We start from the raw sequence: 72089 nt of genomic DNA, 5'->3' as shown, positions 1-72089 counted from the left end.
TCAGCAAGATGGGAACTACTTCTGCCTGACAATGTGGATCAGCGGGTTTTCTTTCACGACAACCTTTTATGTTCCTCCCAGCAACGCGCGTTCGTGCTGATGGCAAGCTAGCCTTAATCAATGCTGTGTACCAGCCATCTTCTCTGATATTTCCACTCTTCTAAAATAATGTTCGGGACTGATACTTTTTGTGCAGCCACACTCACCTTTTGTGTTCATTTAATCATCGAAAGTTGAACTGTGATGTTCTTGGCTGCTCAAATAAATGTTTTGTGGTGGTTAAATGCGTCTGTCCTTGATTATTCGATATTCGATTCGATATTCGGAGCCAAGTATTCGTATTCGATTCGTATTTGATGAATTTGATATTCGCACACCCCTAAACGAAACTGGTCACGTTTTGGAAACGTGCGAACAAGGATTCGCAACAGGCTTTCAGGGGAACGCGTACGAAAGCTCATGTATGTGCAGTCGAACCTAGCTGTGGACACAACTTCAATCCATGCTGCTGCGCGTAGTGCCGCATCCAGCGACAGTGACTATGAGTCCGATATGGAGTGACTTATAGATCAGTTTTCATGTTCCCTTTCTCGGTGCAATAGAACAAGAAGTTCGTTCCACAAATATGATAATTAGATCTCCATATTCGCCTGAAGTGCAAATCATTATTTATCTTCTCGGTGCAATAGAACAAGTTCGTTTCACAATATGTCATCTATAACTGCATATTCGACTGAACTTCGGAGCATTATTATTGATCGTTGTGCGGTTGCAAATAAATCTCTTTTTGACACGTTTTGCAAAATTTCCAATTTTTCGTGAAAAAAACCCTGGAAAGAATGGTTTTTTTTCATGCCATTCAAAATTTCTTGAAATTTTACATCTCTAGGTGCGATAGACTGCCTCCCTGGGCGCCTGCGTGCGGACCCGGAGGTGGCTGCCGCGCCGTATTCGGCGGAAATAAATGTTATTCCACCTCCTACCCGCACCACTGTGCAGCATGAAGCGTTTCATTTTGATGAGAAAAACGACGTAGGAAGCCGCGTCTCCAATGGAAACACTGCGACTGAAAGGACAATAGCCCTTTAAGGTTAGGACACGACAGCTAAACGGGTTAATGCCTATACATGCAGAATTGGTCGTTTTCTACTTAACATTCACAGGTCCCTGGGAGTCCTCATATACCACCCCTGGTGCAGTGGTACAGCCTTTAATAGGGTGCCGTTAAGCGATGCGCCACTGCCCTGCGATGCCAGGTGCTGCCACCGGCGGGACTTGTGCGACCTAAAGCCCCTCCATGACGCTCAGGCGGCAGAAACGCTATGGAGGGGCTTCAGTGCTACCCATGTTGCTCTTCCCGAGCAATCTCTTGCGACCAGTCATTCCTTAAACTGCCACCTGCCCAGGTTCCACAAGGTCACGTACGTGATCTAGGTGGCCTACCTTCCTCCTAGGTTGCTTCTTCGGGGACTTTCCCTCACAGTCAACGACACCAACAACGCTGGATTTTGAAGCGAAAGCTTTACTACGGGACCTCGTGCTTCGATCGCCGGGCGCCTATAATTTTGACCTTCATCTAAGTTAGTGATTCTACAGGAAAATGGCGCAAAAGACGTGGACAAAAGAGACAAACACGACAGGACCAGCGCCATTTTCCTGTAGAATCATGAACCAACTAGCCCAAACTAGAGTTCATCTAAGTTAGAAGTCAAACCATGAAAAAGAGAAAAAAATTGCCGACGATTACGTTACTTCCTAATGCAAAATTTGAGCGAAGCTCATCAACTGTTCCAGCTTTTCAATAGATTGAGGCTGTCACGACGCAACTAGCGCACGTCGTGGTAAAGAGTGTGGAGTGCCGTCGAAGGGGAGCAGGGGAATGCGCCAACAAAAGGCGAAAGACTGAAAACGGCGCCGCGTGCGAGTGTATCTCGGCCTAAGCGAGTGAGGAATGGTTTCTTTTCGGAAGTCGGTTCGAAACACGAGACGACAACCGGACGGCTGGGGTGGACTGGCGCTGTGCTTGTATTCCTTCTTTCTATCTAGCCAGAGCGGCTAACAGTGGCGCGTGTGTTTTAAATTCTGTTTGTTTCTTCTCGTTGTAGTATCCTCTAGTTAGCCACGGCGGCTTACAGCGAGGCGTGTGTTTTATATTGTGCACTTGTCTTTAGCGTTGTGACATCTTACGTCTGAACGACGGCGGGGAAGTCATCTATTGGCTAAAGAGTAAGTTTTGGCGGGAGGATTGTCTATTGGCTGAGGATGGAGTTTTGGCGGGAATGCAACGAGATGGGTGCAAAATAGAGCGCCGGAGGTGAGGTGTGTGGCAGCCGGACAGATCGGTCGTGTGCGGTCGGTGGTGGTCCCGAGGCCGAGCGTGGAGTTGGAGGCGCGAGTTACTTGAGCGGCGGCCGGACGGGTTGGCCGTGTGGTGTCCGGCGGTGGTCCGGAGTCGCAGAAGTTTGGGGTTTTATTTTTAGTTAAAAGGAGAGGCCGAAATCTTTCGGCATATGTAAACCAGTTGTGTACATATTGCAATGAATAACTTCTTGAGGAAAGCCTTCCAAGTGCCTCACCATCAAAGGACCTGCACACCTGCCTGAACTCACCAGTCGCGAAGCACGTTCCCAGGGTCACTCACGATACCCGCCCTCTACCACTCCACGTAAACATCAGGAGAACATCGACGAGAGAGGGAACAATTCGTGACTGGCGCAGCCGACAGGATTCAAGACAAGGGACCGCTGCTTTGCGACGGGAGCGAGAAAGACAGAGGCAACGCAGGCTGAGAAGACGTCGAACTGGTCAGCTCACAACGAACGTTAGCCATTGTGTGGCGAAGAGGAGTGGAAAACCTGACATCAAGAAAGAAGAACGACGGCACAAGAGACAGCAGACGGATATCTTCAGCGGTCATCACCGATCATCGCAGCTTCGACACCAGTGTAGGTGTGGGGAGGAATCCTGGACACCAACAGAGGAAAGGAGGACGGACTTAAATTGAAGGGGACTTGAGAGTGCGGCGGCATTGGACTGGTGGCGTGTTAGAACGTAGTTAATTACGAGAGGGCTCTGGAACTTGGCCTGACTGACGATCTTTGAAGTAAAGGCGGTGAAAGAAAAACGGTGAGAGAACAGCGCTGATCTCAGCTTTTGTTGCTTTATGCTTACGAGGGTAAAGAGCAAACTACTGTCGCCGGAGATAGATGATAACGCGACTGGCGGAGTGAGCAAGGCAAGCACGGAAAGGGGCCAACCAGAATCCATTGCGAATGGAAATTGAAAAGATCAGGCTAGAGAGGGCCAAAATTGAATTCGAGACTGGGAAATTACGCAGACAAGGGACAGCTGATCTTTCAGAAGGGAAAGAAGTAGTAAAATACTCCACAATGCTGAGCAATGCACAGGGTCGTCCACTCTTAGAACACGCTAGCGCATGGCCGCACTATTCAGAGGGCCACCGCGTGCGACACAGTCGCCCATCGCAGCAAAGTGGCGCACGAGAAGGTGTACCTGGACGTGGTGCTTCGCGTCATCTGCCACTTCGCTTCGATGCGCAGCCGTTGCGAACGCAGTGACCCTCCAAAGAGCACGGCCATGCGCTAGCGTGTTAACTAAGAGTGGACGACCCTGTACCGCCTCGAATGCCGACATATGAGTCGCTTAATTCCAGGTTGTTCATTCTGTGGAGATGCTGTTTAACTCCTTCAGAGCGCCGGAAAGCGTGAAATCCATCACCCTGATCCATACCTCACTGGCCGCATGCGATCAATGGCGATGCAAAGTGGCACAAAATAAATACTGCAGTACAAACAGCTAAAAGAGGTAATTTTGAGGGAGTTGCGACTAAGCCCGGCGGAATACAAAAGAATGTTTGACACAGCTAACCCCAGTAAACCATAAAACGTACCATAGACATCAGCAAGATATTTACGCTGGACATTAGACACCTCCATTAGACATCCATATTAGTACCGTTTACGAAAAATCTACGTACCTACAACATGAAAATTGGGGTCCAGTTCACGTTGTAGGTACGTACTGCAGACATCACGCTCTACATTTATCAGATATTTGTGAACATGTAAGTACACCCAGTCTACGTAGCCTAGACGTCTATATAAAGAGAATATGACTATACATAGATCAATATCCAGGTGAAAATTTCTAACTGGTTCCAGTCCTACTGTTTTAAGAGACACATTTCCAGACTGGAACCAGCTGCAATACGAGATGCAGCTGACACCTGTTACAATTCCAGATGGAACGGAGACCTACTGCATCCCAGCCAGAGACTTCCCTATGGAGTCGTCGGGACGTCCAAGCACTCCAGCTAGCTCAAATACAGTTGAGTAAGCGAGTACATGGCCATCATGGGAGCCCAAAACACTGCAGATGACTTCCTAGTGCGTCAGTATTTTATTGCGCTCGGCGCTTTCACTGAATCTTCTCGTTGAGCATAATCGTCAGGTTAACAGCTGCGGTGGCATCAATACTCTTCTGCCGAGCCCAATAGGCCAGGGTTGCTGCAAAAGAAAGCATAATTGTTCACTTTTACAGGTGACAAGAGAATGGCACAGCAACCACAACAAACAAACCCAGTAATTTACGCCACTTTTACCGACGCAAGTCTATGAAGCGTCAAAGGTTGCCCTTGCAGCACTAAAAGGCAGTCGTGCTGAGCGGAGTGTGCTTGCACACGCACTTCGGCACACCATCCGAACGCATGCCCACATTTCGGTAGTAGAGGCCAGTTGCATACATCACCAGCCTTTGTTTCAATACACAGCGAGTTTGGCAAAACAGCCAAACGAGTGAGCGTAAAAATATAACGTGCCGATAAATGCGTTAGAATTTTTTCATTACGAACGCAAAAATAGCATAAAATACACTTCAATGAGTAAACTGAGACTGAGTACGCACCAAGAAAGGTCACGATCCCAGCCGGTGAAAACGACTTGTAGTCCTAATTCGTACTGACGGGTCCACTTCGCCGAGTAGTAAAAGCAAGCAAACTGTCTTCCTTCAGCCCCATCAAGGAAAGAACGGTTGAACAATCTCGCCAGCAATAATAAGGGAATAATTAATTCTGTGTCGAGGTTCTTCAAACACAATGTTCCCACGGAACACGATTGAAATCGCACACGCCCTGCGCTCTACCACTGCCGCCATGGCTGAACCTAGCCTCGTGCGGATGTGCGAAACTGTCACATATTTTGTATCGTCTTATAGCGCCCGGCGACGCTATAAAGCGCCGGCGCTAAGATCGGCGTTACAGCGCGCGCTAGAAAGAGAATAAAGTCGGACAGCGCGTGCTCGTGGCGCACGCCCGGCACGGGCAGTCCGGAACTAGAAGCCTGCCACGCTGGTCGTCTCTGTCTGGTGCTCCGCTGCGACTCCGCTAATACCTCAACAGAGGCGGGGGGCCCTATAGCGCCCGGCGACGCTATAAAGCGCCGGCGCTAAGATCGGCGTTACAGCGCGCGCTAGAAAGAGAATAAAGTCGGACAGCGCGTGCTCGTGGCGCACGCCCGGCACGGGCAGTCCGGAACTAGAAGCCTGCCACGCTGGTCGTCTCTGTCTGGTGCTCCGCTGCGACTCCGCTAATACCTCAACAGTCTCTTTTTTGTACTTAGTAGCAGGCTTGGTGTGGCATGAAAAATAAGTTAATTATTTTTAAATTGTAGCATATTACTTTTTTCACAGCTGCAATCGCCATGCGCAGTTTGCGCTATTATTGATAAAATACGATACGAACTACAACGCGATGGCGGCTTAGACAATTCACCGCACTTTCCTCCAACGTTTTTAGATCCCAAAACGTTGCTTTCCTCGCCGCCGCCTGTCCGCAGCATAGAACAGGCATATGGGCAGCGCATGTAGCATGAAGGCAAGATGACCAATTATCATTAGGGTAACGGGCTGGATTCAGAGAGAATGCAAGCACAGCAGAGAGGATCAGGGCAGGTGGGCAGATGAGGTTCGGAAGTTTGCTGGGATAAGGGGGCCGCCGCTGGCACAGGGTTAACTGGAGAAATTTTTGGCCTGCACTGGACATGATTACAGTGTTGACATGATGATAAAAAGCGGGACTCAAGAAGTTTATTCTCAAGAAATATGAGGTCACACATTCAGCAACACAAATGCCTAAGCTTTCCTCAGCTCAACATTCCAATAGTTATCATTCCCACGAAACACAAAAAGCGCTAATAGACGTCTAAAAAAAGTATCGGAAAAAAAAGCTTGACATCTAGAAGAAGTTTCATCTAAGCAGTGTTTTAGACTTAGACGTTTACTAGCCCTCTATTAGCTCTGCTAACGCTACGCTTGTATACGGCTAGAAAACTTCTGAGGTAGAACTTTTCTAGAATTTTTTTAGACGTTCCTTTTTTTTCCGAAATGGGTGCCTGTAATATCTTACGCATTTCAAGACTGATTTTTAGTGCTGCCTTTAAACCCTCTAAATCTTTAAAAATGTTACAGTTCATTTTTCTGGTATACACTCAAAATGAACTCAAAGCTGATTTGCAATGACCCAAACAATAAGCCCACATTACAAGGGATGTATGGCTGTAGTAATGAGCCATAAATGCATGTGCTAGCACACTTTTCAGTCACTGCGTTACTCTTTATTGAATCCAGTGCATACAACCACACAATAAAAGAAAGGAACCAGGAAATTAATGTTAGAAGCCATGGAGGAGGTAGCTTCACTGGTTTGGCTGACATTACAATGGTGAGCACTTGGATGGCGGGAAAGTGCCGAGCAGCAACCAATTGTTAAATCAAAAATTCATTTGGCCCCAGGCCTTGTTCACAACGGATGCGCTGATGATCAAGTTGCTGTGATGTGGATGGCAATGAAGAGCTCGCTAGGTGTTCCAAACATCGCTTTTCTTGCAAGGAGGATGCCAACTAGACGGTAACAAGGGGAAGTCAAATCCAGCTCTGTTCAGCAGCCTGCAGAAGTGAAAAATATTAGAGTAACCAAAAGCACAGTCAGTCAGGTGCATGTAGAATGTCCAATGAGGAGTCGGAAGCAAATAAGACCAGAAAATTGCAAGGAGTGACAGCACAGGCAATAAAATAAGCTAACCAAAAACATATATGCATATGATGTCATTGCAAGCGGCATTTCAGCAGAGTGCTACGGCTCACCATAAACTCAAGAAGTCAATCACTGTGGAGGCCTTTAACAGAAGCAAAATTCAAACAGCGTGCATGGACACTGAAAGCCAAGCAGTCAATAGCAAGTGCACTGCCTTACTGTGATGCACACTGTACTCATAGAACCTCCTAAGCTGCATCTTGCAAACAGGCTTTCTCTTACCTGCAAGATGTGGCTGAATCAAAAATGGTTGATGTTTGACATCTTGCACCCGTCGCATGAAAACATAGCAGAGATGCTGCTGTCCTGGTAATGCCTGCATCACTTCAGTATACACCAGAGATGTGTTAAATCTTGGACCTTACCTTGACAGCCACACAGGGCACATCTGAAAGATAAGACAAATAAAAGTGCATGTGTATAAGGTTCCTAACACTGCATTGCCAAAGAAGCCCTTTCTAATCTGTACGATGAAGCTCAAACAGTGGGCAAGAGATTACTTACACCACTGCACAAGAAGCATTAGTCCAGGTTCCCACCTCAGAACTGAAACAATCTCCAGGCAAAGTTGTCTGAACAACCAAGTACAAGATGCTGCTATTAATTTGCGTGAAACTAGACCAGGTCCTTGCTCCTCCGGCCAACAGTTGGAGTTCTAAAGGACAAACAAATAATGGGGCTTGTGGAATGAACATTAGCAAAGAGCCTAGACCTATACAAGAAATCATGAAGTGAAAGAAAAGGTGTCAGATGCAAAGTGTGCTTACCAAAACTTGAGAAGTTGAGCAGGCAAGGAGGTCTTCTGAAAACCACTGTTGAACAGCCTGTACCCAGAACGAAATGTACACAGTGAAGTAGGGACAACGCCAGCTGTGCACGGTGCAATGGTTTTCCAAAAAATTAAAGCTGCCATGCCTGCAAAGAGCCGTAGTACTTCACTGCACTGTCAAACAGCCTGCACACATACAGAGCAGCACCACTGAGTAAACTACCTTTGTGCCGGGGCTCTCAATCGCAATGAAATAAAAGCTTGACGCAGTTAAGATAACCAACGCCTTTTTAACGCGAGTTTCACTGACGGCAATCACAGCAAGGAGAATTGGAGCACAGGTGGCCAGATGAGAGTCCTTGGCAAGAATAAAACCGTGTAGGAAAAAATTCGCGCCTTATCAACGTACGCTTAAACAAAGCTGGTTGGTTTGAAGCTTTGTTCACCTTGTCATCGCCTTGGTAAAGAAAGCAACTCGCATGCGAGAGCAGCCTAGCTGTATCCACTTAACAAACGCTCAAATACATGCAAATGCTCTGTTTTAATATATTCAACGCTGCACTTTGGTATTTAAAACACTGGCTGATACTGTTTTGTGCTTTGTAAACCAAAGGTTAAATCAGGCGCGTTAGTGGCTTAGCCGGCAAAGCCGACGCTTTCACCACAGAAGAGAAATGGAAGGTTACTTACTTTTGCGGAAAACCAGGCTCACATCTCAGTGCAGCACTGGTAGTAAACGATACCGCAGAAAAAGAGGAAACTGCGAACTGCAGCGGCGTGCCAACCAGCGAGGAAAAAAGTGCGCAGCGAAACGTACTACAACGTGCGCAGCATCAGATTCGCGCGCGTAGCTATCGCTAGCCTCTGCAAAGCCAAATGACCAAACGAAGTACTAAATTTCTAAACGTAAAAATAAACAAATCATCAAAGAACCAAAAAACAAATCGAATCTAATACTTCCATGTAAAACTAAGAACTTGCAGCTTCCAATAAGATTTTTTCTGCTTTAAACGGTTAAAACCACTTTGGCAAACTATCCTGCATCACTGATCTCCACTAGGTGGCTGGATGCCGCATTCCCGCTTTCCGAGACGAGCGCGAGTGAAGCCACCGGAAGTTGGACCGCTTGTCCCGGAAGTCGGGTGTCTGTTGTGTATTTCAATGCAAAAAGTCGTGTCTTTCGCCCTTTCGTTCTCAGTTTTTTGCGTTGTTTTCGTGTGATGTCTGCTGTTATATGAAAGGAAGAAGCAAGCTGAACGCGAGAAATGTGAGCATTGTGTGCAGAACCCTGTAATTTCTGCGAAAGCGAAGAAAACAGGCATGCAGGTCTCACCCTGCCTCGGCAAGGGGGTACGTGCATTAAACACTATGTTCTTGCCTGGTTCGTGTATTCCGAGCGTAAAGGAGAAGTAGTGGAATGACGATGAGGCTAGGTCACCTTAAAACCGAATTTTCGTGCAGTAAAGAAAAGGCACAGCGCGAGAGGAACGACTGACAAGAAAGGCGAATGGTGCAGTGCGCGTGAGAAGCGCTGTTAGAAGTCAACTGCACCAAGCACCACGAATTAAATACCATTCAGGCTTAACTTGCTACAACACGAAACAGTACATGACACGCTCCGTCGAAAAAGCAGTACCATACCTTTTGGAGGCGCTAATGTGAACCAACCGAACACCGTCGACACCTCACAAGATAGTAGCCTAGCCCTCGCTCCGGTTCGGTCTAAACTTAATTCGGTAAAATGGTCGCTGCAAAGTAAGCTGCCTGGTGAATGTTTCAACCTATTCTTTCTTATATTTATCCCCCATTGATAGCATAACTTGGGCTTGAGCGTGGGAACAAGCATCGCAGTAAAGAGCACAGTTGGCGAAGCTAGGCAAACGAGACGACACCGAGCCGAGTAGACGAGGCTCCATACTTGCTGTGCGTAGCGGCGTCCTGTCGTCTGCTAGTGTCGCCCCATTGAAATGCAATGGGCCCTTATTTTTGAAACGTCCTTCCCGAAGACTTCGCTGGTCTCCTCGCTCAGTTGGCGGCGCGAAAGGTAGGCATTGTCATGGAAAAAGACGAGAACGGCGAAAAGACGAAATGCTAAGTGGGAAAACAAAACTGGAACTGAAAAACCGTGCTGAGCTCAGATTTCATGCACTGCCAAAGGCTGACTTCCGGGACAAGGCCGCTTACTTCCGGTGGCTTCACTTTCGGGCGCCCGATGCGGCATCCAGCTCCCCTAGTGGAGATCAGTGTCCTGCATCGCCACCGTGCGGAGCGACACCAAACAGCAAGCTGCGGCGTGACAGCGTGACTCAAGAAAGATTGCCACCAAGATACGCCGCCACGAAAAGATAGCGCGCGGGTGATCTGCGCGATAAACCGCGCGAGCGAGCTCGGCGAAGGCGGCGAAGGCAGCGTGCGCTGCGCCTGTCAATCCGCATGCTGCCGCCAGCTAGCCGAGGCGTAACAGAGGCGTTCGCAACATGAAGCAAATTTTTTCACTCGCGTAACTACCGTCGGCTTTCAGGGCCATTATATGTTACCTAAATCCAGTCTTACGAGTGGCGGGTTAGCTGCACTCGATGTGGAACGTGATTCGGGCTCCGTAGGAGAAAACGCGCTTTCTGTGTTCGAATACAAAGAGCGGTCTTTGCACCGGCGCGCCTGCTCTTCGAAACGTCAAGCAGGAGAGCCATCTAATTTATGTGCCGTGATTTACAGCATGTTTAATCCACGGTGGCAACTCTCTGCTGATTGCTGGTGCATCTCCTTGACGTGGTCTCAAGTTCTACGTGTTAGAATCAAGTCTAGAAAACATCTGACTACAGATGTTTCGCAGAAAGTTTCACAGCAAACGTCTGACTGCAGATGTTTAAGAGACGTCGCAGAGGAAACTTCTTCTTGTCGACATCTATGAGACGTTTGAACACAGCGCAAGACGTTTGTAGTCATTTGAAGCTGTTCCGAGACGTTCGTAAGACGTTTTGTGTTTCGTGGGTTGCTAGCGCGATTAGCAGATTTAAGACATTTTTGAAAAAAAAAAATAACTCCCAAAAATTGAACTGAACCAATTTTTGTACCTTAAATATTTGGATAAGTTGAATAAAACATGCTTAATCAGAAAAAATGGTTACTATATAGTCCTGGCTGCTAAATAACAAAGAAGTTTTTTAGTGTGTCCTCACTTTTCAGTGTGGTTGAGATAGCTTGCATTGGCTGTAGCACAAGGTAGAAATTGAATGTAAGAATAGTAATGAAATAACAATGCGAATCCTGACCAAAGTTACTGGCATTTCAAACCAACTGCGTACAGTTGAGTCAGAAACCTGATGCGTACGTGCATTCAGATTTGTCTTTACTACTGCCCGTATTTTTCTTCTTTCTAGGTAGGATAATGTTGCCGTGAAGCGAGCACGAAAAAACACAAAAACACAGGCAGCGCTGGTCATGCCTCCAAATTGTAGTCAACAGCGATTTCCAACTTTAAATGCAGTAAGGCAACACGAAATATCGAACGATTGAAAAATATGGAATTCTTAAATTATATATCTCGCTTACATACCCAGGACGTGACAAGTAATATCTACGAGAAGTCTAGGTTAAGGCAGATATGATGTCGTGGGTACGTCTGCGGCTTTTCCACGAAAAAAGGTTGGTAGATAAGACGTCTGAGAGATTTTGGTTTGGTACATAGACGTTCAGACTTAATCTGGACATCTATGGGATGTTTGTGGTTTGCTGGGACAAAGGACCACAGGAATCGTGGCGCCAGTTCGGCTACCGACTGCGGAGCTATTACTAATATATCAGCAGTAGAAAATTGACCGAAACGGAGGAGCTGATGGAGTTGGTATGGTGGATAAACTGAAAGAGGTCCTGTCTAATGACGCGCTGCGACAGAAGTAGTCGAGGCTGTAGAGGGCAGCCGAGGGAAATCATCGGGGGCTAGTGTTCGGCTCATGAGTATGGCCAGTGGTGAAGTACGCAGAAGAGAAATAGGTGTTCGCAACGTTGCTACGGAGGGGCATTCTGAAGGCAGGGAATGGGAGTATGATAGGGGTGTGGTGGTGGTGGTGAAAACTTTACAACTGGAGAGTTTGGGACACACAGGTCCGTGGGCACCCGCACGGCCCCACTGCACTCAAACGTTCATGTCCCGGAGGTTCATGACGCTGGCAGCCCGGCCGGTGGCGATGGCTTGCTTGGCCGGGTCCTCAGAACGTCATATCTCGAGTGGTAGCAGCATCCCACCGCTGCCACCAGTTGTTATGGGTTGGGTAGCATGGCCAGTTGTTGCATCACCAAGGCGGCTCGTCCGGGATGAGGAATGGTCTGAAGCTTCGGAGTTTGGGAAACGAAAAACAAGCAAGTTTAATGGCACTTTTTAAGACACTTATTTACATACTGCAGATTAGAATAGAAGAGCAAAAAATCAAAAATTAAGAGTTCATAGCATAGAACGTCTGGATGGGCCTTTTCGGCAGGGCCCAGAGCGTTCGTTATCACTTAGGGCGCTGGTTAAATACCAGGCGGCAATTCAACACGACGCACAGATCGGCACAGCACAGCACAGCACGGAGGCACCTGGTGCAGAGTCCACACTTGGGAATTGGCGAGGAGGAAACGCGTCTGCACCTCTTTCGCACTGCGGTGCAACGTTACTGCAAGCAGCACGTGTCCATCGAATTCAGGTGTGGCGTAGGCGGGCTGGCGCCGCGGCTGCATCTGCGCCGGCTCCCTCTGATTCGTTCCGGTTCCTCTCGGACGTGGTGAATCCCTTCTTCCCTGTCGTCTGTCCATCGATCGACGGTCGCTTCTTGCGGGGTACCGAAGGGAAGGTCGTTCGCACCGAGCCGAGCGTGGGAAGAACTCCACAAGCGACTTCCCAGCCAGTCATCCTTTTTTTGGTGGGGTCACCTTGGGGTCAAACAACCTTTCGAAATTTCCGCTGCTGTTGCCGCCACCGTGATCATCGCGAGCCGCAAGCTGAATCATAACAGGGGAAAAACATTGATTCGCCTCTCTGTTGACGCCGTGGCCGTTTAGGGCATATGGACGGGAACTTCCAAGAGACAGAGGCTAGGAGAATTACCGCCACAGTGATAGAAGTGAACACTATATGAAATTCTGTGTCAGGGTCAGTGGCCAAAAATGAGTCCTCAGCGGATGGAGACGCATAAGGTGGGCGATATTTCCCTGTGTTCGGGAGAATCAGTCATTTTGGCGCGACTGGATTCGAGTACGAACCTCCGGCAATCACTGCTGTCGCAGCAAAGGGTAGATACACGATGCAAAGTAACATTGAAGGGAGCCTTCGGGCACCAGATTGAGGCTGAGCTCGCGTATGTGCCGCTGAGAGTCGATCGGTGGGGCTCACGTGTTGCCATCTTGTGCGCAGTGACAGAGGAGTTGGTGAGTGAAATTGACTTCTTGGAAATACGGAATGACTATAATGAACTGGCCAAGTAAAAGGAACCCCTGAGGACGAAGCATGAGAGCAGCGATGTTCGAGGCTCGCCTTGGTGGACTGTTGTTGATTTCCTTTTTATTTGCATGCATGCTTTTTGTATAACTTACCGTCACTTGAAACATACAATCCTGCGGCGTATGGTGTGGTGTGTAGAAGTGTACCTTGCTGCCATGTACTTGCATGCCTGTATTCCTTTTCGGAGCGTATCTCGAGGGGCACATTTAGTGCATTCTCGCACTAGGGAGAGGTGCGGCGGCTTGCGGCAGTCTAAAGGAGAAGCGTGCTTATTTCCGAACTGGCGCAAGAAAAAAAAAGGTTCGAGGAAAGAATGGAGAAGAACGGGAATGGTGTCACGATGCAACTAGCGTAGTCGTGGTAAAGAGTGTGAGGAGTGCCATCGAAGGGGAGCAGGGGAATGCGCCGACAAAAGGGGAAAGACTGAAAACGGCGCCGCGTGCGCATTGTTGTGCTGGCGCCCACATTCCGCTGGCCTCTCTGGAAACCAGCACCGTGCGCCCGTCGTCGCGCAAAAAAAGGACCAGACTCTCATCGGACATGTCGCGGCTTGCAGCGCGAATCAACCTGCCTCGCCGGCGCGGACCTTTCCTCCTCCTCCTCCTCACCGTCGGTGCGAACTCCTACGACGCTTCGCCGGCCGCCCTTTTCAGTCTGCAAGCTTTCAACGGCCGAGCCGCACTCGACCATTCGTCTAATTTGAACGGTGGCCAGTGCCGTGACCTGATTGGAGGGTTTGAACGGCTGGCTGCCGCAACGGACACTGGCGGCTATAAAAACGGAGCCGCGCTGCGCCTACGGCCGCTTACCCGTTTTTCTCAGCCAGCGTCCGCTTCGGCGGACGCGGTTGTTGCGACGTGCGTCTTTTCTATTCTTGCACTCTTTCCTCTTGTCTTTCAACTCTCCTCTATCTGCACGTGGCAGCGGTGGTGGCTCGGCTTGAGCCAGCTGGCCAGGCCCGTGCAATTTCCTTTTCATCCTTCTCAGTCGCAACAGCGCCCGAGCAGCAGACGGGCAGCAGAAGAGCCATCACGCTGGAGCTACGTTTGCCTGGGGCCGCCCTTCTTTGTGCTAGCCCGGGGTGCTATTGGCCCTTGTATCTATCATGTAAAAGCCCTTGTACATATTGTACATAAACGTCCTTTGACTCACCGTCGCCTCGACCGTTTCTTGGCTCGGAGGCCCAGTCCTAATAACATGTATCTCGGCCTAAGCGGGTGAGGAATGGTTCCTTTTCGGTAGTCGATTCGAAACACGAGACGACAGGATGGCTCGGGCGGACTGGCGCTGTGCTTGTTTTTCTTCTTGCTAGCTAGCTAGAGCGGCTAACAGTGGCGCGTGTGTTTTAAATTCTGTTTCTTATCGTTGTAGAATCCTCTAGTTAGCCACGGCGGCTTACAGCGAGGCGTGTGTTTTATATTGTGCACTTGTCTTTAGCATTGCGACTTCTTACGTCTGAAAGACGGCGGGGAAGTCAAGAGTGAGTTTTGGCGGGAATGCAACGAACGAGATGAGTGCGCGCAATATAGAGCGCCGGAGGTGGGATGTGTGGCAGCCGGACAGATCGGTCGTGTGCGGCCGGTGGTGGTCCCGGGGACGAGCGTGGAGTTGGGAGACGCGAATTACTTGAGCGGCGCCCGGACAGGTTGGCCGTGTGGTGGTCCGGAGTCGTGGAAGTTTAAGGTTTTATTTCCTGAAGCTGCGATGGTAGGTCCTTCAACGCCAGGTTAACAGCAGGGGCGACAGCACTGCCCCCTGAGGGGTTCCTCGCGGGCCAAGTGCAATGGGCACAAATCGGAAGGATCCCAGGTTGAGGACGGCCTGTCTAAATTTTAGAAAGTCTCAAATGTAGTTGTATGTCCTTGGATCGCAGTTGAACTCAGCTAGGCCACTCACGATACTGGAGCGGGAGATGTTGTCAAATGCGGCTTTTAAATCAAGTGTTAAAATGGCAGTGGTTTGGGTTTTTGGAGGTTTCTCAAGGTCTGTTATAGGAATTGGGCAGGGGAGATCATTCTGCCCAGCTCACCTTTAGGAGGCCCCGCCGTAAAGTGTTAACCCCAAATTGGGGGATCTCACAACGTAGCCTACTGCTCTGTGCAACCACCAGCGACTGAACTGCATAATAAAGATGTCTACCCTCTCTCCCTGTTCAATCACAACCTGGATCAACTTTTGACCTTTACACATTTCTCATCGATGGACATAAAGACTGGTAATGGCAGGTCAAAGACGGTGAGAGATCGAAATGACAGTGCATTCTGCCAGTCAACATCAGAGTTCAAGGTCATGCCACTTTGGCTTTGCTCTACACTGGCAAGATTCCAGTGGGTTAGGGACAAAATTCTAGTCTTCACCACAAATTTCAACTACATAAGTAGTCTGGATACAGTACTTGAGGTAATAAAGTTCACTGGACTTGTATTGAAGCTTATAAACAAACAAAACAAAAGTAAATTTTCACTTTTTATTAACTTTAAAACAGTAACTGAAATACCAACTTGCTCATACCATGTAGCCAATAATATGATTTAGATGTCTCAAATTATATGTGCATGAAATATAACACGAAGTGAAAAACACTTGAGCCAATAATTTCATTTCCATTCGGTCACAACACACTCTTTAAACACCAAATCTAAGGTACAATAGACAGTCTAGTAGCATCAACGTAACAGTATCAATGCGATATCCTTAAAAAGTGTTCGTTGGTGCAATCATTATTTTTTTTTTTTGCTTGACAAGTGCAAGGAACTTTGGTATCTTCAGCAAAGCCAATATAGTCATGCCTGTGAAATGCGAAGTTGCGAACATCCCCCAGCTTAAAAATGCACAACCCTCCAATACCCCCAGCATCCGTTTTGTGTGACGCTGATGGCTCACTTTACCATGCAAGGCGTGACACTCCTAACTGCAATAAACTGCTGCTATGTTTTGTTCACACACAAAACACAAAATAAAATGTGTAGTCGTCAGCCCTAAAAAGGAAACTTTTTAAAAGGATAAAATAACTATGTTCTGCCTCATGCCAGCACGAAAAAAGAATTTCCTTTTTTTTTTTTTGTGAGAGTGTAAACTGAAATCGAGTTGCCACAGACACCAACCTATACGATACAACCACGAGTCTGATGTGGAATGCATAAATTCATTCATCTACGTGAGCCTTGCTGTATGAAGGCCAAGCACAAGATAAAGAACAAACAACATGATTGCGAAAGCAACACAGTCATCACTATAACATGATGCCCTATAAAGCACGTAACAGGCCGAGCATTGTTGTGAAACACTTCCCAGGCCTATTCGGAAGAAGATGAACTGAAAAAGACAGCAGCGACATGGAAGAACTGCTCAATGAATCGTCCCGACGAAATGAACAACAGGCAGTTTGTGTCGAGACACACCTCGAACGTCGTCCGGCAGACGTCGTGTCACTCCCACGAGGTCCACTCTGCGACGGCAAGGATTCCTTTGCTCGCTTATCACAGAATATTAAAAAGAATGACTCGACACACACATACACACGCACGCGCACACATGCATGCTTGCACAGGCACAAAACTTGCCTACATGCAACGCACGCTCATCACCTTAAAAGCTGCTGTGCCCCGTAACCCTCCCCCTCACACTCCTGCTTTGCCTGGCAAAGTTTGGGAAGCCGGATGCGCGAGGCAAAGCAACTGCTAGGAGTCCACTCGCATGACATGCTTTGGAATGTACTGAATGCGACAGCCGCAAAGCTGCGTTTCTCAGACGTCACAGCTCTGCCTGAAACGCGGTTTGCTTGGCTGAATGCAAACGGCGGTGGCACAGTGGGTACCGAAGACGCTCGCTCTGCCGCAAAAGTCCAGTGAAGGCAACAAAAGGCACTAGCGACGTAAATCCGCATCCAAATCACATCTACTGCCTTTGTTGCGTAGAAATGAAGCTCATGGTTGAAAAAGAAAAAGAACAAAACTTGCAACTAGTGCAGTGTTTGCTGTCTTCCTGAAAGAAAAAACAAAACAACCTCTTGAGATGCAACTTTGTCACTTAATACTAAACAAAACTGTCTCAGGGATGCAGAATTGCAAGCAACAACAAACAAGTGCCTCTTTCCATAACAGTGACTCGTAAGGCACAAACATTGTCCCAGCTTTGGCCATAGGCTGTCATAATGGAAGTGCGCGCGGAAAAAGAGCCAGCAGAGGTGGCGCTGTGCATTGCATCTACATTCCAAACGGATGTCATGCGAGTTGATCCTGGTATAAGCGCACACTTCGAAAGACGAGAGAGAGAGAATTGCAACAGGTAGAAGAGGAGTAAGGTAGGAAGAAGAAGGAGAAAACAGTCCGAAGTAATGAGAACTGTGCACAACACACTCCCGGAGAGTCGAAAAGACGGGGCTCGGCGCAGAAGACCGTTTGTCCGATGGGCTTCACATGTCTCCCCCGTCTCTCTCTCTCGCTCTCTCAGTTTGGGCGATTCTCGGCACGCGGGCCGTTTCCGCTTGATGGCGAACGTGACCATGCGTTGACACCGCAGCTCGACCTTGCGTGACTGTGAGCTGGTGCATGCCGTGGTCATTTCAAGCCAGCCGGCCAGAGCTTGCGGCCATCGTGCGGAAGCTGGCGTGTGCACGAGTGGCGCGAGGCGCCTTGCTTCTCCGCGATTCATGGTGGCAATGCGCTTGTCCACTCATTTCCATCGTTCGAGTGCTTCGTTTAACTGTAGTCGAAACCAGGTAGACAGTTCCTGCCATTGCTTGGCGGCGGTGACGATGGCCAGGATCAGAAGAGCCGTGGTGATGATTCGTAACCTGCAACCAGGCACCAGAGAGACAGCAGTTTTACTAAAGAAGCGACATTTGAGGGAGGCTTGAGGGAGGGAGTGAGGGAGGCTTGAAGACACACATCACCTGGATTGTAGGAAGGGCATGGTGATGTTTGCCAGGGTGGAGACCAGGAGGAGGGCCAGCTGGAGCAGCATGAGGAGGACGTTGACCAGCTTGAGGCCAAGGGCACGCGCCTGCGAATTGTCCAGGGCGTCCAGGCTCACCAGCTGCTGCAGCTGCTGGTGCTGCTGGTGCTCCATGCGGCTGATCTGCAATGCACGACAGCAGAGCACCCAATAGCACACCCTCTTCCACGTCACTTGCATGGGTGACACCAGCACTACAGTCGAGAACACTCATAACGAGCTTGACTGTCGCGTGTCTTTCAGTCACTGCGTCCCAGCTTTCACCATCAGTGGAATACACAAAAGATGACAGTGCTGCTTAGCGCACATTTACATCATCATCATCATCAGCCTAACTACACCCACTGCAGGGCAAAGGCCTCTCCCACGTCTCTCCAATTAACCCTGTCCTTCGCAAGTTGCGGCCACCGTATCCCTGCAAACTTTTTAATCCCATCCGCCCACCTAACTTTCTGCCGCACCCTGCTACGCTTCTCTTGGAATCCACTCCGTTACCGTTAAGGACCAGCGGTTATCCTGCCTTCACATTACATGCCCTGCCCAAGCTCACTTCTTCCTCTTGATTTCAACTCGGATGTCATTTACATGCATTTGTTCTCTCACCACTCCACCCACTTCCGATCTCTTAACGTTACACCTATCATTTTTCTTTCCATAGCTCGCTGCGTTGTCTTTAACTTAAGCGGAACCCTCTTTGTTAGCCTCCACGTTTTTGCCCCATAGGTGAGCACCGGCAGGATACAGCTGTTGTATACTTTTCTCTTGAGGAATACTGGTAAACTGCCATTCATGATCTGAGAGAACCTGCCAATTTTTCTAGTTATTTCCCTCTCATGATCCAGACCAGCTGTCACTACCTTCCCTAAGTAGACATATTCTCTTACTACTTCCAGCACCTCGCTACCAATTGCGAACTGCTGTTCCCTTGCTAGGCTGCTGAACATTACTTTGGTTTTCTGCATGTTAATTCTTAGCCCCACCGTTCTGCTCTACCTGCCTAATTCATTGATCATGCTTTGTAGTTCATGTCCTGAGTGACTTGGCAATGCAATGCTATCAGCAAATCGCAAATTACTTACGTATTCTCCATTAACTCTTACCCCCAGCTGTTCCCATTTCAGGCCGCGGAATACCTCCTGTAAACAGGCAGCAAATAGCATAGGCGAGATCGTGTCTCCCTATGCAATGTTTTATTTATTTATCAGTACCTCAAAGCCCCACTAGGGGCATTAAATGAGGGGTGGGCTGGCATATGATTTAATTAAATCAGTGATGAATGATTTGAAACATTCCAGGCCAGGACGAATGAAAGCTTCAGCAGGGCAGGTTGTTCCAGTCTCTTGTGGTCTGGGCGAAGAATGATTTCAGATGCACAGAAGTGGACGCTCGAGGTGTTTGAACAGCTTTCGGATGACTGATGCGAAGTGAAAGCCAGAGTGCAGGGGTGATAACGGAATGAATCAAAAGGGGAACGATAAAACCTATGTGAGAGTCACCAGTGACCTGGCGAAGTTGCGCCACTGACTGGTGCGTTTTTGTGACATTGCCCATATATGTCTCGCGCAGAAAGCAACGCAAGCGGCGTGCATTGTGAATGTCACCCTACAGCGTGTGCTTAGGCCTAGCATGTATCGGAGATCATCATCCTGGTTTATGCCCAATGCAAGGCAAAGACCTTTCCCCATATCTCTTCAATGAACCCTGTCCTGTGCCAGGTTTTAAATATTGTACATGTATGTCAGCCAGTCTTGATATTTGTATGCTCAAATATGGTCATTACTTTGTCTACAGCACTTAGTTTTTGTCAAAGCACTGTCTTTACTTAGCAGTGTGGCGTTCCATGGGCTCCCTGGCAGCACTACAACACGCCGTCGCGTTCCACTCCTGATGGCGAAGCTTAAGCGGCATTAATTAGCACTTAATTAGTATTCAGACATTAATCAGTAATTAACAATTAATTAAATGATTTGTCATCACTTAGTAATTAGTACTCAATTACATGTGACACCACCAGTGCCACAGAGGCAGTCAAAGTGGTGCGGAAAACGCTTTCGCCTCTACGCACTTTAGACAGTCAAAGTGCCCCCAGAATTTTGTGGGGCAGGTGTGGATGCTTTCTGAGGTTGTAATGTTTGATCTGGTTTTGAAGCAAAGAATGATCGATGCATACAGTGCAGGCAATAAATGGGCAACCAATGAGCACTCTCCAGTGTAGGATGACATTGTACCGCTTCACCGCTGTGGTTCACTTCGGCTTTGTGGCCCGCTATAAAGAAAAGGTTCTTGTGGTCCTGCGTTTGGAGGACAGCCATAAGGTCATTCCCTGAGCAAGCAAAATTAGTACGATTCAGATGTACGCTAAGAACATGATGTTATGTTCCCTGGCAAATTTCTTTTCTCCTTGTGTTTTTACATGTGTACCAGCATGATTTTCACTATTTCTGCGAGAAATACAAAAGTCATCGAAATTTTGATCCTCATGTATGCCCCTGACGAGGACCACAGCTGTACAGCATGTCCCACGCAAAGGTCTGTGGTTCATGCATGTTTGCTGTAGTTGGGCCCACGTTCACAGATGTTTGCTCTACCTATGACTCAGTGCCATAGCTCTCATGATTATCATGACCACACCATCACCTTCGTTCATACCAAGCGAGAGTTTGTTACGAGTGGAACCGATATACGTGGTCTCTATGTAACTGGCACCCTGGTATAACTCCCTGACCTTGCGTCGTAGTTAAAACATGCAACTCCGTGTGCCTCCCAGCCAGCAAGATATGCACTAGGTACCCCCAATCTCCCTTCCCCAGAGACCCAACTTCCTTAGTCCTCCCTCCCTCCCTCCCTTTCTCACAAGAAATATGAGCCCTCTGATGCCATGGTGCTGACGCCACTGCCACCTGGTCACCTGTGATGAGTATAAGGAAGGTAGGAAAGGGTCATATACAGGACTCAGTGCTGTATATGACACAGTTGTGCAGGCTGACTCTATGGCCTTTCTGTGGCTTTTGTTTATATCCAAACTAGCATGGGAGGAAACCAACACGGCAGCACAAGTGTGCAGTGGCTCTGCTCTCTCTACTGCCACCTTGTACGGTGGGAGCTACAGAGGACCCATTCCCACATGCAATCTGCTCTCTGTGGTGGTGATTGAAAAATGGTTTATAACTGTGCAGCTGTGCTAACCCCAATTGACTTTCATCGCGAAAAAAATTCCACAGTGGCACTTGATCAAATGACGTGCTGGATGTTGCTCCACTTCATTTTTGTTCCACAAGCAAGGAGCGGTCAAGCTGAAATCAGTGGCCTCTCACAATGCCCATTCACTCATTTGTTTTGGTGGGTCAGATCAGGCTCATAAAGGAGCTGACAGAAGGGCTAGCAGCGTTGCACGTGCACTTCTACGTGTTCCTGGCAACAGACTACAAGACGAGACGCAGTGGAACTTTCTTAATTCTTCCAGCTCCTTTATTCAAAGTGATGGTGTGGTCCTGTCAATGTGAAGTGCATAAAAAAAAATGCTTCCCTTAATTGTTTGTTTGTTTGTTGTTTGTTGGGGTTTAACGTTCCAAAGCGACTCAGGCTATGAGGGACGCCGTAGTGTAGGGCTCCGGAAATTTCGACCTCCTGGGGTTCCTTAACGTGCACTCACAATGCACAGCACACGAGCCTCTAGAATTTCGCCTCCATCGAAATTCAGCCGCCGCGGCCGGGATCAAACCCGCGTCTCTGAGGCCAGCAGCCGAGCACCATAACCACTCAGCCACCGCAGCGGGGCTCTTCCCTTAATTAGAATGATGCATAACCTGCAAGGGAACAGCAGTTCGCAATTGGTAGCGAGGTGCTAGAAGTAGTAAGAGAATATGTCTACTTAGGGCAGGTAGTGACCGCAGATCCGGATCATGAGAGGGAAATGACTAGAAGAATAAGAATGGGGTGGAGCGCGTATGGCAGGTTCTCTCAGGTCATGAATGGTAGCTTACCAATATCCCTGAAGAGAAAAGTATACAACAGCTGTATCCTACCGGTACTCACCTATGGGGCAGAAACGTGGAGGCTAACAAAGAGGGTTCAGCTTAAGTTAAGAACAACGCAGCGAGCTATGGAAAGGAAAATGATAGGTGTAACGTTAAGAGATCGGAAGAGGGCGGAGTGGGTGAGGGAACAAACACGGGTTAATGACATCCTAGTCGAAATCACGAGGAAGAAGTGGGATTGGGCAGGGCATGTAATGCGAAGGCAAGATAACCGCTGGTCCTTAAGGGTAACGGAGTGGATTCCAAGAGAAAGCAAACGTAGCAGGGGACGGCAGAAAGTTAGGTGGGTGGATGAGATTAAGAAGTTTGCGGGAATACAGTGGCGGCAACTGACAAAGGACAGGGTTAATTGGAGAGACATGGAAGAGGCCTTTGCCCTGCAGTGGGTGTAGTCAGGCTGCTGCTGATGATGATAACCTGACTACACTTTCAGTCTCCTTTCCCTTCAAGTCTAAATTACCAAGAGCGGCCTCTACTTTGAACGGCAAAAGTAAGGTGCCGATACAATGGTGAATACCGTAAACAAATTATGCAAACGTAAGTAATGGCGAATACCGAATGGTGAATAAAAGTAATGGCGGATAACGTAAGCAAATAGTCAATTTTTTTTTTTTAACTCCTGCTGCACAGGCACACTTGCTCACCCGTGTCTGGCAGCTCTCGAGCAGTTCCTGGACGTCGCGCAGGCGCTCCTCGCTCTGGTACTGCACCTTCTCCTCCATGTCCGCCATGCCCTGCTTGAGGTTCTCCATCTCGTTCTGGTGCAGCTCAATCAGGTCGTTCATCTGCTCCTCCAGGCGCTACACCACCAGACACACCGGGGCGGTTCAGTGACCACCCACCAACGCCACTGCTACACGGGTTGTTAACTCAACTGCCACCGCTAAAGCATCATCATCATCGGTCCACTTCAACCACGGTCAGATGACGCTGCACCTGAAAACATGATCGGTCTGAACTGCGACTGTAGTCAATGGTTCCGGTTTCCAACCCTCACCAAACTGAACAGCAGTGCACAGCATTCAGAAGCGGCATGTTTACAGGCCTTAGTTCAAGACGTCCATCCGTTTATGCCTTCGCAGACCTCGTTAAACGTGTCAGCATCCTGTTACCTCGAACTGGAGGCCTAAAGGAACAATGAAGACAACTTCATCGAATAACTGTTCTTAATTTATTTTCTGGCTCCTTCTGAGTATACTAAGTTTGTCCGGCAGCAAAAGACCAATTTGCCAGCTAGAAAATTGATTTTAAAAATTTTCCCGCCAGTCAACAGACACCCAAGACGTCCAAGCCAAGAAGCACTGGTTGCCGCCATTTTTAAGCTGTTTTTAAGCTCTGGGACCAAAACCCAAAAACATTTGGTGCCGATGCACACAGTTGACTTGTGAAATCGGCCAATGATGGTGACGCCTGTATTTTGTTGTTCTGTCTTTTGTAGCTTATAAGAGTTCCATTTTCGGTGACAGTGGTTACGATTAGAACTCGGTACCGTACTGATACAAGCCAACTTCCATCTGTCTTTGGTGCCACTTAAACACGACAAAGACATGGCATGACACCACTAGGGATGGGTGGAGTGGGTTAACATGGAAGGGCACAGATAACTAATGGTCAGCTCAGTGGCAGTTAGAAGCTAATAGCTGCCTTTTCCAACGACAGCTGAAACTGACCATGCTGCGTAGCTCTGAGGTTGCCAAGTGACAACAACGTTTTTTTCCAAGATAGCAACCGCCCCAGGCTACTACTGATTATATTCAGGAAATCAGGAACTGTTAGCTACCACACCAGGGCACGCAACTCGAATAAAATCGCATTAACAACGCTCTGCCGCGTTGCAGCGGCCGAGATCCAAAGCAAAGCCCACCTCTGCGACACCGTGTCTGCCTGGCGCTTGTTCACCGTGCCAGCACGTAGCTGGAGCCAGGGCGCCCATCTGGCAGCAGCGCAGCATGACAACAGAGAGCACAACGAGAGGCATGCATAAGGTCCTGCCCAAACCTTGGTGGTAGGCATACTGACTAGAACAGGGGTTCTCAGACTGGGTTCCTGGAGGTGAACTTGCTGGGTTCCAGGCACCTAAATCTACGCATGCTCAACCCCTCCCATTCTCCTCTAACCGCTTCATTTCGGGAATGACCACACTGTGATTGCTTACAGCAGGCTGTTTTACCCTCAACCATGCGTTATTAAACGAACTTCGTCAAATTTTTAGGGGCTGTAATCTGCATGCTCTTCATGCATGTCAGGCAGGAAGGGGTGGACGCCAGAACATGTAGCATATTCCTTGCCAACTTTTTGAGAACCCCTGGACTAGAACGTTTCTATATGTGGCAGTTTCATACATTTGCTTGTATTCTACTGCCACCTATGAACTATGACGCTATGAACTACATAACTATGAACTACAAAGCTATGAACCTATGACGCTATTGGCAGATTAGTTTGTGCCTTACGCCAGTGTCCTCAAGGCTAAAAAACTGATGCTAAGTGAGGTTAGGCAGTGTCGTAGCATCATGCACCATCATCACAGATGTAGCTTCTTAAGATATATGTTGTGCAATCTCCACAGACAGGCCCCACTGGACATTGACTTCGTGGTTTCCATTACACTGATTCGGAGGCACCATATGGTGCTCATACACTATGCATGTAATGCTGCCGACAATGCCCCTAGTACACAGTGCAACCTTGTATAATGTGGAAATTGTGTGCTGCAGAACTTGGGCACTTTTGTCGCAAAAAAGGGGCAAGTTTCTCAATGCCGGACAGCACAATCCATAACAGCCGGGTATTACAAAGTGAACTGAGCGAAGAGATCGGCCGCCTTCGGCTTGTGACCAAACTGCAGATATCAGCGAAGCATGACAAAAAATGCATAGTCTAGGTCCTTCAGAGCAATATTAAGGGGGGGACATGGCTTTCAACACCAACTTTCTTAATTTCTTGTGTATTTTGATGACGATTTTTCTGCATGCAAGTAACGCTTTCAAAGTAATGCTTTCAAGTGCACAAAATTTCAGCGTTGTATCTGCAGAACTTTTCTGTACACATTTTTTCCTCTTCTACACCTTGTGAAAAGCCCGCAGACTAGACAAACTATGACAGAAGACTGGTTGAAAATCCATTTCACTTCTTAGATTCTTTTTCCATGACAAATTTTTATTTTGTTTTCATTCTTTACAAAGCAGTTGCTATAGACTGCTATAGACTGGTAGCAGTTGCTGTAGACACACTGTTAACAAGATGTCACACGAAAATCCTACAACCCATCGAAATGAAAAAGCAAGAATGCCATTGCATAGAGTGGAATTCCGCGAGTGCAACAGGCAAACGGGGCCAAAATAGACAAAACTGTCCTGAACAAATCAGCTGCACAAGCTGAGCACCCAATCAGAAAACCGGAACAGAAAAAAATGCAGATTTTTCGACCATTTCCTCGCTATGGAGTGCCACAACAGTTCCCTCAAACTTTTTTTTTTTTTTCAGTACTTCCTCTTGGACGCAATAATTTTTAAAAAAGTATTTCTTTGGCCATTTTTTCCAACCTGAAAGCTGCGCCCCCACTTAAGCTTCACAGTGAAGCTTTGAATGTAGTGAAAATGAGTATGCAGCCAGTGCGATGATCTGGTGCAGTGCTCTGGAGATCCCAAAATATTTGAACAAACAGTGCACGTGCCCCTTACACACTGTTTTCACTTCAGATTGCCCAGCATTGCAATGGCGTGGCAAAATCTGGAAGAGCAATGGCCGCAGCATACATTGTCTGCAGATGATTGGGAGTTGGGCATTATCCCTCCCCATACCACCTACTGCTGCTGGGATCTTCCAGAGCTCCTGCCAGTCGCGAACAAGGCTTCTAGCACCACGCTTCCCAGTGTGCAGTGCTCCTAACCTTGTTGTCGCCCGCATGTGCTAGACAAACTTCTTACCATTTACGAACCATAACGTACATGTTGCTATGCTTCAGCTTGCCCTAGCATAACATACTTCAGGCTCTACGCCTGCTGCTGGTCAAACGGAAGTGTTGTGACGTTTTCCGACATACCAAAAGAAAGACAACGATTCAAACCGAAGAACCTTGTCCCGTGGTGTCCAATAATGATTGTTACACAGGAGAGGGCAATGACACACAGTAAGTTACATTACGGAGGCTGGCTTTTTTTTCAGCACACAACCAATACACTACAGCACGTGTGCCAACAAGACTGGGCCAGTGTGACTAGCATAACCGTAAAATTCAAGAAGAAAAGCTCAATAAGACAGCAGCAACGTCATCTGAAATGCAAGGGGCACTCTAGGCAGGCGAAGACAGCATGCAGAACAAGGGACCAGAGGCAACTTTCGGCTGCAATGTAACAGCACACTACTCGCGTCCCCTATACGTTCCCTAGCAGCACCTCAACACAAAGTGTGGGCTGTGAAACACTGCCGCAGCTGCTCTACGGTGAGCACCACAGAGCACATTCTTTGACAGCAGGGGCACATTTAGCTCGCACATCCCGGTTTCGCGTGACATGCTGTGAGCCATGCTGTGAGGCCATAAATGCCATCACACTTCAGAGTAAATCAGCACAGCGATTTCACCAGCACTATGGTTTTCCCAGAAATTCCCTTCAGCTCACATTTCACTCTTTGAGGGACGCTGAGGATGACTCTGTGCAATTTCAGTTTTTCAGCAAAATTCAACTGTGCGGCTTTTTGTGGTTCTGCAGACGTTCTCTTGGCAGCAAAAGACGAATTCAGTGCTGAAAAACTTGCATTTGGAAATGGAGAACTCTCTCTCCACAGGGCTGTACTGAAAGTAATGCAAAAGTTGGCGTAACTTCTATTACTATTTGACATCATCATCAGCCTGACTACACCCACTGCAGGGCAAAGGCCTCTCGCACGTCTTTCCAATTAACCCTGTCCTTCGCCAGTTGCAGCTAACGTATCCCTGCAAATTTCTTAATCTCATCCGCCCACCTAACTTTCTGCCGTTCCCTGCTACGCTTGCCATCTCTTGGAATCCACTCCGTTACCCTTAAGGACCAGCGGTTATCTTGCCTTCGCAATACATGCCCTGTCCAAGCCCACTTCTTCCTCTTGCTATCAACTAGGATGTCATTAACCCGCGTTTGTTCTCTCCCCCACTCCGCCCGTTTCCAATCTCTTAACGTTACACCTATCATTTTTCTTTCCATAGCTCACTGAGTTGTCCTTAAGTTGAACCCTCTTTGTTAGCCTCCACGTTTCTGCCCCATAGGTGAGTATCGGTAAGATACAACTGTTGTATGCTTTTCTCTTGAGGGATATTGGTAATTTGCCATCCATGATCTGAGAGAACCTCATTCAAATTCTATGTGTTTGCCGGGTAACTCTTCTTCATATAACCGTCAGATTTTTATTATTTTTTTTTTTTTCAGATGGGCCGCCCTGGAATTTTTGACAAAGGAAGGATGCAGGCTGTCCAATATCCATAGAAAAGTACTGAATGTTTAAGGAGATGACACCGCTGACAAGATGAACGTGCCGAGATGGATTAAGAAGTTTAAACAGGGAATACCAGTGCCAAAGACAAACCGTGCAGTAGGAGAAAATCCACAGCAACCACAGACACAAATCGGCAGCGAATTGACAAACTGACGCTGGCCCAATTGCGTCGCTCGTGAATTGACATGACAACAAGTAGTACCTTTGTATTGAGAAAGAGCTACTCTACAAGCAAACAGAATTTTGAACAATGCATGCCAGTTAATAATAGAGTAATGCCAATTTTTTTTCATTACTTTCGGTACTACCTTGGCAGTTTAGACTTTTATGGAAGACATGTTTGCTGACTTGAATTGGCTGGCGATGTAGTTTAGCACTGATGAACCACGTTCAATAAGAAGCCCTGTCACTGCAGCTTGGTGGTTAAAATGGCCGCAGGTGGCGATGTTTTTATGCAACCTTTTGGCCTTTTCTAGGCAGAAAAGTTTCATTTTAACTAAAAACAGCCCCCTGTCATCATGATGCAGCGACAAATTGATATATGACAACTTCAATTATACCTCGGTGTCTCTTTAAGAAGGTACTGTCATTGTTACTGCGATCCATCAGACATGTCTCCCTTCTTGTCCGCGTTTGTCGTCACGCATCATCGTGTGAGTGAAAACATTGAGAGGGTTGCGCTAAGCGAACTGCGGCTGAAGACAGGTGCCAGCTGAACTGAAGTGGTGTACAGATACGCCTGCATTAACGCCTCTTTTTGGGCTAGTTGGTGCATACTTGAATTGGAGAAAAAAAACAGCACCAAGCCATGCAAACCACACGAAAGAACACCTTCTGGGCGACACTCCACATAGAGAAGCAGCCCGGGAAGCCGGAAGAGCAAAGAAGGAAGAGAAAAGAAAGCGCACCCACCTCGTACCTGTAGCGCTCTTCCTGCAGGGCTTGGCTGAAATAGGAACACTCGTGGTGCAGCTGGTTCTGCAGAGTGACAGCAGAGAAGAAGAAAAAAAAGGTGGTTGCCTTTCTAGCTGGAAGCTCTGCTCCACAAGTGTTACTTTCATCTAAACTGGCATCCTGTAAAAATACTAATGGCTTTATTTCAATGTCATGTGCAATGTTAGAGGAGCAATAAAAAAAAAACCTATGACTGCCAGTGCATCCCCCGCCTACTAGAAAAAGAGACAGCAGCAGAGTACAGACAAGGAAAAAGAAAAAAAAAGTAACCCAGTGTACACAGCTAGCCATTCATGCATAGTTTTCTTGCAAGTAACAAGTTACGAACGTTGAAATAACACGAATGTTACAAAAGATAACACTTCATAAACATGCATTTCAAGAAAAAAAAAAAATCTCGGGAGGTATGCAAGAAGTTTAGAGCCAGGTTTAAAGGCTTTGCTGTGTAAATTAACAAGGTTACGTGATTAGAAATAGAAGCATTTGACGTCTGCAATTCGTCCGAAAAGAAGGCACATACCAGATGATGCATATGATGCATACTACGCATTTTGAAAGGCAACTATGCCAGCCATTACATCATGATAGCATAAAGCAACACCATAACAGCGAACACTTCTGGCTGACTGACACAAAGCTAGCTATCCTGATTAGTCCGATGCTTTCTCCACATTTCGAAAACGGCGCAAAGTATGACCACTGTTGAAAAATTCGAATCAGTTGCCTGCTCAAGCACTACTGGCCGTCCGAGAGCATAGCTTCTGCAGTAATATCACTGAACTTTGGTAACCTTACAATTTGTTTTGGTGAAGCAAAACCAGTTTACTAACAATGTCTAAAAGCAAACTACATGGTCAGATGCAACTGAGCAGACACGCACAACCAAAATCGGGGCTAAAAGAAAGACAAAACTTTACAACGTTTGCGACATTTAAAAGGAGACCTGCATCTAGTAATGTTGGTTATAAATAAGCCTTCAGCTCTACAGACAATTATTCTTAAATTAAAAGTTTCAAATACAGCTGTCAAACAGAGTTTCAGATAGAGAGGGTCGCTGCCGATTCAGACACAGAAGACTGCCTCAATGCATGCTATGCTCAGTGCTTTCTCAAACTCTCTCCTTTGCTCTCTGCAGGAAAAAAAAATGTTGCCTAACATGGCTGCTGTCCACTTTGCTGTCTATGTAGCCACGTGGAGAACTGGACCATGTCCAGAGGCTATTTATTTATTTATTTACTTAGTTACCCATAGTTTTACTTTTCACGATTCAGAGCCAAATGCCTTCCTTTGCTAAGAACCCTACTGCTCGGTTACTTCACACTGATAATAAAAATAAGCATGCAAACAGTGAAACTTCAGCTTGGATCAAAACAGAATTGGAAAACATCAACTGGTCTCAACAAAAGGATGAATAGCGAAGAACACCATACGTTTTTCAAAGTCAGGCGGGAGATCAAAATACTTTTAAAAACAACAAACTAGGATTTATTTACAACTACACTAAGAAAGGAAACACTGGCCGGAGAGCGGCGAAATGAGAGGCTCGCCTCTACGGCAGATGGAGCGTGATACCTACCTCTCACCATACTACCCCTCCTCAATTCCATGGTAAACACACTCTGAATGTTTTCCGTGGCAGAAGCCTTCCCGGTTGCTCATTCCTCACTTATCATACACCCTCCGGGTGGTCGCCATGGCAACCACCCTCTGGTTGCACCTTCTTAAGCTCGCGCCCCACCTTCATCCCTCAACGGCAATCATCCTCCAGGTGGTCCCAGTGGTATCTACCCTCCGGTCGGGGATTTCTCTGCTCTTGCCCCACCCTCCTCTTTCAACAGTAACCATCTCCTGGACCGGTTCCCGTGGTCACCACCCTCATGTTGCACCTTCCTATGCTCTGGTCCATACCTTGTTCCTTCCATGATAACCACAGGATCCTCCTCGTACGGCAAGTATCCTCGGGTGGTTGCCATGGCAACCAGCCTCCGGTTCCACATTTCTACGCTTCCCCCATACCCTACTCCTTCCTCCGTGGTCCCCCTCCGGATGGCTCCCATGGTAACCACCCACCAGTTAGGCATTGCTCTGCTCTCCTCATACCCTCCTCTTCTACGGTAACCTCCCTTGCAGTGGTTCCCACGGCAATGCAGCCACCGGTTACGCCGACTACTGCTGCTGCTACTACTACTACTACTACTACTACTACACAGACGTGAAACCCAGCAACAGGCACCTAACAATTATCACTGTAAAAGGCAAGACAAAACATATATCAAATGGCTAGAGGTTGCAAAAAAGAAAAAAAGGAAGGGCACATAATGCTCCTGCATAGAACAAAAGGCAAGAACACAGAACGAGAGAGGAGCAAGGGGCACACGCCAGAGAGGAATTGGTCCAGACAGATATGTACCGCAGTTTCCAGCTTGCAAGGGGAGCCGAAAATGAACACCTGCAGCGGCGGAACAGGGGCAGTTGGACAGGACAGAGAGAGAGAGAGAGGGAAAGGGAATGGAGGAAGAGAAGAGAAGAAAAGGATGCTTTGGCAGAAGCAGCAGCAGGGCTCACCACAACAAGCACAGATGCCCGAGCAACTGGTAGAAACCCTTTTGGAAATCAGAAATGTGTTAAGAAAAACAGACACACTGCAAGACAAGGACTTCAAAATGGCACGCCACCACCATGCCTCTGTCATCATTTCCCTCACATCTTGTGGGCTGCACTGCACACAACAAGCATGGTATCTTTCCCTTTTGCCACTTAACTCATTTGTAGACTGAAAAACTGACTTGCTACGCAGAGGACGTTTAGCAGTGCGCTATCTTTATAAGTGAACGCTCAAGGAAAGCAAACAGAGTGAAGGCACAACATGTGGCACAAAATAAAATGACACCTTTGCAGACAACAGGAGTGCTTCCCACTTCTGCCTGATCAAGACAAGTGCACAATGCCCCTCTCACAGGCAAAACACTGCTACAGCACATACCACACTGTTTTGTACCATCAGGGGGCTGGAGGCTGTCACTCACAGAGGCCAATATCATGAGCGACACTCAAACAGCCAATGCTCTTTGGCAGCAGAGAGCTTTGAAAATGAATGGATGGGAACAGCCTCCTACGCTACTGATTCAACATCCAGAGATTGGCTTTGATACACTATTGCTACACAGCTCAGAGCTCCGTAATGACAGCAATGCATTAACGCAAATATGCAAGAGTTCGTTTTAGCGACAAACAAAAACTGCAACCTTTGTCCACAAAACCTAAACCAGCAGAATAAAGCAAAACAAAGGTAACTGTTGCATACTGCCAGCCATCTACTAAGTTATCTTTTGTGAGAAGTTAATCCGGCATGATTCATCAAGAAGAAATGTAGCCTATGGCTATCTCTGCAGCATTTAACCTGCTGCTTGCCACATCTGCCCCATACTGTGTTAAATGACAAGCAGCCAGCCAGGACTTCAGTACAAAGGGTGGTGAAATGCAAAGGTTCCTTCTTACAGCCATGATTTAACTGTCCCAAGACACAAAGCCCCACTTACTCGTGTATAAAAAGCCAGCAACACAAAAAAATGCACAAAATCTACAGCAAAATTATCGACAGTGCTTCTCTGACTGGTAATGGCAACCATGCTGCACATTCATTAAAATTACTGGAAATGCTTTCAGGGTACCGCACTCCTTTTCTTCACGATACAAGGCATGGAAGGTTGCCAGAACAGTGAGCAGCAACTTTTGCAGCGCACCTGCTAAAAGAAGCGCGCTTTTAAAGCCTCTACGTTGTCCTCTGGGACCTGCATAGATGCACAGGGGTACTGCTTGAAAAAGCTGCACAAATTGGTGTGCCAAGAAGGAATGCAGTTTTCTGAAAACATAATGGTGGCAAGTGATGGAGTCGAAGAGGTCATCTGACCATCATGAACTCCTCAAGTGTTCGGAACCTGAGCCATAGAACAGTGCTACAGTGTCGGCTTAAGTAAAAGTGCAGCAACGATGTCAAATATACCGCAGCCAAGTCGCCAGATGGCAATATAAGCCATGCACTAAAAGTACTGCAAAGCTACACCTGCCCTCATTAACTATGATCTTCATTTCCAGTGCAGGCGAGACCATAACCTCATCTGAACCAAACTAGCCGGGTTGAAAAGTGCCCCAGTCAGGTACCGTAGTGTCTGCTACACCTCACCAATTTCTGTATCTTTGCAAAGGCAGCTCCTGCAATGATCTATGTATACGGTCCGGCAGAGGCGGGCAGCACTAAGTTTTGGTCCTCACTCTGCGCTGACCAAGGAGTCCACACATAAAAAACAGCAGCAAATATAACAGGGGGGCGCAACTGAATCTGAAAGGTTGGTTGGTTTGGTTTGTGGGGTTTAACGTCCCAAAGCGACTAAGGCTGTGAGGGACGCCGTAGTGGAGGGCTCCGGAAATTTCGACCACCTGGGGTTCTTTAACGTGCACTGACATCGCACTGCACACGGGCCTCTAGAATTTCTCCTCCAAAGAAATTCTAGCCGCCGCGGCCGGGATCGAACCCGCGTCTTTTGGGCCAGCAGCCGAGCACCATAGCCACTGAGTCACCGCGGCGGCGAATCTGAAAGGGGACAGCAAGAGTGTTGAAGGCTTCACCCTGCATGCATCTGATGTTTATGTGATTCTCCCTGAGGTAATGCTTTCCATTTATACCTGAGTATGCAGCCTTACAAGGGATAGGGGTGGCACGCACGCACGCACGCACGCGCACGCGCACACACACACACACACACACACACACACACACACACACACACACACACACACACACACACACACACACACACACCTTGAGTGCCTCGATCTCCTCCGTGAGGCGCTGGCACTCCTCCCGCCGCTCGGCCAGCTCCGCCAGCAGGGGCTCCAGCTCTGCCTCGGGGACCAGGGCCCCACCCACCGTGGAGGAGAGAGGGGGCGGGGCCACCGAGGGGCTGGCCACGCCCACCAGGAGGGACTGGGGGTCTGGGGGCGGGATCAGCGGAGGGTGGCGGGGGCTGGCCGTGGCCGGGGCTGACCCCGACCCTGCCCCACCTGACAACCCCGGATGATGGGACAGGGACGCCAGCTGGCTTGACTCGGACGTCAGGCTCGAGCTATCCTCATCTGACGCATACTTGTTGCTGCAGCCAGAAGGGAGACAGTGAAACAAAGAAAGCAACGATCATGAAATTTTGGACACTGCAAAAAGAGAGCACAGAGCCCCTACAGCATTTCAGAGGCATGGACAGCACAGACAGAACTGGACCAGGGCTCCCATTCTAGCTTTGATTTGTCTCAGGACTCTCAGCACTCACCAAATAGTCAAAGCAGTCAAAGCTGTTGTAGTTCTTAGTTGCAATGAGAAAGTTAGGTCTTATCGGGTTTAAAGCCCCATACAGTGTCGACCTGATTTGAATAACCAAAGACCTGTTTTTCTAAGAAGTGTATTTTTTCTCTTCCTTTTTTATCATTTTTTCTGTGCGCTTCATTCATTATTGTTTTTTCTAATGATGCACCAGCCATTTTTGACAACCACTGTTTGAATTTTTGTGATGCTCCTTGTGTAGGTACCGTATTTACTCGCATAATAGGCGCACTTTTTTTCCAGAAAATCCGGCTCAAAGTTCGGGGTGCGCCTATTACGCGGGGTAAAATTTCCGGAAATTTTTCGACTCGCAAAATTGAACACACCGCGTAAACGCACTCGTGTACGGGCCGCACCCCGTTTTCGCGAAGAAAATGTTAAAAAAAAAAAGTCCGTGTAAGGGCCGCACCGAAACTTTCGGAATGCACGCGCCGAGGCCCCCGCGATCTGCTCCGGCTGCGCGCAACGGGCGCTTGATCGCGGAGGCCACACACGCGCACAGGAGCTTCCAGACGCCGCCCACGAAGGGCGCCCAAGGCCAAGCTTATCATCATCATCGTTTTCCTACGCCGGGAGCTTTCGCTATCTAATCGCCATCAGCATCTCCAGCTCGTTTTTTTGTTGTTGTTGTTGTTGCTGTCAAGTGCCAGGATTTGCGGTAGCACGATAGTTATCGTGGTTTATGGCTTTGCCGCGGAGCGTCGATGTTTTAGCTCGACGGGCAAGCACCTTAACAGCTACACGGCTGGTAGGTTGGAAAATACGACGTGGCCGAGAAGTGGGGCAGTTGCGACTGCGGCGTCCCTAAATTTTCGTACGCGACTCCAAGCGCCGAGGTTTTCGTGGGCTTAAGTCGGGAACGTTTCCGGCTGGAGATGAAGCTTTCCAAACAGACGTTTAAAGTGAGCATCCCTGAAAACTGTGTGCGGCTGTTCTACGCGATGTCGTTGTACGTGCTGTGGGTCTGCAGCAGCTGCGACGGCAGCAGCACTAGTAGGGACTAGTAGTCAGTTCAGCAAAAACTTTGTTAAAATAAAGATTGGGAAGCGGGGGGTGGCGAGGCGTCGGCTTGCAATCGTGTAAGTACAGTACTGATCACAGTGCCAAGTTCGGGGTGCGCCTATTATGCGCGGAAATAAAAAAAAATCTGATTTTTCGCGCCCTAACTAGGGGTGCGCCTATTATGCGAGTGCGCCTATTACGCGAGTAAATACGGTAATTTCCATGTTACTTGCTGCCCTGCAATGTAGGAGCCGCGGGGCATGACAAGCCACATTTTGTGGCTTTAGTTCCTTCGACCCTCTCCATGTGTGCATGGGAAATAAATAAAATTGAAAATTGAACCAGCTCAGGCTATGAGGGACGCTGTAGTGGAGGACTCTGGACAATTTCAACCACCTGGGGTTCTTTAGCGTGCACTGACATCGCAAAGGAAATAGCTCTCCAGCATTGCAGCCAATCACCATAACCACTGAGCCACTGCTGTGGCTAGTTGCAACAAGAAGTGCAGTGGTGTAGCCCATACGGCAATTACACCATCTGCATCCACGACACCGTGAGTGATAAAAAGCTTCTTAGTGCGACAATTTAGGAAACCATTTTCTTTTAATGACAGCGTGATGCATTACACGAAAAAAAAATTTAATGTGGGAATAAAAATCACCATTATCCCGATAAAACATGGCAGGAAATACTTTTTTGCTCATTAGCCAAAAGGATCCAATTCTGGGCCGTTGCTTTTGATCGCAGCTGCTGTGTAACCGTCGTGACACCTAAGCTGCCTAGTAGACACCACGAATCTTTGTTCCAAAACTCTCTCTCTAAAGCTGTCAACACTGTAGCACTGACTGCAGTGTCAGTGAGCACCCAACAAGAAACAGGGCTGTCAAATCAAACACACTTCGGTGACAAGTCAAGTAATCATTTTCACTCCCAGTCTGGGTACACTTCACATAGCAGCTTAGCGGCATATCTACTTCTGCTGCTTCAGCCTATCAGAGAGCACCTCAGCGTCCACTCGAGGGATCGAAGTTAGAATACAGGCCCTGTTTGTGCAGCTGACAAAGGATAAAAGTAATATACACTGCACAGCCACAAGTTCACAAGAAGCAGGGCCGTGGAAAAAAAAACTATTTCCATGCTGTCTTTGACAGCTTAGAGATGAGCTTTCTTTTTTCCCTGAAAACCCACATCCCATAAATACTGTTTGTCTGTGACTGTACGCGCAACTTAGAAAAATACAAATACGAATAGCCGTATACACCAACACACATCACAGGTGCAAACACTTCTGCGCATGGCCAAACTGCACAAGAAACTCGGGGGGGGGGAAAAAAGGTCGTTTTCATCAATGCGCTGGTGATTGAGATATCACAAATATTGAGAGCACAAAGTTCCTTCCTCAAACAGCCTGTTGCAAGAAATAAATTACATAAACTATAGAGCAGGAAGTAAAAGGTCAGACTTACTCGGTTGACGAATGCGCCACTGATGCGAGGCCAGACAGCCCACCCTTGATGTTCCCCACCACGCCACTGGAGAGCCATGCAAAACAACACAGAAAACGGGATTAGGGAGGTAAAAAGAGATGGTAATGCCAGGCAGCTGAGTGCACCGCTGTAATCCCCCAAAACACTGCAGTTCGGATTGGTTGGTTTGTGGGAATCCTGGCTTTCCGCCGTTGCCTTTGCGCAGCTGTGCCGGCTTCCCGCGATGTTTCTCCTGTTTCCCTTGCTCCCGCCTCAGGCGGTGGAGAGGCGGCTAAGTGACTATTCACTGTCATTTGGCCACAGCTCCGCCCCGGCTCCCCAACGGCCTTTGCCATTGGTGACTTTTGGCGGGATTTCAGGACTCGCTTGGGCAGCCGCGCACCGCGCGACCGTCAGAGCGGGGCCCAGAGAGAGATCCCTCCAAGACAGCATAAGGTGCGGCCGCTACTATTTGTCCGTGCCGGCCTTTGCCGTTCGGACCAGTGCATACTCGAGCTCGCCCGCACGTGTCCTCTGACCTGCAGCGGCTCGAGCCTGTCCAGCGGGGTCCAGCGACCTCCAACAGGCGTACCTTGCGTTGATTGCCCACTCTCTCTCGCAACCGGCCCAACGGTCGACACGAGAGAGAGATCACAGCACTGCCGCGGGGACATTCTCCTGCAGCGGCGTGCTAGCGGCGACACATTGCTCGAGTCGCTTCGTGCGCGCAGCGGAGCCTTGCTCCTCGCACGCCCTCGGGACGGGTTGACTATTGAGTGTGTGTGTACTGCTGGAGGACGACGTGAATAAACGTCTCCTTTGTGAACTTGGAGGCCTATTTCTTTGAGGCGAATCACTCCACTCAGAAACCCACAGGTTTCAAGTCCCAAAGGCTATGAGGGGTGCCATAGTAGAGGGCTTGAGATTGATGCACAGTACATGGGCCTCTAGCATTTCGCCTCCACTAAAATACAACCACCGCAGCCAGTATCAAACTCGCATCTTTCGGGTCAACAGCCGAGCACCACGACCACTGAGCCACCGCGGCGGCCAAAACAAAAACAGTGCGGAGGCCAAACAAGTCTCGGCATCAAATATCCCTGAGGAGAACTCCATCCAATGTTCACTGCAAGTAAAAATCTATTATGTGGTTCTTTCTGGCCACACTGATGTTTGTTCACCAGCAGGAGAAATATTTATCATTGAGAAAATTAAATTTAAAAAAGAATCATCGTTTCTTTCCCACTCCTCGATTCAAACTGTTGCGACAGCTAACTGAAATGGACGCCTGTGACCACTGTTTGCAACTGAACGGTAGTAGCCTAGATCCGCGTTAAAACCATCTTCATGTTATCACAGCTTGCCTGCGAGAACGGTCAGTAGTGCTGATACCTTTACTAAGTTTTTTCGCTTTTTTTTTTAACCTTTCCTAGCTTACAAAATTTTCGTTTTCCGAGGAAGTGGCCTCTTCATCATAAGAATGCAGTAACCAACTGATAGAAGTCAACCTCAATTTTTTTTCCAAAGCTCTTTGATCTTAGAAGTTGCAGAACTTTCCACAGGGTCCATGTACTGAAATTCAGAGGTCTACGGCCTGTCACGACTCCCATGGTCAACAACGTAAACTGCGACCGTGTTACCCACCTCCTTTTTTTCTTTAGAAATGCATTAGCGCGTGGCAACAAAATTAGTGCAACCGATGCACAAACAAAAATCATACCTATAACAATCCAAGTGATAAAAAGAACAAAAAATGTGACAAGATCTCAGCTCTTCGGAAGACAACAGAAACAAATGGGGACAGCTTTTACTGGCCGTTTCCAGATGGCGCCACTCTACGTAAGCCCCCACAAAGTGGCCAGTGCGACCAGCCACTTTTTGAAACAAACTTTTTCAACGGGTATGATCTAAGAGCTCTTATTTGCCCTGAGCGTCCCTTCAAGTGACATCCTTCGCACGATACCACTTAGCCCTAAGAAGCACTGGAGAAATAAACTTGGCCCTGTTGTATGTGCCACAGCATTTGATTACAGATCGCACAACAGCACTCTTGTGTGGCTAAAACTGCCCAACATGGTAAGCTTCTGCTGCTCTAGTTGCTGATAGAATGTGAGTTTCCATTCCAACTGACGTTTTCCTGGCAAGTGACTGGTTAGGGAAACCAAGTTCAGCTTTGTGGTAAAACTCAAATTCCTTTCTTGAAGACTACGAAACACTTGAACAGCACTGCAAAGCAGTTATCACTAAGGCTTGAACAAGCCAGGATAATAAAAAGGGCTGGAAAGCCTTAACAAATACAGAAAGATGCCATCTCAAAACTGACATTATAACAAAAAGACCGCATGGCAATAAAAATTGCCCCCTCCTTTAATTTCCTCAAAAATGTGATATGCGGCTTTGATATGCGGCTTTGATATGCGGCTTTGATATGCGGCTTTGATATGCGGCTTTGATATGCGGCTTCTTTTCTTACACTGCTTTCAAATACTTGCTAAAGGTAAATGATGAATGTTTCAAGAATCGCACACACTTCCATGCATCATTTTGTCGATGCATACAAATAACTGATCTTCCCTAAACATAGCAGTTACTCTGGCATATGACTCCTCACACAACCACAACAACACTGCTAGCCTATGTGGCTGACTGTCCCGTTTTCAGCAGCCGGTTGCATGCGCCAAATTGCACTTTCTTTGAAACAGATGCAAAAAAGTGTGAGTATGAGAATGAATGTTTTTGAAGTTGCTTACCCAAACATACAAGTACCTGGGTTGAATAGCAAAACACTGACACTTCATAAGTAACACGAACAAGAAAGGTTTATGCACACATTCAACTGAATAAAAACATAAAACTGGCAGGAGCCTCTAGCAATTACAGGTGGAATTACTACAACGAAGGATTGCCACACCTCACAGCAACCTGGCCCCAATAAATAAAAAGCCCCCCCCCCCTTCCCACCTCCCCCCTGTCTCACCTGATGCCCTGGCCGACATTTTGCAGCACGTCTCGCGGCTGCCAGGAGGAAGATGCCGCGGCACCGTGCGTCTCCAGCTCTCGCTTGCGCCGGATGTACCCCTCCAGCTTCCGCTGGAGCTGGGCGATGGACTGGGCACACTTCTGGTTCTTCTTCTCAAAGACGCTCTTGATGCGCTGCATCTGCTGGCGGTCCGCGTTGGCCGCCAGCTTCAGGTACTCGTTCACATTGTCTGCGCACAAACAGCGCCCGGGTCACAACAGGCACCCCTTGCACCAAGCAACTTGCCCATCTAGACACACTTCGTCTTACCCCTATGCAGATGAAGGAAAATGCTTGCAACAAAGAACAAGCTCATGACAAACACCCGGGGTTTTGCAATGTGCAGTTAATGTTCCACCATCAAGCACCCCAATAAAGTGAGCAACTGCACTCTTCAGTGGTCCAAATTCCACCGCAACCAATGCACAAATTGAGTGCATAGTCCAAACTTGCAGCATGGCTCAAAACATTGAAAGCACGCAGCAACGTGAGCCTTTGGGGTTGGTTAAAATTCTACAAGCAACAGTATGCCAAACTTTCATGGAACAACCAGCATCGTATTCAAAGTACAAACATAAAGTTACTGTAAACCAAGCTAATTACTGGCACACAAAGATCCCAATGTTCACCCCAGCCAGAACTGCGGTGAACTACTGATAAAAAGAACAGTGCCCATGAACTATTCAAAGTCAATCAGGCCAATTAATGACCACTAAGCACTTCACCAGAAAGCTGGTAAAAAAACCCACAGCACTTGTACTTGCATCTCTCCTCCTACAACGCACTCTGACGCAAGGTGTGAATTAATTACCACCAAACCAGCAAGTAATGCTAAATAAGTAGAGTAAAGCAAAAGCCAATAAGCAGGGATTCAGCTCGAAACTTATTGAAACGCACCAAGCGATAACTGTGCTTCCACTATGCTTCTCACTGTCTTCACTACCACTGATGAGCACCGCGGCAGGCACTACACTCCGTTCCATACATCAGGTGCAACGCTGTCAAAGCTAGCGCTCTTGTCTGCGGTGCCCACATCCGCTACCGACATGTATTACATTCCTGGTGGCGAGCGACAAGCAGTAAATGTTTTGCCGGCAGGCTTATTACACGATACATTCGTCCTGAGCTTGAATACACGAGCTCTTACTCCTGATGACACACTGTCGCTTTATCATGCCTTAGACCACTTGGCCACATAACAAGCGCGTAGTAACACGCTTCCCTTTTTTTTTGTCATGCGGACTACTTCCGTACCTCTCACATCGTTGCAGCTGATGTATGAAACGGACAATAGGAACACGTCCCTCCCAATACTCTCAGCAGGTAACCGACCAGTGGTGAGTAACCAGCTCAGAAAAGCTTTATTTATTTATTTATACAAATACCTCACAGGTTCCACACTTGGAACATTGTGTGAGGGGAGGGGTTACAATATTTAGCAGACAAAAGATGGTACAAAGTGGAAAGAACAAAAGTAAACAATATTAAATACATTGGACTGCAAACAATTATTACACCGTACTTGAAAAAAAACCGTAATATCCGTAATAGCTTCCGTAATAAAAACCGTAACAGCTTCATCTCAATGCAGCAACTGTGCAGAACTGCCATCCACGGGCTACCCACAAACCTACACACAATGCACCCCAACACTGACTGCGCACTCGAAAAGCCACACACAACAACACGCCCTTGATCCCCCGTGTAGTAGTCCCTCACCATCGCGTGTCGTCTGCTCGGCCTTGATGAGCTCCCGCGTCCGGGCAATCTTGTGGCTGACGTGCTCCAGGGCCGCCCTAGTCCGGTGCAGGTCCGGGGTGTGGGCCAGCAGCTGGTCCGTCTCGTCCGCCCCCGGAGCGGCTGCCCCGCCCCCAGCCTCTGCGCCCCCATTGGCCAGCAGCGAGGAGCTGGCCACCAGGGCGGGCCCCACCCCCTCCTGACAGAGAGACAGCAGAACGCGTGGTGTCGCCAAAACACTCTCGAACACACAGAGTGCGGAGCGATCCCAGTCTGCAACCATTTCAAAACACACCTCTTCAGCAGTCCTATGTGCCTCGGGGTGTCGGTAAACGCTACACATGCAAATGACAAGGACCCCAAATCAGGAGACAAGGACCCCAAATCAGTGCAGGTGAAAGCAATAGTGCAGACTGGTGGGTGAGTTGATACAACCTTCTAGGACTAAAGCAGCGCACTAGCACAAACAGGAGTGAAGAAGGGACGAGACACAGCGCTGCATCGCGTCCCTTCTTCACTCGTGTTTGTGCTAGTGCGACGCTTTGTCCTAGAAGGTGAAAGCAGCTCACTTCAACAGGTGTCCTAGCAAACACCATGCTTTGGGCAAACATCTCCGACGTCTCTACATTTTTGGAAGCAGTTGTAAGTAGGGATTGAACTCTTTGGCTTGTTTGTCGTTTATTTTGTTTGATTCCTCAAGGGTCTCATGTTGAGACGTTACCTGAGGGTGTGGGCAATACAAGGCGCAGAAATAAAATAAAAATCCCGATGAACTGCTATCAATGAGCCACGTGAATCATACTGGGTTGATGATGGTGGCAATTTCAGTGGAGAAAATTCAAATCCCATGCTGTGCGCAGAAAAAATGACTGCTGAAAAGTTGTCGTGTGGGCTTGAGGCAGATAGGCTGCATTAGGTTGGTTGGAGTGGGCGATGAGGAGGGCTCTATTTATGTACTGGTTATCAGATGGCAAAGAATGGAGAAATTTATGAAAAAGGCTAAGACGCGCTATCTCACGGCGTGAGGCTAGAGAGGGTAAGTTGACCTGAGCTTTTAGTCCCGAGATGCTTGAATCGTAGGAATAATTGTACAAAATCAATCATGTTGCTCTGTTCTTCTGAACCAACTCGAGGGTGTTAGTAAGGTTATTACGGGGTGGGTCAGAAATAGCATTAGCATATTCCAGATCGGGCTGCACAAACGTTTGGAAAGCAAGTTGTTTAACAGGGGGAGAAGCGACGGAAAGGTTACGGCATATGTAACCTAGAGCACGGCTAGCAAATTTAAAAAAAAAAACGATAAATTTAATTAATTTCATTTAATTTTTGAAATTTGCTCTCTACCAAAAGAGGCCAGTACCCTTGAAATGCACAGCTTACTGGTTATTGATTACGAGCTAGAAGTGGTCACAAGAGGAGAGCAACAAAGTGCGCAAACCAGGGGTGTAGAGAGAGAGAGAGTGGGATCACTGACCAAAACGTGCCACCAGATTATGATGGAAATGAAAAGATCGTACCTCATTCAGTAAGAATTCAGCACTGCAATATCGAAAAATAAGGATTTATAACTTCAATCTGGCACTGAAAATTGCACAAAACGAACTGAAGCGCCATCATGTGGTGAAACACACATTATCAGCGTGGTTGTATCCCATGACCACGTCTCGGTTAAAATATGGCTGATTTATTTCAAGTGCACAGTGTTTATTTTCTTTCAGGCATGTTCATCATGTTTTATTATAGTTTACGCCCTCTATAGTGTGCCTTTTGATGATAATGAACACTCCCTGCGTATCGTCAACCATGTTATTTCAGCTTTTGTTCCTAGTAATGCCATAGTGGTTTCCATTTCTTGGACAGAGCAGCAACCTCGATGCACTAAAACTTTCGATGGCGAGATGTAGATCACTGTGCCGTAACAGCTTTGGGTGTGGAATCTAAAATGGATGCTACTCTATCGCTTTCAGGGACCGTTTTTTTGTTTTGATTGAAATCTATTATTTTTTCACCTAAGTAGTATATTCAGGCCTCAAGAAAGGGAACCTGTTAGTTTTTGAGCATGAAAGACCAGCGGGTTAGTTTTTACAGCGATATGCAGAATTCCGTACAAAATGTCAGATTTGTTAGAAATGGTAACATCGAAATGTTCTCATGTGTCAGGTAAGCATACCTGACACAACTGAAAGGGATCGTGAGATCCTTTTCTGTTTCGAAGATGCACATTACGCTCGAAACTGAGCAAAAAAAACAATCGATGTTCTCAACCGCGGCAAAGTCTGTATGCACAAAAATGGTGGTCAAAGTGCTACCTAGCTCACTGTTATGTGAAATATTATTTACTGCGTTTGCTGCATGGCATAAAAAAACAACTTATGGTGACAAAAGTGCTCGATTCAACAGACAATAAAATCACTGCTAGGCGCACCAGTCTCTGAGAAAACGCTGAGAGTTTGCTGTGTACACAACTCAACTGTGTACAAAGCCCCTGAAACGGCTATACTAAAAATGTCTTTACACTGTCTCCAGGTGAGATTTATATTAGTTTTTGGTACATCCCTTTATACAGGCGTACAATCACCATCACACTCGCCGATCATGGTTTTCAGCACTGGGATACATAAAAACAGGAGTATTCAGTGCAAAAATTTCTCGGTAAAAATCTCCTATAGCATTTCTAACAAAACCAAGCAAGCTTTCTGCTGTGCAAAAAAGAAAAAAAATGGGTGCTTAAAATTCAGTGTTCAGTCCGTTTGAAAGGTCGCTATTGATAAAACTTCACCTGTATCAACAGAGTACCACGTTCTTATCACAAAGAGCCCACTCCCACCATAAGGGCTTTTATTAGTTAGAAAAGACCAAAAACCGAAATACAGATGTCACCATCACCGGCCGATCTTGCAACACCAATTTTATGGACGCGGATCCCAAAGGCTGCACTACACCTCCACTCATTTCAAAATGGCGGCGACCCATCCTTTTCGGTAAAGACGTCACAAGTTTTAATCGACCAGCGGGAAGACTTTGAAAACCAATTTCTAGGCCATAAATGCGTCTTTGCTGTCGGAAAAACATTAACATAGCACATTAACATAGCCAGAAGGAGCGAGAGAATCAATTTTTACTGAGAACAATATTTAGATGGGGTAGTCCTCAATGTTCCTATAAGTATCACGCTTGCACACTTGGAGGCACTGCTCAGCGACCTCAAGCACCAATCAGTACAGACAGAACGCTTCATCTGCTTCTCAATCTTCATCTGCTACTGTGGGGCTGTCTGCTTACAAACTGTTCCTTAGTTAAGCGTGCTTTTCTGAAACTGCATGCTGTAAGGACACCTACAATGTTTGTAACCGGCCACAGTCTGTACGAAACCGCACACAAACGTCACAAAAAGTGCCACGATCTACTCCCGCAATGTTTCAGCGACGCTTCCATCGCAGCCACCATCACGCAGGCCACTTGTGATTCTCTCTCTTGCATCTCTAGCATCTTTTCGCATTTGTGCTGCATTGACTTTTTCTTCCTTTGCAGTTACTTCCAGCCAAGAAGCGAGCAATGCGTCGCAAGGAAGGCAAGGCACACGCATTTATCACAAGCAGATAAAGTGTTTACGAAATGAAAGAGATTACATAGAAAGGCCTGGTTCCACCTTCCTAAGTGTGGCAGGTGTCCAGTCAGCATCAAATGAAACGTGAACAATATAGAGAAAACAAGCAGAAAAATTAAGACTTTAGATGAGCTTGACTGAATACTAGGATAGCCAACTCAAAGGCACGAAGGTGACTCTTTGGAACTATCTTAGGGGCAACAACGCAACAAAGGCGGGACACACACACAGAAGACAAGCGCTGACTAGCAACTGATTTTATTGAAAGACGGAACGTGGAATATATGCAGGAAAAAAACATTGATTGACAAAGAAATAGACTATCTTGCCTCCCACATGAAATAGTTTCATTTGACTAGGTTTTTTGTTATTTTTTCCTGCATATATTCCACGTTCTGTCTTTCAATAAAATCAGTTGCTAGTCAGCGCTTGTCTTCTGTGTGTCCCGCCTTTGTTGCGCTGTTCCCCCTAAGATGAATACTTACCAACTCGCCCAAATTCCAGCTTTACTCTTTGGAACTACTAGTGGACTGCCTGTATTTCCTTTCCAGCAGGTAATATTTCTGTGTCTGCACCTGTCGTTCTATTAGTGTTTCATCTGCCGTTCGTGTTTCATAAGCAAGCAATCATGCTCATTAGGTGGCAGGGGGTGAATGCTCCGCAGCATGTGTGGAAGTTGGTGCATTTGTTGTTCTGTGAATTTGGGAATGCATGCAAGATAAAATTATGCCCTTTCATTTTCACTGTTTTAACATTTACACAGTTCCAACTGCAATGAAAATCTTTACATATGCGAAATATTCTAATCATATTAGCGATAGTGACAGTGTAAGACTCCCCAATAAAAGTGCTCAGAAAACCGAACCCTCTCCCTTTTATTCCCTTCAAGCCAATAAAGACACTGCCAAGTCACTGGCTTTGCGCTTCTAAGGTTACACAGGCAGAATTAAAATGGCTGGAATGACAGACTGCCTCAACCAAGCTTTGATGAAGGCTCAAAGCAGTAATGCCATTTTAATGCAGGTAAAGATAAATAAACGAGCCAAATGAACCGTCTTGCTGCTGTTTTATTTTCTTTTTTTTAGGGGAGTTCATAGCTATAACTGAGCTGGCACTCGGAAGGAGAGCTGTCACAAAGTCTAGACAGACACTCAAATGAAAACACTGTCGCAGCCCATTTTAAGGTATGGTACCACCTTTGAAAAGGCGTTTTTTTTTCTAAAAATGACATTTTTTGTTTTTTATATTTTGGGAATCCTCAAACATTCAACAATGTTTTGCAGCAAGAATAATGTTCATATCTTATTTTGTTAAAAAGTTCTAGCCAACTTTCCAACTGGTGGTGGACAGTTCTGAAACTGAAACTGATGTGGTTTGGTAACAGAAAATGATAACTCGGCGATAATCAATGGCGTATATTGAAAATTTTTCGTTTTGTTTTAGTTTGATATGTAAAAGATTTTTCAAAAGCAATTTGTAAGGCTTCCTTTTTTTTTAAACATTGCTTTAACTTTCCGCAAGAGGGATGCATGACGCTACAAGCGTCTCAGTTTTTTACCATGCGCGCCCTTCACGCTATCGCTTTGAATGCTACCGGATTAGTCCTTCAGTGATGGCAAAAGAAGTACAGCAGATATTTTGAGGGAATCAGGCATCGAATCTGGCTACCACACTCTCGTAGCATGTTGCACCAGTGACCATTACCGTGTGATGAAGGCCCAGCGTCAATCAACGGGTGAGGCAAGACATCTCCGCAAAAAAAGACGGGCAGCAACAAATGCCTAAACAGAGCTCGCGTCAGCTAAGAAGGGCCCTAGCTATGGACATGGAGGATTTTAACTTCCTAGGGCATGATGATCTTGTTTCTTGAAAAGCTTTAATCTTGTTTTTCTCAAAACTTGTTTTTTTGCATTTTCGTGTTGCGCAAACAGTGATAACATCGAAATGAATAAATATTTTTCATTGAAAAAATGACACATTTTTTCGTTTTCTTTGCCATTTTTGCTATAACCTTTTTTCCCCAATGATCGGATTGCAAAGATCCTAGTTGGTTGCACAGTATAGTTGGTTGGCTAACTCTGTGCCAAAAAGTTTACAATTCCTGCTCTCCATTCGCTAGGTATGAATGTTTGCATAACAGCCAAGTTTGGGCAATTTTTTGTGAATAATAAATGCCAGCATGGATTTTTTCACTCTTTTTCGCTTTTGAATATCATATAAAACGGTGTTTTAAAAGGAAAATGTGAAATAAAAATTTAATAGTCAAAATTTAAAAAATTTTGAAAAAGGTGGTGACATACCTTAAAAGTTCCTGCAAAAAATAGGAAGCTCTTCTGAGCCAATGCTTTTTATTGCAATAGAACCAACACACAACCAATGGCAGTGTTAAAGTACTAGTCGCTAGACTCCAACTAAAGAACGTTTTGCATGCTACACCTACGACAGAACTGGGAACATTTTCACAGAATCACTTTTGTGCTTATTGCCAAGTGCGTGTTGTTCAATGTTATCAGCTAGGCACTCACTAAGAACACATTTAAACTTCACCCGATGAGTAGAAGACTCGATACTATTAACATGATGTCTATGAAGGATATGCATTCCACCTAGGTTATGAGAACAAATCTGTTACTTTTGTGACAACCAGAACATAAGTGGAGTCAAAAATACTCCCTGAATGAAACCAAACCCAGGCACAGCACTAAGGATGACGCTGCAAGTTATCAGAACTCTGCATAGCTAACACTGTCGGTAAATCAGAAGGCAGCCATCATGTTTGAAGTGAATGAACAACGCTTAGGGAATGCAAACAGCAAGAAACAAACCTCAAACTCCTCGTTGCTAAGGTTCGAGAGTGGCAACAAACATCACCTGGCACAGACAATTTAATTTCGCAACTAGACTCTCCAGTGAGCCCACAGCTCCAATAGTTCAGGATATGAACACCTGCATGGAATCTGCGCAAATCAAAGAAAGCACTGCGATCGCAGCTAGCCTTACGTTAGTCAAGGTCACAAGAGGGACTCAATGTTAATGAAAGGATAACGGAAACTTATTCCGTAGGCAGAACACAACAGCTACTATGAAGGAGGTTGCTGCTATGCATGCCTCATCGTACATAATAGCTACAGAATATAAAAGCATGCCACACTGCGATCGCAAAAAGCAACAGCCATGAAGTTCTTTTGCCTATAAGTACAAGCTAAGCTGTCTACAAACCAACACTTGTAAGAGGCTATCTCTGCGCTGAAATTACGGCAACAAGCATCTTCATGTGGTGGTTGGAGAGGGTGCTGTAGACATCCTCCTCATGTGCCCACTATCACCTCCTAGTTTCAGCTCCATAAAAGTGCCTGGTTTTCCCTTACTCAACCATTCTTATAGCTGCTCTGCGGCATCTTGCGCACACAAGCCTTGTGGTGAAATCGGGACCTTTGCATTGACAAGAAATATATATGAAAAGCAGTGGTGAAGTGTTTTCACAATAGACCCCCTTTAGGACAAACATGATAGGTCCTCACAAATGTGTTTCAGCTCACCACAAGTTCAAATTAGCTGAAGTGCCCAAAATATTAGGCTGCACGTCAGCCCGTCTGTGCTGTTAATAAAGCCGGGATGAGGCCACTACACATGAAGATGGGCTTGCCAGGAAACGCATATTACAGACTTCAAGGACATTTTTGAGAATCTGAAACTAAACAGGTGGTCACCTATGCGGTTGCTCTTGGTTTTCGAGCTTGTTGCAAGAATTGTTTTTGCTTTTTTGTTAGTTTTTTGCCACAATGGAGAATGTAAGCCCGATCTTCGCTAATAACCACTCACAGCCCTTGTGCCCCCCAAGAAAAACTGCTAGTGAGTATAAAAAGCAGAATACGCCCAATTACATGCCACAAGCAAGGCCACCTACAAATTCTTTCCTGTTCTTTTTCAAACTGGAAGAATGCCTGTACATACAAAGCCACTCAATTAGGCCTTCAGCTCTTTGTTTGCTCCTCACCTTGTTAGTAGATTCTGTTAATTTCTGCAAGTGAACACACTGACAAAAGCCACACGGCTAATTGGTGCTAGGGAACACCAGAGTGCATGGCACTGAAATGTTAAAGTAAACCGATGCATCCAAATGATGAGGTTCATTTTAACCAGAGTTTACCTACATTATGCATATAAGAGACTAAGCAAAGGTTCCCTAACTATTCAGCCTAACGCATTTACTCCTCGGGAGATTCCACTGTACATGCTCCCCTTATGATTTTCCGTCACTTGCACTAAGCAAATCCAACCCGAAAAGAACAAGAAGTGTGCAGAGGCGTAAGAACCAAAAAAAAAAAATCTGGCCTCTCTACACCCTGAGGCAACTCCGCGTAATGGTGCCTTCAAAACCACCGGTGGACCCAAGCACCACTCTCTCACCGAATATATCCAATGCGATGCCAGGTCGCTGGCAAGAAGCGAGGCTGGAAACACAGGTCACACTGGCTCTTCACAACATGTACTGCCGGTGACGCTTCAGAGCAGCCTCAATTTTCCAGCTCACTTTAGCAGCCCCGAGAGTTCACAGACATTCCCAGCTGTTCTGTCAATCACTCCACGAAGCAGCCCGGTCGTTCAAAAGCTCGGCCACTCAAAAGCCAGACGACCAGGGCAAAACATTTTCGAAATAGAGCCCATCCCTAGCCAAAGCAGGTGTTCGCAAAACAGCTTTTACTGGCAATGAACTGAAACTGAGCAAAGAAAGAAAAGAGAAAGGGACACAAAGGATTCACCCTCAGCTATACTTTGCGTACCTTTGCCGTACAGGATGTGCAAAAAAATTACACATTTTTTGATGCATTCTGTGCAACAAAGCAACATTCTATGCAATAACTAGGGCCCGGAAATATAGGCATTTGCCTAAACATGCCTATAAATGCCTAAGCGGGAGATTTTTGCACTTGCCTGCCTTTTTGTCATTTTTTAGGAAATACTACCTTTTTAACCGCACTTTTTGCCTATAAATGCCTAAATCCGGCGCTTCCGTACTCAGTGCCGTTTTTCAATTTTGAGACATCTGTCTATGTATGGTGAAAAGCGCGCGCCGATGCACGCGCAAAAGGCGCGGGTCTTGCCGAACATTTTTCTCTAATTGTAACTTGAAAGTAGTGTAACGAAGTGTTTATCTCCAAGTGTAGCAAGTGGCGAGTTTGGAAAGAGACCTGACATACATTAATGCAAACTTCTCAACATTGACAGAAAGGATGACAAAGTTGGAAAAGGCTGGACTCTCAATAGATGAATCGTTGAACGAAGTGGCAGAAGTACCAGCTGAACTTCGGGGACTGGAAGGAAAGGGCGCTACTGCTTCTGCGAAGATGCAACAATTGGTACAAAAAAATAGAAGCCTAGAAACAATTTCCCAAATCAGAGACTTTCTACGTGGAGACGATACGGCCACATCACCTGAGGGCCTAAGCCTTTATCAACTCTCATGTTTTTGGTTCGCGCCACTAAGTTCATGTGATGTCAAAAGAAGCTTTTTAGTACAAAGCTATGCTTAGCGAAAACCGAAGGAGTTTCAAGTTCGAAAACCTGAGAATGCGCTTTATTGCTTCAGTCGAGGACTGCGTACTCACCGTGCTTGATTTAGAAATCTTTTACTCATGAATAAAGAGTATTATTCAAAGCGCCTGTTTTTGCTTTATAGCGCCTATTTCAATATTTTTTAGAGCCTAGATGCCTGCCTATATCAGGGTTCTTTAGTGCCTAAATTTCCGGGCCCTAGCAATAACGCAGCAACCAAAGCAGCCACCGGCTACTTTGCCAGGCCACCACCATCTCACCGAGCGGTCTTAGGCATAGAATGTCTAAAGTAATAAAAAATGAGACATGATGATCAAGAAAGTGTTTTACTACGCACCCCTAGCCTAACTCAACACTGAGAATATACTGGGGAGTAACTATACTCATTAGCATCCACCTGAGCGCTGTAGCTTGAGACTATCGCAAGCTGCGCTTCAGCCCACAAGCCAAGAGTGTATGCTAAAAGTGCCTGTAAAAATCGGAAGTTCATGCCAAAAATGTAGGAGAGGTGCCTTATCTGACAGAAAGTTATGAAAACTACTTGATAGGAGCCTGTTTCAACAAAGTTGCATGGTTTTCTGCACTAGAAATGTTGATGAGAGTATGCATTTCTCGGGTGAACGAGGGAGGTATGGTGAACTCATCAAATTGCGAATCGTAGTAAGGCAACAGTTGGGTACAACTCAAGTGTGCAATGAAGCTCCGCTCACATTCAGGACCACTTAACCCTTTGAGGGTCGAATTATTTTGAAGAAATCTTTCCCAGGTGGTCAAATTACTTTATTGCGGATCTTGAATCTACAAAATGTATATAATCAAGAATAAATAGTAAACAAATTAGGAACAGTACTTTGGTGACAGCACCACTCACAACTGGAAAATGTTCAATAGAATAGAATAGCAACGGTGATAAGCAAGCTAAGAGCAGCACCAATAAAGATATAGAAATCAACTTTCGCCACCTCTGCAAAACAGTGCCCACAAAGAGAAAACACGTTTCGCGCGACTCCGTTGCGATCCCGCGGCGGAATCGAAACCGCGTAGGCGCGTTGCCACAGAGGGCGAGAATACCTCGCGAGCAACGGTGATAAGCAAGCTAAGAGCAGCGCCAATAAAGATAGAATCAACTTCGGCAGCCCCTGCAAGATAGTGCTGACAAAAAGAAAACTCAAATTTCGTGCGACTCCGTTGCGATCACGCCGTGAAACCAAAACTACAAAAGGGGTGTTGCCGCAGTCTGTGCCGCCGCGCTAAAGCTAGACATAAGTTCTGCTTATCTCCGTAAGAAGGCAGCACAAAATTCAAACACTTCTTGTAAGTCCTAAGAGGTGGCAGCACCCCCCAGTGAGCACGCATTGTTCTTTTGGCGCAAAATTTCAAACGGAAGATCGAAACCGTACCCGTACGGCAAAGACCTTGCGGGACAGAAAACCGCCGCCGTACATATACGGCAAAAACCTTCAAAGGGTTAACAGAATTCCTCCTTGACAAAAAGTGAACCACCGTTAAAGCTTTCCTTGTTACCTAAACAAGAAGCTAATCACAAGATGAAATTATAAGCTAAAGATTTTCGAGCTTGTCTGAGAGAGTAAAACAGCAAAAAGCTGATTTCATTCACTGTTGTAACTGGTCAGCAGAGTAATACAGGATGCCGCAAACTGTGGCCTGTGTTACTAACCACTGTTTCCTTCAGTTGTATCCAACTAAAATGTCATTAATGGGGGACGAGGGTCTTAAAACAAACTTTATTATTTATGGCTAGAATCTCATGCAATTTTGCATACAGATGCATTTTTCTCTTCTGATTCCAAAAATGTAATAATAATTGAGCTGGTGGGCTTGATTCTTAGAAAGCCTAGAATGTAATTAGGTAATTTCTTACGCAGCTTTAATGAACTTTGTCATTGCATTTTTTTGCTTTTATTTACACGATTTGATAGCCAGAGAGTTCCCACATCCGGTGACATTCTTCATTTTTCTCTAAAGGCATGTCATCCTGATATACTATGTCGACAGTAAAGGTCTCAGTATATGACACTGCAACTCGTTAAGCTAATAAGAGGAAATACAGACAATGAAAACGATGAACAAACTGTCAACGTACAAGGTAACATAACCTAGCTGCAAATTTTCACATACTCCTTTCTCTTCCGTTTTTCTCTCTGTCCAATATGCTATGGATCAGAAGGAAAACACCTGGAAGTAGTGATGCAAAACTATCGATAGTACTATCGATACTATTAATAGTTGAGTCACTATCGAACTATCGATGGTAAAAAGACTATCAATACTACTATCGATAGTACTATCGATAGTTCTATTGATAGTACTATCGATAGTTCTATTGATAGTACTATCGATAGCCGTATCGGTACTACTTGGGACATTAAACCACTTGAGACCATCAAACCAATCAGGTATCGCAAATTTTTTGGATATATCGCTGGCCAACAAATGCATAATATCAATATTGTTGCTATCAATAATCTTACCATCAACAGTTTCACTTCGATAGTCTTGCTATCAATAGCGGTTCTATCGCTAGTAGTACTATCGATAGCAATACTGTCGATAGTATTATCGATAGTCTACTATCGATAATACTGTTACGGGGTAGTTCCGCTTGGGATTGCAGAGAGCGGACACGGAAGACAGGGCTTTCAAACCACAGGCGTTTAATGCAGGCACCAGCCGACACTGCTCGACCGTCGTCTTCTTCACAAACTCAAGAGCTTCTTCTTCTTCCTTCCTTATGCATGCACCGCCTAATGTAACAATACTATCGATAGTCTATCGATAGTAGCACTATCGATAGTTTTTTTCCACTATCGATAGTTTCAAAAAAACTATTGATACTATCGATAGTCAATTTTCCGATAGTTTTGCATCACTACCTGGAAGACCAGCGTTCAGTTGCACGCAACATGCTGCTAGCACTGCGACAGCAGAGGACTGCCTGGCGACATTTCTACTCCACTCCAGCACGGCACGCAGGTGAGCAAAAAGCAGCAATGCACAAAGTGAGAACTGAAAATGGCTGGAAACCATGTGCCTACTCTAGAAGCGAAAAATCAGGAGAAACAGGCATGCCGCCAGTGCCTACGGCCGCTACGGGTAAGACGTGAAGAAAGAAAGAAAGAAAGAAAGAAGAAAACGTCGCTTGCTTTCGTCCACGTGAAAGCCTACCATCTGTCCGACGCCAAGAGCGATTCAGCCGGCTTCAGCCTCAGCTTGCCCTCAAATCTCTCGACGGCGGTGGCGAGAACAGCCCATTCGCTAGAAGAGGAGGAGACAGAGGCGCAGCAACAAGAGAAGTCTGGGATGATCGGCTCTCACATCGGGAGAGGTAAAAGCGTGACGTTATGCTGTGCGTTACAGTTTGACTTCAGAGGGTACACAGTGCCATGCATTCTTTGCACAAAGAGTCCTAGTCTACGAGGTGGACTAGTAAAACATCACTAAACATAGTGGTGCGGATAACTAGTCATGACATATTCTTCTAATCAGCTGCTACTAAAACACCCGCTTAATAACAGCTGTTTCAGTAACGGAAGTGGACTTTGCTAAGGGGCATAAGGAAAGGTCAGGGCCAGTTGGTGATCGAACATCTTTAAGACAACTGTAATGCTCAAACAACGGACATGTGTGTTATCACCTGTCTGTTTTCTATGTTTCCTTGCACTACTACTAGTATTGTTTCAATACATTCATCAAGACACCATCACATTTCTAACTACTACTGGCTACGCTGTCTCTCTAGCCACTTACAATGCCCCTTCAGCCATCTTGCTTTCAAAACAAGACAAGCGCAGAAATTGTTCTGAATATCCGCAGGCACATGCTATTTCCCTACTATAACTTTACAAATCAGTGTCCACTTTGTAAATTTCCCTGTAATTTCTGCAAAGTTTACTTCCATAACATGAAACCAAGACCAATGCAAAAAAAAAAAACCGGTACTCGCACCAGTGCAGTGGTTTCAAGCGTTACATAACTCACACATGGAGGCCACGCTAAAGATCATGCATGAAAGCCTATTCCAGCTTTCTTTTCTTTTTTTTTTTCAGATGCTGGGACTTTCAAACTAATGCCTGATAATATAACTGCTAAGCGCATACAACAAAACTTCTGCTGCGCTACTGTCTGTGACATGGTTGTGGGTCACATTCTATGTTATAATTAATTCCCATCACAAGAGTTAGAAGCAATTCATTGCAAATGAATGAATGAACAAGTAAATAAATCTGTTTGGGAAGGCCCTATTTGAATGAAACGGCACTACAATAATGCTGCAACACCTGTGGCTTACTGTCCTTGGGGAGCTCCCAGAGAAGTTACAAAAGAGAGAACTATGATGTTAATCCCTGAATATCCCTGAAGAGAAAAGTATACAACAGCTGTATCCTACCGGTACTCACCTATGGGGCAGAAACGTGGAGGCTAACAAAGAGGGTTCAGCTTAAGTTAAGGACAACGCAGCGAGCTATGGAAAGGAAAATGATAGGTGTAACGTTAAGAGATCGGAATCGGGCGGAGTGGGTTAGGGAACAAACGCGGGTTAATGACATCCTAGTTGAAATCAAGAGGAAGAAATGGGCTTGGGCAGGGCATGTAATGCGAAGGCAAGATAACCGCTGGTCCTTAAGGGTAACGGAGTGGATTCCAAGAGACAGCAAACGTAGCAGGGGACGGCAGAAAGTTAGGTGGGCGGATGAGATTAAGAAGTTTGCGGGGATACAGTGGCGGCAACTAGCAAAGGACAGGGTTCATTAGAGAGACATGGGAGAGGCCTTTGCCCTGCAGTGGGTGTAGTCAGGCCGATGATGATGATGATGTTAAAACACTGGCCACCTCTTCAGCAAGATATGCAACTGGGATACAGCTTCTGTCGAGGAATTCACGACACAAGTGACAAAGCAAGAGACCTTGGCTAGTGTGTCGAACATGCACCTTAGGTCACTCCCAGCACAAAGCCACCTGAAACCTAGCCTAATCCGAAAGATTTCACAACCATGCAAGTCCTACAGCCCCACATCTTTTATGGCAATAATTATGGAAAGGCATTTCAAGAAAGTTTGAAGGCACACACATAGGCTTTTTAAAGCACATCAGTGGTCCGTTTTGCCACAGCTTCTGAGGTAAACTACAGCATCGGAGGCTTCTGTTTTGCACCAACCCGCACTACCGGTATTCGTATAAGCCTGCATCCACACAGTTGCACCTTTAAATGGTTTTAACAAGAAGCCTGAATCTCTTGCCATTCGTCGATCCAACTGCACGACACAGTGAATGATGCAAATCTCTTGATTCAAGTAATGAATTATTTTTCTTGAAAGGTTGAGAAGGCCCTCAGAAAAAAGGCGGATCACTTCCTGACAGCCATTCCCGCTGTCCGTGCAGGATTAAACCTCAGCAACATAGCGAAGCTTGGCCGCCGCGGTGGCTCAGTGGCTATGGTGCTCAGCTGCTGGCCCGAAAGACGCGGGTTCGATCTCGGCCGCGGCGGCTGAATTTCTTTGGAGGAGAAATTCGAGGCCCATGTGCTGTGCGATGTCAGTGCACGTTAAAGAACCCCCGGTGGTCGAAATTTCCGGAGCCCTCCACTACGGCGTCTCTCATAGCCTCAGTCGCTTTGGGACATTAAACCCCATAAACCAGTGAAGCTTGAGCACAACCGAAAGGAAACAGCTCTGCTCATAACCTGGTACTGTATGCAACAGCAAGAACGAGCTCCAAAATAACAGGACACATTGTAAATGGAATGGCAGAGAGAGACAAGCCCCTACTGCTGCCCCCATTTGAAACTCCCGAGGGTGGTCTTATTTAATACTGAAAATGGTTTTAGAGCCTAACGTGCTGATTCAGATGACTTGGAACATTAAGAAAATTGCAATGGATCGAATGATGGCATGTTGGGTTAGCAGGAAACTCAGGAGAATTCCTTGTTTCTATTATTTAGTTCATCAACATCTTGCCGTGCTTCGGACAACATGGTGCCAGATCTTGGACCCTCGGCAACAGGAAATCATGCATTTTTTTCAGACAAGTGTGAACTACCCTAAGGAGCAGGAAACTGAAACCCCCAAGTTGCAATTTGAAAAAAAAAAAAAAAAAAGGACAGGTAAAACACACATTTGTTTTTTTTTGCGGACTGAGAGTTGGGTGAAAGCAGAAGCTCACATGCCTATGTTTCCAATGAATCAAAAGACCCATGACGAAACCACAACTTCAGCCTCCACATGGAGCCCTCACCTTTAATGGTGCAAGCATTTGATGCCTAAATACTGGATCGGTGTTTCTCAAGAGCATATGTCGTCAAAGCCCAATTTTTATTGCGGAAGCAATACTAGTTGCACTTTCAGCCCGTCGCGTAGCAAGGCCGGTAGCTACCAATGACCTTTAGCATGACCCCCTGCTGTGACATCATGCCATCTGCCGCAAAAACCAGGGGCCCAACTCGCGCCATCGCACGGTTCGGGTGTCCACCGAGATGGCAGAGAATTACTGTGCCATTTTCTTTCCTCAAAAAGCGGTGTGTTCAAAGGGCAAGGCATGGCGCAGTAATTCTCTGTCATCTCGGTGGACACCCGAACCACAGGAAGGGAGGAATGCCATTGAACGCAACGCTTTTTGAGGAAAGGAAATTCTCTGTCATCTCAGTGAACCGCACACCGTACAGGAAGGGAGGAAGTGGGAGTGAAAGAAGAGGGAAGCTCCTAGACAATCATGCAGCTCGTTTTGGCGACCCAGGCACACATACGAGGGGGTACCCAAAAGAAACCGGACTTATTTTTGTTTGAACTTATTTGTTCACACTTTAAGCACAGACCTTCAATCTCCTTCGAAGTATTCCCCACTTGCAATGATACGCTTGTCGAACCTTTCATTCCATTTTTCAAAACATTGTTTAAATTCATCTTTTGTGATGCTTGACAGCGCCTCCGTCGTTTTTTTCTTCACCTCAGCAACATCAGCGAAACGCTTTCCATTCACCTATTTTTTCATTCTAGGAAACAAAGAAAGTAGCACGGGGCAAGGTCAGGAGAGTATGAGGGTTGAGGAATAGGGGTCATGCCATTTTTGGTCCAAAACTGTCGTAGAGACAGGGCTGTGGGAGCAGGGGCATTGCCATGGTGGAAAAACCAGTCACCCGACCGCCACAAATCTGGCCGCTTCCACCGCACACTGTTGCCCAATCTTTTCAAAACATCCAAGCAGAAAGCCTGGCTAACTGTCTGACCCTGTGGAAAAAATTCTCAAGGGACGACTCCTCTCACGTTGAAAAAACAAATCAGCATTGTTTTGAGGTTTGGTTTCCCCTGACGAGCTTTCTTGAGGCGAGGTGAATTTGATGTTTTCCACTGGCATGATTGTTGCTTTGATTCAGGATTCGATTCAGGAACACTTGAGTTGTCCCCATAGCATCATAATTGTACGTCTTTCTAATATTTCAAGAGTTTCCATTCAACTTTTTCCGAGCAAAAATCAGAATTTAACCGGCGCATGCTGTTCACGAAAATCAGCCATTGCAAAAACGACATTTACACAAAACAGTCGTCACTCTAAAACTCTGCCTGAACTAGTCTGACCTCCTTCAACGACGGCACTCGGCCTACTGACGCTGGAATGTTCGTTCTATGCGCTCCTAGTGGCAAAACGCGGAACTACAGAAGCTTTGCCGACCAAAAAATTTAGTCCGGTTTCTTTTGGGTACCCCCTCGTAAATCTCCCAGCACGTGGGGGCCCTCGTGTGGTGAGTATAACGCCATGTAAAACAAATGGACAAAACTTTGATAAACATAAGCTTTACTAAGAGCCCCACCAAGACACACCACCAGCCAAACCAGGCGCAGCCAGGGCTATTGCTTTCACAACTTACCGGGCTTAACCGAGCTAAGCCTCTGCCAATTTTTTTTTTAGCTTCATTTCTGCCGTTATGTATATAAGCTTCATCATCATCATCATCAGGAGCACTCTACTCTATGGAGCGCACCTACCATAGATAAGTTCCTCTGCCTAAATAATCTCGATTTGACGCTTAAAGAGGTGAACGACTGAGATTTCGCCATAGCTTACCAGGGTGTTGTCGGCCGCATCGTCGTCGAGTGAGCCCGCGGAGGAGCCCCTCGTGCGCATGGGGGGCGGGGGGCCCTGGGGGGACAGGGGACCGGGGCTCTCGGCAGAGGGCACCAGCACCCGGTGGCCCGGCTGGGGGCTCTTCTTGCGCTTCATGCCGGCCTCAGGGGAGGGCTGCTGCTGGGGGGGGGGGAGAGAGAGAGACAGGGCCCACTTCACACTTCTCCCCCTAAGCTCTGCACTACGTGCACTACAAGCTCTGCACTACGTGGCCACAGAGCCTGTGGTGATGACACCTCACACAGAAAGGAAAAGAAAAGAAAACGACAACAAAAAGAGAGAATTAAAGCCAACAAAGATTTCTCAAGGGGCCCACGACACTTCTTGTACCAGGCTCGTTCAACCATAAGAATACGAATTCCTCAAAGAGCTTGGTTCGGTTTTGGTTTCGAGGGGTTTAACGTCCCAAAGCAACTCAGGCTGTGAGGGATGCCTTAGTGAAGGGCTCCGGAAATTTCGACCACCTGGGGTTCTTTAACGTGCACTGACATCGCACAGTACACTGGCTTCTATCAAGTTCACTTCCATCGAAATGCGACCGCCGCAGCCAGGATTAAACGTGCGTCTCTTGGGTAAGCAGCCGAGCGCCGTAACCACTGAACCACCGTAGAGGCTTTCAAAGAACTTGAAAGAGACGGCAAAACTTGTGGTGAAGAATACATGTGCTTTAAAGGTACACTGAAGACATTTCCATCCAACCACGGTTCTCAGTAAAAAGTTGGTTCTCTGGATCTTTATGGGCTTGTTAATGTAATTCGAAACTCACTTTCTTGCTATTCCTTCTAATGCGAGCAATCCTAGCATTATCCATGTACAAGTTTTTTATTGAACTTTGTGCACTTATTTCTTGTATATCTTGCTGTGCAATCAACCACAATAACTAAAATCGCGCATTTTGTCTTCTTACTCAAGCATTTTTTGTTAAAAGATGAATATACGAAAACCACTCCTTTTGTTCATTCCACTCCTACACAATAACAATTGATGGTATAATGCTTTAGTTCATTGGACAGCTAGTTCCTTTATGCTAAAACAGCAAAAGCAATTTCACTTGCGATGAACTAAATTAAAATTATGACTGCTGGCATCAGATGTATATTTAGTATATTTTTAAATATATATATATATATATATATATATATATATATATATATATATATATGTATGTATATATATATATATGTATGTATATATATATATATATATATATATATATATATATATATATATATATATATATATATTTTCATCTGTTTTAACATTTTGATAGGGATAAAACAATGCCCTTCTTAAAGGTGCACTGAAGAGGATTCTGAACATGGATTTTTGCCGCGGGAACTCGATCCAAACGTTCCTAGCATTCTTAGAAACAGTGACTTATTGCCCTGTGTGGCCGATTTCCCCAATTAAAATGAATTAACGTCCGGCTCCCGCCTTTTTTTTTTAATTCTGCCTCGTACGGTGGGCGGAGTCGACCAACGCGTGGAGCGCCTTTCACCCAGTCCCGTGGAGGCTTTGCTTTCGCTTTATTTTGTTTTTTAGGTTTCCGTGAATAAATAGTTTCATTCGCAGATAATATAGCCGCAAAATAAGCCCGAAGAAATAAAAATACGCGCGGACTATTTGCTACTACGGACTACTACGTATTACTCCGCCGATGGCAGAGCGGCAAGCCGCCACGGGACTGGGTGAAAGGCGCTCCACGCGTTGGTCGACTCCGCCCACCGTACGAGGCAGAATTTTAAAAAAAAGGCGGGAGCCGGAAATTAATTCGATTTAATTGGGGAAATCGGCCACACAGGGCAGTAAACCGCGGTTTCTAAGAAAGCTCGGAACGTGTAGATCGAGTTCCCGCGGCAAAAAGACAAGTTCAGATTCCTCTTCAGTGCACCTTTAAGACATAAAACTTATTTTCTGTTTTTATCTGCTAGTAAAAATTTTCCCCGGAAAAGTGGCCTCATACGTTAGAACCAGTTTGAAACAAAATGGCGAGATGGACACAGGATAAAGAAAGAAATGTACAAGGACACAGTGCTTGCCGGAATACTGATAGGAGAACATCCATAAAGGGCCCGAAATACCAGCAACAAGGTTCAGATGAATAGACTAGTAGGCAAGTTGGTTGATGAATAGTTGAAAACAAAGCGCGTAAGACAGACACAGGATGAAAATATAAACGCGTCCATATATGTTTCTTTCTTCTCAAAACCATCAGCCGCACTCTGCAAAATCAAGTGACTACGAAACACTTCAAGGTGACCACCTTAGCGTAACATAATCATTGCCACCAGCCAGGCATGTGTTCCCTGAAGACTTCCTGATGCCCCTGTTAAGCCCCATCTGCAGCCACCTATCCTCTGCCATTGCTACATTAACATTACCTTCATGTCCAACACGTCACGTGTGTTGCCAAAGTCCCCTGCCTCCTTTTATTATCAGCTATGATATCACCAACTAATGTTTGCTCTCCAATATACACTGCTCTTCTTCTGGGACTAAACACCACACCTATCATTCCCCTTCGCTTGATGTGCTGTGCTCAGTACCGTTCTAAGTCTTCTCATCAGCCCACCAAGTTCCATCCTCATTGCAAGCAGTGGCAGGATATGCTTGTTATATAATTTCTCTCTGGCAGACAGCAATAATAGCCTGTTCTTAATTAGCAAGCATTGGTAGAATTCCTGAGCTACTCATCCATAAGCACCAATCCACAGCCATGATAACCAAAGACTGGGGAGCTGCTCTCCAAAATGTAGAAAAGGTTCCAAATATACATTTCTTTCTCAGACAGTTTTACCCAGAAAACCGGTGGGGGAGGAGAAGGCATCCAGAATCAACGGGCCTTTGACGCCTTGAAAACACAGCACTATGCCCCGAAGGCTGCTCAAGTCGGCTAAGTTCACTTCCACTGCCCAATACTCCCCGCAGTGTGAGAACAATCACCATGCGGCACCCTGCCATGCGCACGATCACACGCATGCTTACAAAGGGCAGAAGCGTCACACAAAAGAACATGATAAAACTGCCAGCCTGCCAGAGTGGGATGCGACGCTCGCTTTCACTCCAACTGGCGGGCACGTCAAATCTAATCTCCGTTTGCTTCCGTCAACCTCTCCCCACCACAGGTGCAGCAAAATAAAAGCAAGCACGATGCACTCTCGGACAAAAGCAGGCTCAGGTGCAGGCTCAGTGCACAGGGTACTCGTACGCAGTCAGTTAGTCGGCAATGGCTCGTTGGCCGACGTTAAAACGAGAAAGGGCAAACAGCGAGTAGTAGGAGCAAAAAGAGGAAAGGGTAGGTCACCCTTTGCGTGTTTAAACTCAAATGAAAAAGCCACTTGCAAGAAAACTGGTAATACAATTAAAGGTGACGAGTGAGCTTCAGCTGAACTTAAAATGAGGCCATGGACAAACCAGATTTTGCAACATGAAGCTGGATATCTTGGATTTCAAGACCAACTGCACAAACATTTTCTTTAACGACATTGTGTATTGTTTCAGGTTGTTCTGTGTCCTTGGTTCCCTTTTCTTCTCGTTGGTATTTTACAAACTTTTGATTTCTTGTGCAATTTCAACCATTTGTATGTTTTTATGGCTACTGCTTTTTCTTTTGATGTGTATTGGGCACATGCGATGCATTCTTGCTACTATTTTAATTTTTGTTGCTCGCGGTGATGTACGTCTTTTAGTTACGTTTTGCCCTGTATATTTATAATTGTGTTTAATTTTGCCTTGTATCACGCGTTGTTTTTAATTTATTCTTCCTATTTGCTTAATCTATTGTTTTTGCCCCCCTTACTCAATGCCCTTCTGGGCCCTGTAAGGTATTTTGAATAAATAAACATAACTCTTCAATTAAAGATGCTGACATCTATGACAGCTAAGATTCCCCATTTTTCAATTGATTTTTTTCCTTGCGAGTTTGAAGGAAATTTGCACATTTAAGGCACATGTATATCCATCCTTACATGCATGCCAACCCTACTTGATGATGATATGAACAACATTCATATATAACTGTCCTGGAACAAGGGCGCGTTATAAGCAGTAAAGTTAGTAGCATGCAGACTTGGCAAACATTTCAAATAACATCTAAGACATGCTCATGTGTACTGAAAGCAGCCTTTATATTCTGGCATTAGAGTTTTTTTACCTCACTCAGCAACTTTAAGAACAAAAAGAAAAAATACACAAACTAAATAAATGCATTCAGAATAAGTGGAGAGTTGTATTCTTTATACACATCCAAATTCTCTACTTCTTATTACAGGCTTCTACAGCACAGACATTACAAGTGCCCTCAAAGATGCTGAGGAACAAAAATCTGTACTTATGCCAAGTGAAAGAGGAGAAAAGGTTGACAGCGTTTATGAGAAATAAAGCAGAAATATGTTGAGAACTCTGCACCAAAGCTGCATTTGGTTAACAACACCGAATGCAACCTTTACCTGCCTAACGGAGAAATTTTTTTGTAAAAGCAACAAATAAAAAGTTTGCTTAATATCCTGCTCAAAAAGTTAAGAAAAGGAAAGAAACATCATTTATCAATCAAGGCATGTGAAAAAGATGTTCTTTAGCTAAGAAGACACCACTTCCAGGCTACAATTATTTTTGACAGGCTTTCTTTTGCACAATAACATCTTTTCTCAAATGCATTTTTGCAAATGTTTAAAAAGCTTTATGGGAGGTATACTGACGGAACGACTCTGTATCACTCTCAAACAAGCGGGGACTGTAAATTCTTGATAAAAGCTATAGCGTTTGTCCAAAGTTTAGAGCCCAAGCGATTTGGTTCTGAGCCACACTGTGTGACTCGTAATACATATCCGGCCCCTTCCAAATCTCCTGAAGGTACAAATATCTCTGGTCAAAAGCTCTCTGGAGCTTTTGACAAAGGTTTTGTACCATGAACTATTATAACAGATGTGCCTGCACTTAAGAAAAGAAGGATCACTGTTCAGAATTACATTTTATGGGGTTTAACATCCCAAAGCGACTCAGGCTATGACAGACGCTGCACTGGAGAGCTCCTGATAAATTAACTGCCTGGGGTTCTTTAACGTGCACTGACATCGCACTGCGCACGGGCATCTAGAATTTCACCTCCATCGAAATTTGACCGTCAAGGCCGGGATCCAACACGTCTCTTGGGTCAGCAGCCGAGCACTACAAAACACTGAGCCACTGCAGTGGCTTACATTGTTTAGAATGTACTACAGACTGCGACAAAGGTAAATTTATGCATTGCAGTCCCCAAGTAATGCACACTAGAAAGTTCACCACCCAACATATTTCGTAATTTACAGTTAAACTAAAAACAAATTTTGGCTCTGTCAGCAAGAAATGCGCCTTTAAACGTTAAGAGGCAGCCTGTAACAAATCCGCAACAAAGCTGAACAGAACAACAAGCTGATTAGCTGCAAAACAAAAAGCGCTTTGGAAAAAACTTAGGACGTAAACAATTCTTCCTCGGACATGTTTTTACATTTAATCTGACCCTTGACAGCTTTATCTTCACCCCGTCGGCTCCATGGGTCATGGGTACACAACAAACTCCTTCAATTCTGTGAAATGCTACACATCGTGTAAACACTTCAGCCATACCAGCACGGATAACTCTGATCCTTTTAAATGTCACTTCACATCTATTGTCTTTTCCTCTAATGAGCAGAAAGTATTCCAATAAAACAAGACTACAAGAAATTTTCAGAGGGGTTGTTTTGTAGGCTGGTTGGTGATCCACACTTCAAGAACTGCTTCGGCGCGGCAGACAAGGACAAGACGTCGAAAGACGTAGACATGGCGCTCTATGGTGTGTTTTCTACGTCTTGTCCTTGTCTGCTACGCCGAAGCATTTCTTGAAGTAAGAAATTTTCACAATGAAAGAAACCATAGCCTTTTCATAAGTATCCTAGAAATTCGGAACAGTGTTTAAAACTCATTAAGAAACTCCATCTGTCAAACGAATCGCAAGGAACACATGAGCACAGCAATTGCTTGGCAAATAAAGAAGAGAACGGATGAGCAAGAGAAAACTGCCTGCCACCTGCAATTGCCTTACAGCCACGTTCAGCAATCCTTTCATGTCTACAAGGAAACACAGTAAAAAAAAAGCAGCCTGCTGGAGACAGGCAAACAAACAAAACAAAGACAAAACAAAGGAGAACTACTCACACACATAAGCGCAAGCCTAGCCTTTATGTTGCGCCTAAGCACATCCATGGAGAAAGCAGCAGCAGCAGCTTCTAGCGTCGCAGACGCGAGCGTGGTGACTCAGGGCATCCACACCATCCATCCGGCTGTGCCCAGATAAAGCTTCCCTCACATCCACGATAAGGGGGGCGTTTGGGTTTCCTGCCGATGATGTTATAAAAGGACCTGTCGATAGCTCGCACTTGAAATGGCCTTGTCTCTTTCCCCCTTTTGTTTTAGTTTCCGGCTCCCATGCAGGGTCGTGCGGCCTTGGCAGTGTTCCTTCCTGCTATTATACAGCACTCCCTGTCAAACAGGCTGCTTTGGTGTACTGCACTGAACACTCTCGAACCTTGCCTGATTTCTCTCGCACAGCTACGAATGCATAGGGGCTAAACGTAGCCACAGCTAACATCACAGACCCAGGAAATTATTTTTACAAGTTTAGTTTAAGGAGTACATGCACCCTCATATACATACTGGTTAAGTGAATTTTCAAGTTCTCAGATATTTAGTCTTTTTTTTTTCTCACGTCTTCTACAACACACCAAGGGTTTTTTTTTTTTCCAACTATGTACAGATACGTGCTAGTCTGCTTCTTCTGTAAAGTTGCCCTTTTTACCACCTTGAGATGTTTGTCCCTTGTACAGACCCTTACGGCAGGCTTTCTAGTAGCTACTGAATGGCCTGAGGTTGAAATGAACAGCAAACACTTACAAGACACAAAAACTGAGACCTCCCTTTTTTTCCATCCTACACATAAATGCATCAACAAAATTTCTTCCACTGAATATCCAGCCCATCGCAAACATTAAAGATGACCTCCTACCACTGCTTGTCACATGCTGCACATTTCTGTGAATCACAGCACACACAAAGGGAGTTAAAGCTGCATGCCATTAACTAAAACAAACTGACTAACTGCATGCAACACTGCATTCTTGTCTCTAACACCACTATGATATGTGATACTCTTCGATCTGCAAATAAGGCAAATCGTAACATCCAACAAGGAATCAAGGAAACAAATACGCATTGCTGCTGAAAATGATGGAAAAAAAGCTCTATTGTGGAAAAGTGAGGCAGGCAGCAATGGGTCCCCGAGCGAAACACTGAACTGGAGAAAGCTCACTGACATGACTGCAATTAGCGAAAGACAGATGCAAAGCACCACTACTGTTACACTGTGTCAGCAATGCAACAGGAATGTCAGCTTTCGCTACCAATACAATGTGCATGTGGAAATCACAATGCATGAGGACGTACAGGTAGCTAAGGATGCGTTGCCACATTACCGAGCCCACGGCCCCGAGGATATGTTCTCTGGCGGCTCACAAACGGGGCTCCATTCGCCTTGCTGTGGCGAAGAGAGGCGTGCCTGTCCAAAGCGATAACTCTTGCAGGCTCGCCAGAAATGCAAGCAGCCGTTCGAGCGTATGAGGAAACGAGAAAAAAAAAAACACGCAAGGGAAGCCATCCCGAACTCGTAATGCATCCGCATTTTTTTTTCTCTCACACGGCAACGACAGCCGAGAGCCAATCGTTTTCCGTCATGCCGGCGTCGCCGCTCGCGTCTCCAAGATGAGGAGCCCATAAAGAAACACAATTACAGTCGTCGGCAGCGACGCACAACACCAGTAGGCGGAGCGCGTTCAAAAGAACTCGGAACCGCGCCAGACCGTCGTCCGGCCGCAGCATTCCGAAACAGCGAACTATGCGCCGCAACTCGGCTTTCCAGCGGTTCCAGCGAAGAGGCGATCGAAAAATCAACGGAGAGGCACGCTCTCACAAGTGAGGAGCCCTCAAGTGCGCCTGTATCGGCTTTGACCGAGTGAGTCACGCCAGCGCAATCGTCGCTCGAAATAAACAAAAAATGGACCACGCCGAGGGAGGCAGGCAGTCGAGGAGCTGCGCCAAAACGTCGCGCAGGACCATACAGATCGACACGCCTCGGAATAAGCTGTGGAGGACGCGATGAGGCCCGGCTGTGCACAGGGCGTAACAGTGAATGCGCGAATAGCAGGGGCGGAAAAAGAACAAAAGATTGGGAATACTGCGACCCACAAGGCGCGTCCGCTCCCTCCTTGCGCTTTCTTTTTTTCTGCGCTCGAAACAGGGTCCTCGCTCACTCAGCGAGCCAGCCGAAAAAGAGTTACGCGCGGCAACGCGGCTGAATGAAAGGTCAGCGCCGGAGTGCGCCTTTTGGCGCACCAAAAGCAGAACGCTAGGCCCACTAAAAACCGTCGGAAAGAAGGGGGACGCCGATGCACTGCCCGTTGATTTCGCTATTCGTTTTTTCTCGAAAAAGACACTTTGAATGCGCTAGGCAACAACAACAAAAAAAAAGACGGACTGTCGCACACCGACCGACCCACCCGGCAACGTACTTCGGTCGACGATGTTTAGAAGGAATAGGAAAAGGCAAGCGACAAACGAAGAGTGATGCTCGATGAGCCCGGGTCCTTACCTCGTAAAGAAAACCGGCAAAACATGGGTGGTCTGCAGGGGCGCACACCTAGCGCAAGTTTTTTTGTTGACACACTCACAAGACAACGATGCTTCTCGGCGACTCGGCCATCATGTGGCGACCGCGGCATCACCTAGCGGTCGTCGCTGAAAGTGCTGCGTAGAAATAATTCTACTCATCTTCCTGCAGACGCCACGAAAGTTCAATATAAACTTTCTCCTTCTTTTTTTTTTCATAACTACCTTCACAAATAACTACTCGCGTTTTAGGCCTGGGTTCGCCCACTTTGTTTCCTCTCGTTCATTGTAGTTCTAAACAGCCTGATTATAAGTGCCGATATCTTTGTATCCACTTTTCCAGTGACTTTAAAAAGTGAAAAAGTGACCCCTGCCGAACGTAAATGAGACCACGACCGACTGTATTATGTGGTCGTAAGTGGGAGAGTTACTGCGTCTTTCTTGATGCCCGATGTGCCGTGTTTTCATGAAAGCGGGGCACGTCTGCCATCCCAGTTTTACGTATCACTGCATGGTTATCAATTCGAAAGCATTATATATATGCTTCTGGTCAAAGAAAAGCCGCCACCAGAAGTTGTACGCAAACCGTATCCACGGGAAGTGGTACCTCTCACGTCACCTGATACGTCAGAGCCAGATTTAATTGTGTGATGACGGTGTAGTATGTTGTAACGCAAATGAATAAAGAAATAAATAATAAGTAATAAAGGAATGAATGAAGGAAAGTGCGCGGGCCTGCTCACTGGTTCGACTTACAGTGTTCTAGAAGGCTTTACGTGAGCTAAGGTCCCTACTCGAGCTGAGCCACGTTCCCTGCCACGTGCAAAGCGAGAGTCTAAAATCCGTCATTCGAGGTCATGGCAGCATTTTTTAGAGTTGAAAGAGATGTCAGAGAAATTATTGAAAGAAGGAGGATGAGGAAGAGAAGGAAAAACTATTAAAAAGAAGGGGAGGCGTGCGAGCTTATGGGTGGGGTCCCAGGCTTTGGGTCCTCATTCCAGGGCTCCACTGGCTTCAGCTACCTTGCGGACTTGTTGGATGAGGGCCTGTTCCCGTTGGTCCTCCAGGTTATCGCTGGTTAGCAGCGCCTCGCACCTCTCAAAAGACGTGTTTTCCGTCTGCAGAGTTTTGTTTTCGCCCCACATCCCCACGAAACGTGGAAGAGGGTAGAGCGAGCCTGGCACCAGGGACATGTGTTGGTGCATAATGCTGTGTGTTAGATGTAATATATGGTGGATTGGAAAAGAAGAGAGGCACGGCGCAAAACCGCGCCCGCAGTTATTGTAGCGCACCAAGCGAAGGGGGTGAGAAACTTTCGGTTTCTGTTTCAGGCGCGCGCAATTTGAATGTTAGCATGCTCTGCGGCCTGCGCTGCGGCCTGGACGCTCCCGAATCCGTCAGGCGGAGACAGCTTACCACAAGACTCTCTCCGCGGTCTCCGGTGCTGAGAGCCGGCTGGGAGGCGCCCCCTCCTAATTGCTGTGCCCCGACCGTGAGGCCCCATGATGACGGAAATAAAGTTCATTCATTCATTAATTCTGGACGCTCCCGAGGACGACACATCATATGGAGCCATCCTGGGACTTGATCTCACTAAGGCTTTTGATAGTGTCGAGCACAGAGCGGTTTTCGAAGGCCTCGACTCGGCTGTAGTGGGAAGCAAATGCTTCAATTACGTCAAAGATTTCCTCACCTGCCGGAAAACTGAGCTTCGTGGGACTCACATCCGAGCCCATCAGCACCGGTGGCAGAGGGACCCCACAGGGATCTGTCCTCTCCCCGGTACTTTTCAGTTTTGAAATGAAAGATCTCTCGTCCCAGCTGAAAGGCATCAAGCATAGTGTCACGTTGTAGTGACGGCAGTCCAGCGGTCAGGAAGACACCAGAAATACTTGCAAACGAAGCTCTTTATTTGGGCTGACTTGCGCCCGCAAAAGAACTGACTCACTCGGTGGCGGCGTAAGCAACAAGCGTGCTCGTCAATCGTCGAACTACGAATGTCCGCCGCTCGCGGCATCGCTCAATTTAAAGCCGGCAAAGAAACTTCCAGATAGCAGGACAAGATCATCTACAGTAATCTGGAAAAACCTAGATGCAGCCTTTCATGGCTGCGATCAATCGAGATTAGACTGGTCGCTTCTCGCGTCACGAACAAAAATGATAACAGCCCTTTCCTGCAGCCTTGAGCGTGAACGAACAAACACTACAATGATACGTGGCAATAGCATCTATGCAGACGACATCAATTTGGACCGAAGGAGGCTCCAGCCGATATTTCGCATAGACTGCATGAAGCGGCGTCTATAGTTGAGAAATAAGCCCTAGATGGAGGACTATCTTGGTCTCTACCCGGAGACAAAGACCCCCTTATCACCTACAAGGAGCTCTCTGAGACTCCCAGACTAGGCCGAAGGATCTATTCATCACCAGATAGGTCCCTAACACCCTCAGTATGTAGCGCCTGGCGAAAAATTCAGGCCAATCGCTTCCTCTCATGTTACTCTGCGTAATGAGCTTACAGGCGACCCGGAGGCTTGCAATCTCTGCAACGTACCTCTGAGTCAAAATCATCTAAACTGGCAATGCCCCGAATCTACGGGAGCTAAACGGACTGATCCCCTTGATCAAGTTGCCTGGGAGTCCTACTTCCGCAGCCCAAATGCGAATGTACAAAAGATCGTCCTACGCCGAGCGAAGGAGGCTTACCCCAAGACCTTCTCTGCGGTCACGGCGTAGGAGGGCTGGCAAGGGGGAGACCCTCCCTCTGACTGAGCCCCTGCCCCGAGACCCATGTCGGTGTGAATAAAGTGTTCTCTCTCTCTCTCTCTGCCAACAAACCATGAGAATACTGGGGTTGTATTTGCAAACAAATCTAAAGAGTAACGACACACTCACTAAGCTAAAACGCACGGTATAGAAGCGACGCCGCGATTAATCCGCCGCATAGCTAATCGAAGACGGGGGTGAGGGAAAGAGATTTAGGCCGACTAGTGCAGGCCTTTGCGCTAAGCAGCTAGGATACTCTATGCCACCCCTTATCTCAAATTTGCGGAAGCAGAAATGGATAAATTGGATAGCATGATAAGGCAGGCCTACAAAGCCGCCTTAGGATTCCCACTAAATGCCTCAACCGAAAGACTTATGAGGTTAGGAATACACAACACCTACAATGAATTCCTGATGATGATTATGAATTTTATTGCGAAAGCAATACTACTTTCACTTTCAGCTCCTCGCGTGGCGAGGCCACGGTAGCTACCATTGACCTTTAGCTTGACCTCTGCTGTGACGTCATACCATCTGCCGCAAAAACCAGGCGCCCAACATGTGCCGTCGCGAGGCGAGGCCGCTCTTGGTAGCTGCTGCCTAACTCCTGTGCCCGCCGCGCGCGGCGCGCCTAGCGGTGTGACGTCACAGCTGCAAGAGCAGGGCTCCAACTTGTGCCGTCGCGAGGCGAGGCCGCGCTTGGTAGCTGCTGTGGATTGCATTGGATTGGATTTGATTTGATTTGATTGCATTGGATTGGATTGGATTGTATAACCGATGCATCAGCACAAGTCTAACCACAAGCACCACCACCAGCTACACTACCAGCTGAATCATGGCGTAGCTACGGATATTGCTTTCGCAATTACCGGGCTTAACCAAGTTAAGCCACAGCCATTTTTTATGGCGCAAGGGCAACTGGGGCCAAAGAGTGCCATGGCACATGATGTTTCCTTATTCTCAAGGTGGGGTCAAAGACCAATTTCCCAAGCATTTCACCCTAAATGGCCGAGCACCAGGCCAGAAGAAAGCTTGTACCCACTGTATCACCGGTGGGTACCCGGCTGCCCTGGGTATCGAACCCCGCACCTCCCGCATGCGAGACGGATGCTCGAACGACTAGGCCTCCGCTGCGGTCACACTGTAACAATGAATTCAAAAAGCCCATTTAATGGCTCGAACGTCGAGATTAGCCAATTCCAGAACTAGCAGGAGTATTTTAAACAGGCGTGGAATTAACTTTCCACCTACGAATCAAGACGCTAAAGTAGACTTGCCCTGCGACTATAGGGCAGCCCTACTAATCAAAACACTTACCAAAAACGTGCACCCCATACACCATGAGGGTAGAAGATAAGCGCGAGCCAAAGCATTACATAATAAATATAAACAGTGCGCCGGAACAATTTATGTAGATGCGGCAGAATACGAACATACGAATGCCTTTGCAGTTGTGGCTGTGAAAGAGAACGGTGACCACATCGTATCGGCAACAATCAATGCGAAATCCTCTGAAACGGCAGAAGAGGCAAATATAGCCCTCGCACTAGCGCATACCCAAGAGTGCATCAGTCTTAGTAACTCCAAAATGGCTATCAATATTCTTTTTCACCGGAACAGCGCGCACTAAGACACGGACAAGAAGGGAGACACGACACACACGAGCGCTGACTTTCAACTGGTGTTTATTGTTTGGAACGAGGCATATATACACAGTTCCAACAACACAAACAATAAACACCAGTTGAAAGTAAGCGCTCGTGTGTGTCGTGTCTCCCTTCTTGTCCGTGTCTTAGTGCGCGCTGTTCCGGTGAAAATGAGTTACCAACTTGCCCAAGCATCTGTTTTAAAGGCTATCAATAATTTGGCAAAAGGGCGAATTACAAACACCTCCCTTAGTATCCTGAACGCCGCTAATTTCTCACCAAATTATTCCTGTGAACTGATATGGGTCCCAGCCTATTCGGGGAAACCG

General features: G+C 46.6%; 1 protein-coding gene and 2 long non-coding RNA genes across 11 annotated transcripts; all 3 read right to left on the bottom strand.

The window, feature by feature from the left end:
* Nucleotides 1-4404: 4404 nt before the first annotated feature.
* On the bottom strand, nucleotides 4405-5204 carry LOC149370484 (uncharacterized). The gene is made up of 2 exons (XR_016291348.1): nucleotides 4924-5204; nucleotides 4405-4526 (listed from the first exon to the last, which is right to left on the bottom strand). It is a non-coding gene; the product is annotated as an uncharacterized LOC149370484 (long non-coding RNA).
* Nucleotides 5205-6599: 1395 nt separating this feature from the next.
* Nucleotides 6600-8709, bottom strand: LOC149370483 (uncharacterized). Of its 2 annotated transcripts, XR_016285749.1 has the most exons (4): nucleotides 8568-8709; nucleotides 7876-8023; nucleotides 7331-7763; nucleotides 6600-6960 (listed from the first exon to the last, which is right to left on the bottom strand). It is a non-coding gene; the product is annotated as an uncharacterized LOC149370483 (long non-coding RNA). The 2 variants fall into 2 exon arrangements; XR_016285747.1 differs by having other exon boundaries at nucleotides 7876-8703.
* A 7100-nt stretch (nucleotides 8710-15809) lies between these two features.
* Nucleotides 15810-67457, bottom strand: Dmtn (transmembrane and coiled-coil domain 2 protein Dmtn). 8 transcript variants are annotated; one of them, XM_089561590.1, is made up of 13 exons: nucleotides 67332-67440; nucleotides 64847-65026; nucleotides 58613-58792; nucleotides 41356-41572; nucleotides 39595-39826; nucleotides 36618-36683; nucleotides 33595-33925; nucleotides 31186-31224; nucleotides 28734-28799; nucleotides 24214-24282; nucleotides 22994-23149; nucleotides 18251-18435; nucleotides 15810-18151 (listed from the first exon to the last, which is right to left on the bottom strand). In XM_089561590.1, exons 2-13 carry the CDS (start codon nucleotides 64892-64894, stop codon nucleotides 18031-18033), a joined length of 1710 nt encoding a protein of 569 aa, XP_089417716.1. In that variant the 5' UTR covers nucleotides 64895-65026; nucleotides 67332-67440; the 3' UTR covers nucleotides 15810-18030. The 8 variants fall into 8 exon arrangements, with proteins under 8 accessions (XP_089417716.1, XP_089417725.1, XP_089417760.1 ...); XM_089561599.1 differs by having other exon boundaries at nucleotides 58613-58789; XM_089561634.1 differs by lacking the exon at nucleotides 64847-65026 and having other exon boundaries at nucleotides 67332-67457.
* Between the last annotated feature and the right edge of the window lie 4632 nt (nucleotides 67458-72089).

Source organism: Amblyomma mixtum, chromosome 1, assembly GCF_055824585.1.
Source record: "Amblyomma mixtum isolate Tamu chromosome 1, ASM5582458v1, whole genome shotgun sequence".
Taxonomy (NCBI): domain Eukaryota; kingdom Metazoa; phylum Arthropoda; class Arachnida; order Ixodida; family Ixodidae; genus Amblyomma; species Amblyomma mixtum.
This window is presented reverse-complemented; position numbering and strand designations above follow the sequence as displayed.

Coding starts and splice junctions, on each gene's coding strand:
- Dmtn (XM_089561590.1), bottom strand. CDS start 64,894: ATGGATGTGCTTAGGCGCAACATAAAGGCTAGGCTTGCGCTTATGTGT. Junction 39,827..41,355: donor CGAGCAGACGACACGCGATG/GTGAGGGACTAC, acceptor GTTTGTGCGCAG/ACAATGTGAACGAGTACCTG. Junction 28,800..31,185: donor CTTGCAAGCTGGAAACTGCG/GTACATATCTGT, acceptor GTCACTCTGCAG/AACCAGCTGCACCACGAGTG.